Here is a 72,089-nt window from a genome sequence, read left to right as displayed (position 1 = left end):
AGCAATCCACTCCATTATTCTTGTCTGGAGAATCCCCATAGACAGAGGAGCCTGGTGGGCTACAGTCCATGGGGTCCCAAAGAGTAGGACACAACTGAACGACTAAGCACAGCACAGCAGAAGACAAAACAACATGTACTTACCGGGGCTTAAAGAAATAAAGACTTCTTTTACCCCAAAGTGTCTGGTGATTGGTGATTGGTTCCTTTTAGGTTTCTTTTTTACATCATGCTTTACCACGTTTAGCTTATTGACTTTATTTTTTCACACTTTTTGTCTCATGGTTGAAGTGACTGATCAGTTATGTCCGACTCTTTGCGACCCCATGGACTTATAGAGTCTGTGGAATTCTCTAGGCCAGAATACTGGAGTGGGTGGCCTTTCCCTTCTCCAGGGGATCTTCCCAACCCAAGGATTGAACCCAGGTCTCCTGAATTGTAGGAGGATTCTTTACCAGCTGAGCCACAAAGGAAGCCCCTCATGGTTGAAAGTGGTTATTATACCTTCAAACACTGTATTTAAGACAGAAAGGAAATAAATAAAGCTCTGGTGATGTAAGTGGAAAAAAAAAAAGTTCTCAACGTTCTTAGGGTCTTTGGGTGGATCTGAAAATCAAACTGACAAAGACAGATAATCAAGAGAAAAGCATACAAGTTTATTTAATATACATTTTATATGACACAGGAAGCTTTTTAAGGAAAGGAAGACTGGAGGAAACAACTAAACCTGAGTGTTTTTATTCAAGCTTTGGTGAAGATTGGACAGCCATATAGAAACATGGTTGAACAACACATAGGACGTAAATGTAATAAACAGGGGAGCTCAGCCACATCTATTTGTTTGGATTCTTTTGGCATAATTTTGTCTTCAGAGATAAAGATGTTGCTTTCCTGCAGGTATAGGGAGGGCATCTCTCTCCTGAGGATTTATGATCTGTTTCATGGGAGAGAGGTGGGGGGAAGGTCAGAGTGACCTTCTGTTATTTTCTTAAACTCCTTCAGCTTAAAATATTTAGTGTGTGAAGGTACCATATTTTGGGATATTGTGTTCTGACCATCATCATCAGTCATATCTCTACTCTTATATCAGAAATGCAAAAGTTTCAACCAGACTTTTCCAATAGATTTCACTCATATCATAGGCTAAAGCTTGGTCACACAGACTCCCCTGCTGTACAAAAATCTGGGAAATTAAGAGGACGAAATTTTTATATTTGGCTTGAAACAATGAATATTCCTCTCCTAAACTTGGCGAATGACTGTCCTTAACCATGACCAAAAAGATTCTGTTAGTGAAGAAGGGGAAGTAATATCTGTTGTATTATACCATAATATGCTTAGTTCTGACTCTGCCTATATTTATGTTATTTTTCTAGAATGCAATGCCTTTCCTTATCTTCATCACTCTATAAAGGCAGGCCAAAATACCAATTCCTTTGGGAGGCCTTCCTAGGTAGCCTGTTCCTGGTCCTCTTTCTGACCCATATCACATAACATTGCCATTAATTACATTCTATCTTCAATTGCTTGCTAATTATTGTATGTATAAATTTTCTCTCCTGGTGGCTCGGACAGCAAAGTGTCTGTCTACAAAGTAAGAGACTGGATTCGATCCCTGGGTTGGGACGTTTCCCTGGAGAAGGAAGTGTCAACCCACTCCAGTATTCTTGCCTTGAAAATCCCATGGACGGAGGACCTTGGTGCTGGCTACTATCCACAGGGTCACAAAGAGTCAGGCATGACTGAGTGACTTCACTTTCTTTCAATGAAAATGTAAATATTGTTAAGGAAGCTAAAGACTGTAAATTATACTTTTATATTATCTTTAGGAAGTCAAGAAACACCTGGAGTAACAGGCAAATTTGGCCTTGGAGTACGGAATGAAGCAGGGCAAAGGCTAATAGAGTTTTGCCAAGAGAACACACTGGTCATAGCAAACAGCCTCTTCCAACAACACAAGAGAAGACTCTACACATGGACATCACCAGATGGCTGACACCAAAATCAGATTGATTATATTCTTTACAGCCAAATATGGAGAAGCTCTACACAGTCAGCAAAAACAAGACCCGAAGCTGACTGTGGCTTAGATTATGAAGTCATTGCCAAATTCAGACTAAAATTGAAGAAAGTGGAGAAAACTACTAGACCATTCAGGTATGACCTAAATCAAATCCCTTATGACGATACAGTGGAAGTGAGAAATAGATTTAAGGGACTAGATTTGATAGACAGAGCGCCTGATGAACTATGGATGGAGATTTGTGACATTGTACAGGAGACAGGAATCAAGACAATCCCTAAGAAAAAGAAATGCAAAAAAGCAAAATGGCTGTCTGAGTGGGCCTTACAAATAGCTGTGCAAAGAAAGGAAGTGAAAAGCAAAGGAGAAAAGGAAAGATATTCCCATTTGAATGTAGAGTTCCAAAGAATAGCAAGGAGAGGTAAGAAAGCCTTCCTCAGTGATCAATGCAAAGAAATAGAAAACAATAGAATGGGAAAGACTAGGGATCTCTTCAAGAAAATTAGAGATACCAAGGGAACATTTCATGCAAAGATGGGCACAATAAAGGACAGAAATGGTAGGGACTTAACAGAAACAGAAGATATTAGGAAGAGGTGGCAAGAATATACAGAAGAACTATACAAAAGAGATTTTCACGACCCAGATAATCACAATGGTGTGATCACTCACCTAGAGCCAGACATCCTGTAATCTGAAGTCAAGTGGGCCTTAGGAAGCATCACTATGAACAAAGCTAGTGGAGGTGATGGAATACTAGTGGAGCTATTTCAAATCCTGAAAGATGATGCTGTGAAAGTGCTGCACTCAATATGCCAGCAAATTTGGAAAACTCAGCAGTGGCCACAGGACTGGAAAAGGTCAGTTTGCATTCCAATCCCAGAGAAAGGCATTGCCAAAGAATGCTCAAACTACTGCACAGTTGCACTCTTCTCACATGCTAGTAAAGTAATGCTCAAAATTCTCCAAGCCAGGCTTTAGCAATATGTGAACCGTGAACTTACAGATGTTCAGCTGGTATTGGAAAAGGCAGAGGAACCAGAGATCAAATTGTCAACATCCGCTGGATCACCAAATAAGCAAGAGAGTTCCAGAAAAACATCTATTTCTGCTTTATTGACTATGCTAAAGCCTTTGACTGTGTGGATCATAATAAACTGTGGAAAATTCTGAAAGAGATGGCAGACCACCTGACCTGCCTCTTGAGAAACCCGTATGTAGGTCAGGAAGCAACAGTTAGAACTGGACATGGAACAACAGACTGGTTCCAAATAGGAAAAGGAGTCCATCAAGGCTGTATATTGTCACCCTGCTTATTTAACTTATATGCAGAGTACATCATGAAAAATGCTGGGCTGGGTGAAGCTCAAGCTGGAATCAAGATTTCCAGGAGAAATACCAATAACCTCAGATATCAGGTGATACCACCCTTATGGCAGAAAGTGAAGAAGAACTAAAGAACCTCTTGATGAAAGTGAAAGAGGAGAGTGAAAAAGTTGGCTTAAAGCTCAACATTCAGAAAACGAAGATCATGGCATCTGGTCCCATCACTTCATGGGAACTAGATGGGGAAACAGTGGAAACAGTGGCAGACTTTATTTTGGGGGACTCCAAAATCACTGCAGATGGTGACTGCAGCCATGAAATTAAAAGACAGTTACTCCTTGGGAGGAAAGTTATGACCAACCTAGATAACATATTAAAAAGCAGAGACATTACTTTGCCAACAAAGGTCCATCTAGTCAAGGCTATGGTTTTTCCAGTAGTCATGTATGGATATGAGAGTTGGACTGTGAAGAAAGCTGAGCATTGAAGAACTGATGCTTGTGAACTGTGGTGTGGGAGAAGACTCTTTAGAATCTCTTGGACTGCAAGGAGATTCAACCAATCCATCCTATAAGGAGATCAGTCCTGGGTGTTCATTGGAAGGACTGATGTTGAAGCTGAAATGCCAATACTTTGTCCACCTGATGCAAAGAACTGACTCATTTGAAAAGACCCTGATCCTGGGAAAGACTGAGGGCAAGAGGAAAAGGGGACGACTGAGGATGAGATGGTTGGATGGTATCACTGACTCAATGGACATGGGTTTGGGTGAACTCTAGGAGTTGGTGATGGACAGGGAGGTCTGGTGTGCTGTGGTTCATGGGGTCACAAATAGTTGAACACAACTGAGCAACTGAGCTGAACTGAACTGAATGCCCAGAAAAGTATTAGGCACATATGTTAATCAAAAATTATTGATTATTATTCCATTGCAATTTTGGTTCACAATTGTTTAGACACTAGAGGTAATTAGCTCATGCCTCTTTCACTTCCTTTATGGAGTAACTAAGTGATTTGAAAAAAGGGTCTTTAATAAGCGTCAGTTCAGTTCAGTTCAGTCACTCAGTTGTGTCCGACTCTTTGTGACCCCATGAATCGCAGCACGCCAGGCCTCCCTGTCCATCATCATCTCCTGGAGTTCACTCAGACTCAGGTCCATTGAGTCTGTGATGTCATCCTGCCATCTCATCCTCTGTCGTCCCCTTCTCCTCCTGCCCCAATCCCTCCCAGCATCAGAGTCTTTTCCAGTGAGTCAACTCTTCACATGAGGTGGCCAAAGTACTGGAGTTTCAGCTTTAGCATCATTCCTTCCAAAGAAATCCCAGGGCTGATCTCCTTCGGAATGGATTGATTGGATCTCCTTGCAGTCCAAGGGACTCTCAAGAGTCTTCTCCAACACCACAGTTCAAACGCATCAATTCTTCGGCGCTCAGCCTTCTTCACAGTCCAACTGTCACATCCATACATGACCACTGGAAAAACCATAGCCTTGACTAGGCAGACCTTAGTCGGCAAAGTAATGTCTCTGCTTTTGAATATGCTATCTAAGTTGGTCATAACTTTTCTTCCAAGGAGTAAGCGTCTTTTAATTTCATGGCTGCAGTCACCATCTGCAGTGATTTGATTTTGAGCCCAAAAAAGTAAAGTCTGACACTGTTTCCACTGTTTCCCCATCTATTTCCCATGAAGTGATGGGACCGGATGCCATGATCTTTGTTTTCTGAATGTTGAGCTTTAAGCCAACTTTTTCACTCTCCTCTTTCACTTTCATCAAGAGGCTTTTTAGTTCCTTTTCACTTTCTGCCATAAGGGTGGTGTCATTGCATATCTGAGGTTATTGATATTTCTCCCAGCAATCTTGATTCCAGCTTGTGTTTCTTCCAGCCCAGCGTTTCTCATGATGTACTCTGCATAGAAGTTAAATAAGCAGGATGACAATATACAGCCTTGACGTACTCCTTTTCCTTTTTGGAGCCAGTCTGTTGTTCCATGTCCAGTTCTAACTGTTGCTTCCTGACCTGCATACAGATTTCTCAAGAGGCAGGTCAGATGGTCTGGTATTCCCATCTCTTTTAGAATTTTCCACAGTTTCTTGTGATCCACACAGTCAAAGGTTTGGCATAGTCAATAAAGCAGAAATAGATGTTTTTCTGGAACTCTCTTGCTTTTTCCATGATCCAGAGGATGGTGGCAATTTGATCTCTGGTTCCTCTGCCTTTTCTAAAACCAGATTGAACATTAGGGAGTTCACGGTTCACGTATTGTTGAAGCCTGGCTTGGAGAATTTTGACCATTACTTTACTAGCATGTGAGATGAGTGCAATTGTGCGGTAGTTTGAGGATTCTTTAGCATTGCCTTTCTTTGGAATTGGAATGTAAAGTGACCTTTTTCCAGTCCTATGGCCACTGCTGAGTTTTCCAAATTTGCTGGCATATTGAAGCGTGGTAAATATTTATTGTCCATCTTTGTTCTTAAGCACAGGAAATCCATCTTTCTTCCAATCAGGTTTGGATGGTACTCGCTCTCCCTAGCTGATTTCTAGAAGGGATTCAAATTCAAGGCACAGACAATTATCCCTTGGCCTCGATTATTAATACAAAATTAACAGCTGACCCAAGCCAAGCCAACAAGGTTCGATTAGAATATTTATGATCAAAGTATTAGGACAGAGAAGCATTTTCTTCCTTTGGAGTCATGGAATTCCATGAATTAGGCATAAATCTTTTTTCCATGGAAGAATTTTATGCCATTAGGACCTAATACTTTTTTTCCCAGTCTTCATCATTCTTAGTAGATAAGAATAATGCTAATCCAGAGGAGTGCAGAGCCAAGGGAGGGAAAGGAAAAAATGATTCTCAATAATACCATCTGAATTCCAGGATCAAGTCATCCCTGAAATCTGAATATTTCAGTTGAGTAATACATTTGCTTTTGACAACTAATTCCCATTTGACAGTAAATCCCTTTTGTCTTAGACAACTTTCAGTTGTATTTCTGTCACTTGCAACTGATCATGACATTTAGATTGATGTCCTTCCCTCTTTGCTTTAGCCTCTTATTTGTACAGGCTGCTCAACATAGCCTGACAGGATGGAAGCAGCCTTGTCCTCATAGTCAAAAACTTATCCTAATTCAGTCTCTGCCACTTTCTAGCTTTGGGGTCTTATACCAATGTGTTGGATTGTGGTTGCCAACTTGGCACTACCATACATTTTCCAAAAACCCTATCCCCACATGATTTTGAGTTAGAGTTGACCAATAAACGAATTTGCATGAGATTTGGAAGCAAAAAGTGAAAAAAGAGCATATTACTCTTGGAAAGCCATGATGGTCAGATATATCAGCCATGGGACAGGTGCAAAGGTCCCCACTGGGCCCCGGCTGGTCGATGCTCTCCTCCTGCTTCATGTGTAACCTGTCTTTGTGACTGCTGGCTCTACCAGCCCACCATGGCCCCAAACCCACCATTACATGCTTGACAATGAGATTAAAGATGAGCCCAACTTCTCAACTGTTTCTGCAAGCTTTCACTTATTTTCCTAAGCCAGTGTTTCATTTGGATCTTGTTATTAACTGTATCTCTGACCTCTATTTCCCTCTTCCAGACCTGCACTTAAATACCTCTCCCCACATTCCTGTAATTTCGATAGTAATTCCCTATTCACAAAGTCCTTGTAGTGATTCTGTTTTCTTTGCAAACCCAGTATAATAAGGCCAGTTATTTACTCTCTCAAGCCTTAGATGCTTTGCTGATAAAAAGTGGGTTGTCCTGTCTAACTCTTGCTTCTATAGTGATACTCTGGTAATAATGGGCCTAGGGTGGAAACTGTATATGTATAGCATTATTGTAGCCTGACTGTTGATCCTTGGAAGCAAGGGCCTTGGCTCCAACATATAGGACTTTGCTACCTTTCTTTCTTGTAGAGACAAACCCTGAAAAGACAAAAGAGTATTTTCTAATCTCAAAAACAAGTGTATACCTTAGAAATTTGGGGGAAAAAAAAAAAGGCAATTGCAATGGAAATTTCTACTTAAAAACATGCTTATTTCTTGATCCTCTAATTTTTTTCTCCCTTCCATTCTAGAAAGAATATTGAAGGTTCCTGATTAATTGTTAACATTAAAATATTAAATGTAACATTAAAATATTTCCCTCATTGTTCTCATACAGATCCCGCAACTCCACCTCTTTGCACTGAGAACCTGTATGATTCCATACCTATTCTTTGAGTGGAAAATATGAAAAGAATGAATTGTCAAATACTTCAGCCAGATAACTACTTTAAATGTTTTCAGAGATTTAGCTAGAGATTCAATCTTGTCCTTTTTATACATACAAAATCCTCCTGTATAGTTGATTGAAGATGACCCACTTTATATATATATATATACATATATATGTATATTTTTAAATTTAAAATTTCATATACATCCTTAAAAATATATGCAAGCTACTATGCATTTTTGTTTCTTAAACAGAACTCTTGCGTTGGTTGAAAACTCAAACTGAACAGAGGGGTGATGGAGAAGGTGTATTTTCACTTGAGAACTGATGTTCTGAGGCAAGCCCCTCTTTTGGCTTGTAATAAAGTAAAAAGTGGGCGTTCTCCAGTGAATGCTCCCTTCCTACAAAGTGATTTCCATCAATGTATAATTAAAAGTGGATTTCCTTTTCCTTTTTGGTTGGAGGGAGGGGCTGGTAAACCTGGTTAAAGAAGGGAGAACAAAGAGAACTTTCATGAATTCCCCGGCAAACAGTCTATCAGTTACAATTCCTAGAGTTCGAATAGCTGCACCATTCTAAAGAAGTTCAGGAATAAAAAACGTCAAGCAGGGGGTCCAAGCAAAATTCAACCCGCATGCCAACTAAGGGAAAGAAAGAAAAAGGCAGGGGGAAAAACCTATCTTTTGTTGTAAAAAGAACTAATGAAGCTGCTGTTAGAACGGTCCACTGTGACCCAACAAGGCTGTACACCCACACACATTGTTCAAGCGCCAGTCATCCCCTCTAATAGGAAAAGGAAGTGCTGTGGTTTCAAGGAGGTGGTGGCACATACTGCCTTTGGAGTTTAACTTGGGAAATCTCAGTGAGGGCACACTTTGGCTTGCATTAGCTCCCAGAAGTTAGTGCAAAAATGCCTAAGGTTGTCAACTCCAGTCTTAAAGAAGAGATGGACTGGTGGGGGGTAAAATCCCATTGTCATTATAAATTGCTAATTAAATAATTATCAATTAGTTGGCAGACAGAACTCATTCCAATGTATTCCTTAGAGAGTTGTTAATAAAGAAAAACAGTCATTTTGGCTTTTTTCCCTATACAATATTCTTGCCTAAAGGTGCTAAATAGAGATAACATGATATATTCTATGTTGGCTGTTTCACATAGACCATTATATATTATTGATCAAAGATAAACATCAATTATGGCAAGCAAACATGAATTTCCATTATTCTAGTTACGTGGCATTAATTTTACTATATTAACTCATCGACTGGGTCATTTTTCAATGAACAGACAATAGACTATTTATTTGCCAGCAAAGAAAAAAAAACCAACACTGAATTTTCCAAGCTATTTTATAGAAACTATTTGGGAAAACAAAATGTTAACTGATATTAATTTTAAAATAAAGATTATCTCTGCATTTTTAATTGCAAAAGTGTTTTATTTAAAACTCTAGGAATAGTCATTCACTAATTATAAACATAATTAAAAAATAATCATTTTAAAATGTAATTAAGAGAAAAAAGAAACATTCAGAAGTAAACAAAATATATTACATATATAATATATACACATACATGTATAATACAAAAAGTAAATATATATTTACATGTTAAAATATTATATATATTTATATGTAAATACTGATCTATTCATATATCTATCTGTATTTTTGTGAATTTAGGACTTTGAGGTTGGTCCTGTAAGATTCCTCAGAGTTTACAAGTGAAAAATCTCACTGGTGGTTTTTCGGAAGAGAAGATTTTTTTTTTGATGCTTAGATTCAGGGTACTGGGCAGAAACAAAACCCAAAGAAAGGATATAATATCTGGAAAGATGGGAATCAAATTCTGAAGAAATTCAATTACATTTAAATATAAATAAACTTGTAGTTTAGTCCATTAAAATCATTGGCATAAACATAGAGCCATTCTCTCTTTGTAGAGAGATGCGAAGTTCTGAACCTCTCCATCTATCTTCTCTATTAATTATGAATGAGAAAGGTGGCAAATTTCCCAAAAACTTTAGAGAATTCAGTAGCCTGTTAAAAACAACTAATAAGTAAATTTATTTTAGTAGCTATGGCGGAAAAAGTTTTTCTTTGTACTGTGATATTTTCCACTGCAAATCTGCATAAAGTTCCATTTTGTTATGAACATAACAATATTTTAAGCTACTTATTTACAGGTGATAGCCGTCTTGATTACACAAACTCAGCCCTTCTTATTATTTCAATTAATTAGGTCACAACAGAGGAAAATAAGGTATCTCTTGTCACAGCCTGATGCCCCTTCTAGACTTTTGGGGACTTGGAATCAATTGACGTCTCAAAATCTTAAAAGATCTTCATTATGGCAAGGTCCGTAATTTGATTTACTTTAAGGAATACTTAATTGTTAAACGTCGTACTGTGTTATATTATTGAATTCTTGTTCATGGTTCAGGATTGATCCACTCCAGCTTTCAGCAGGGAGCAGTTTTCTGGTGAGGCTCAGCAGGACTCCCAATCAATAGGGTTAATAGATGTGGGACCAGGCAGTCAGAGGTGACAGGGCTGGCAGATCCAATGCCAATGAAAACAGGTTCTGATGTCACTTTTATGCTGGCAACAATGTCATTCTAATTACCTGGAGCATACAGTTGTTATGTGCTAACAGGACTGTGAATGACCCATCAGTCTGAATTATTTTAAGGAAAGTAGTTCAGTTTTTTTTAGCCCTTCTTTATATTACTGGTCTCCATGATTTCTGAGATATCACTTGCTACCATAATGTAGAAAATAGTACTGTTCAGCTCTTCCTTGGTATTTCAGTACTCCCAACAACAGATTAAAGCTACATAAAATGTTAGCCCCCCGCCCCAAATTAGAGGGTATTTTGTGTAAAAAGTGTTCATTTTCTAAAAGATACCTTACAAAAGAGGGGGTTTCTAAATAGCAAAATCTGAAAGAGGCAACTCAAGCCAGAGAAAAATGTATTTTTATCTAGTAGTCTATATGAAGCAACATGAAGTATAAACTAGTTAAGCAAGGAGTGGCTAGTCATTTTATTCTACTGTACTCTTAGGTCTTCTCTTTAGGAAGCCACTAGAAAGGCAGCTGCTGCTGCTGCTGTTGCTAAGTTGCTTCAGTCGTGTCTGACTCTGTGCGACCCCATAGACGGCAGCCCACCAGGCTCCCAAGTCCCTGGGATTCTCCAGGCAAGAACACTGGAGTGGGTTGCCATTTCCTTCTCCAAGAAAGGCAGCAGTCCCTCCCAAAGTCTATCAAATGTTCCTTTTATAGACATCACACTGGGACTCAAGCAACTGAGTCCAGAGCAATAGATTCATCTCTTACAAATGCTTCAAATAAATATATTGCATGCATGCTCTGTTGTTAAGTCATGTCCAGCTCTTTTGTGATCCTACTGACTGTAGTCCGCCAGGCTCCTCTGTCCATGGGATTTTTCAGGCAAGAATACCTGGGAATGGGTTACCATTTCTTTCTCCAAGGGATCTTACTGACCCAGGAATCAAACCCACATCTTCTGCTTGGCAGGTAGGTTCTTTATCACTGAGTTACCAGGGAAGCCCACTTACTAAGCAGTAATTTGGAAAATTTGCCCGTCCTTGGGGAAAAAGCTTGATGGTGCACATTATTTCAAATGTCAATGCCGATTTTACTGTACAGAATGATCATCTTTGCCATCATATCCTTCACAGAAGGATCTATTTGACTATTTTCTCTTTTATAAATTTTATTTACTTATTTTTTAAGAAAAGAAACCGAATCTAACAAACAATCTAGTCTTTAATACCCTAAGAATTTCCTTGATGAACTCTGTGAGGTTCATATATCCATTTTGGATGTATGAAAATTTACATTTCATCTTTGACTGATTTGCTATATTCTTAAAGGAAAGATTTATGACAGCTAAACCTAGAAACAAGCAGACAATAATTGTTTATAATAATTCTGTCCAGACCAATTGTGCTGGTGGAGACAGAATGGCCATCGGCATAATGAAGCCACGGACTGAATTACAGTATTCTTCTTATTGTCTTCCATACTCATTAAACCTACTACATAGTAAACCATATTAGGTTAACTTGAAGAAGTCTCAAATCTGAAAGAAATTAGTTATTTTTTAACTGCACTGGGAAATTCTCTGTTAATTGGTTGTAATCAAGTAGTGTTGATCATTAGCTCTTTATTTTATGATGAGATTGTTAATGATGATAATGGTGATGATGATAATGTAACATGCACACAGAACGATGGAAATGTGTCTTATTCATTTGAAGAGGATTTGTCTTTATGCCAAATGTATATTGCTTTACATGGTAGTCTTGCAGCAGTCAAGAAAAAGACAGGAACAAACATTTTAGGCATACATGTAGACTCAAAGGAGGATTAATCTTAGATTAACTTTTCCATTGTCATGTTTGAAATGTTGGCCAAGCTTGTACTGAAATTAAAATTGTTTGTTGAGGATAAATACCGTTATTTTAATTTTTCCAATAGGTATTATACTTCTCTTTTAGGAGTATGGCAGGTCTTTTGACAGTTTTACGTTAAAAAAAAATCATGTCTAATTTGAATACATTAACATATTTTGTCATCAAAAATTAATTCTAGAAAAGGAACCATAACCAGGAAAGCAATTTAACTGTATATTTTATGAGAAAAGAGAGAGAAGAAAAACTTTGTCATTCTCTGGGCAGCTCAGTTAATTTGATGTGCTTTAATGTAAATTTGGGGGTTGCTTTAATTTCAATACATATTTTTTCACTTAATAAGGGAAACAAAAGAAACTTTCAACCAGTAACTCCAGTTTGTTATCTCAGAATGTTTTGGCTTCTCAAATGTGAGAACATGATTGTTTTTATTTCCAGGAGGAGATAATAACACTGAAGCAATAAAAAAGAGTCAAGGCAGCTTGCACAGCACAGGAAGTTCACAGCCAGAGACTTAATTTCTCACACAATGTGCTGTGCAATGGGCCCATTAACATAGATGAATAGGCTCTTTAAAGGTTTTTTTTCCTTCTTCTTCTTCTTCCAGATATGCAGCTGCCGCTGAATGGTGATATGTTAATAAGGTACTCACTTGCCTATTCTTCAGGTACTCTGGCATTCTCTACCTAGGTAATCTCCATATAGGAAAAGCTATTAGGGGGTTGTATCTGCTACCACACCTTCAATTATATTAACACCTGCACTGATAATCCAGTAAGGTAAGCTAGTAGGGGGCCTATGGCCTTAGTCCACCCCTTTTCTCCCTACAAAGTTACATCTGAAGGGTGGAAAAAAAGGAAGGAGTAGAAGGGAAAAAAAAAGGAAAGTCACTTTTATTACACATCAGTGGGAACCTTCTGAAAAAGCTTTCATTCCTAGGAAATTGTTATTTCTTCAAACAGCTGACAGCCTGCAGAGGAAACTCTTAATGGAAACCCAGCTCCTGCATTGTTATGCAGGGCCCTCATGTAGATTAAGGGGGGTGGATTAAGTTAGCTTCCAAAGGGTCTATTGTGTGTAGCATTAATTTGCAGGGCTCTTGATATTTGAGTTTGAAGGTTTATAACCTCAGTGTTTACTTAGATGAACTACATCCTAGGTTTGTTTATTTCCGTCTGCAGTCTCTTATTTCCTAGTAAATGTTACATTTATATTTGTTAACAGCAAGAATGTTGTTATAAATCCCAAAGAAATAATTACACATGCTTATTCATTCATTTTAAAGCCTCAATCCTGGTCCTCCCAGGTCACTTTTCACAGTTATGTTATAGAAGATTATACAGATAGATTCATTTCTCAAGAACGTTTATGCCATCCAGTTAAATAGCAAAGTAAAGACTATATAGTTAGGAATGAAAGCTTAATTATTCACTTTCTGTGAAATTAACATAACTGCCCCTTGTTTCTTTTATATAGCAATATTATAAATACATAGCACCCCCAAAGCTGTGCCATTTTCTTCCAAATGAACAAATTTACTATAGAACTGATCACAACTTTTTTTGTTACTGTTTGGATGATTACTTTGTAAAGAGTAGTTTCCAAGTTTGAATATTTCTTAATGTTTTCAGATCACTATTTGCAGGCAAATTTGTGTGATGTTTTAGACATAGGAACCCTGCAAAAGTCTCATCTTCCAAGATTAAATTGCAAATGTCTATTCACAAACTTGTTCAACACCACCCCTAATCTTACTCCCTCCTTCTCCCCACCCCACCCAAATTGTATAGGCAGTTGCTAATGTGAATTTAAAATTCAATATGAATGGCTAGGGGGAAAAAAGGCATGCCCATTGGAACTTACTCTGCTCTTAATCTGGATTTAGGGACTCAATTGAATAGAAGTACATTATGCTTGAACAACTGAAGTTTCTATTATTTTTAAACCTTTTTTACAGAAAACAACACCAACAGCATATTGAATATTTTATTGCACATTTTCTGCTTATGGTTAGTATTTTCAAGGTCTAACAGGTAATTTAAAGTGTCACTATTCATGGAACTATCCATGTTAGCATTTATAACTGTTAATAGGTCTTGTGATATAGTGGTAAGATCATTTATTTTCTTAAATATCAGAGATCAGGACCTTTGTTCTGGCTCCAAGTACCTTGGGTGGTTCTCTGAACTTCTTTGGAGTCTTACTTTTTCGTCTGTAAAAACCAGAGTGAGAGTCTGATATCTAAGCTAATGAAGTTCTATGATTCTCACCAAAATATACTACTTCTTAGGGGCTTCCAATAAATTTGATATACCTGGACCTTTCCTACTAGCAATAATTAGATTTGCTAATCTATCCTTATTTCCTAGTAATGTATATTTAATATTGCTGTTTATAGCTCTAACTATATTTTTTTTTACATTTTTTTTAAATTTCAAGGGAAAACTATTGATTAGGAAACTGTTGTGAGGAAAACTCTGACAGACGCCATTGAAAACATACTGGCTTATAGTAGTGAAACTTTGAAGCAAACTTTTAAGCTCTGATTACTCTTAGCCTGGTAAGTAATCATGAAAGATGTATCTTATTACTATCGGCTTGTTGTTTTTGTTTTCATCATGCAGTTCTTCAGGCTGTTCCTATGTGCCTTGAAAGACAATCTGTCCAAAAATAGAATTTGTTGATTCAGCAAATGTTTCTTGAACACCTCTCATATGCCACACATTGTGCTACGTATAAAGGATAGTTATGTAAAGAAAGAAATGGCCTGTGCCCTTGGCAGGATTATTTTGGGAGCAGTGCCTGTTATGTTGTAGACCCATAACAACTGCTTTATTGAATGAATGAAGGTATCTATGTTTGTACAAATGAATGAATAAAGCTTACCTTTAATGAATTTAGGTTTTTCCTAAGGCTGTTAAGATGTATAGGTTCAGTTCAGCTCATTTTACCAGTAATTTATTGAGTATTTTCTATCTGCCAGACATTAGGTTTAGTCTTGGGAATTTTTATTCAGGAAATTAAATACCAATAAAAGTTGACATAGCAACATGAGAGCCTTATATGGACTATACTCAAATACTTACCAATAGATATGAACTCCACACACTATGATGTATGCTGAAGTGCTGGCTTATGAATGTTTCATTTAGTTCATGTTTTATCTTGATCTTATATACAAAGTTATTATTAGTGTGGGAGAAAAAGTAACAAGAAAATATTCAGACCTCAAAGACTACTCATAAGCTGGATCAATGACTGATTGGTTCAGTACATGGTGCTGAGAGAAAAAGTGGAAGTCAGTTTTCAGTTACTGTGTAGTGATGATAACACTATCAGCTATCTTTTATGCTGGACTTACTAAACACCAAACTTTGTCATGAATGCTCTATGTGCATTACCTGATTAAATTTTTCTGATAGCCCTTGGAGGTTTGGGCATTATTATCCCCATTTGACAGATAAAGAAACTGAGGTTGAGAAAAATGAGGTAACCTCCCTAAGCCATAATGGTGCAAATGGTAGAGCTAAAGTTCAGGGTCAAGTTTCTCTTACTTCCCAGTCTCTTCTCTTAATTACTGCATTACTGTTATCCTATCTTTGTGGTCAAAACACTCTGTAGCTATTTCAGGTCTGCTAGTTGCTAACTTTGTTATTTCTGCTATTCCTCAGGAGACTGCTAGGTACCAATATTAATTGCAGCTTAGTAAAAGAACAGCTTTCAGGACTGTAATTCATCAAAGAGAATTTTATTAAGCTCTTGTCCAAAGTCTAGAAATATAACTTTCTTCATGGCAATAGCTGCAGCAAATTAGAGACTTCGAATGGAATATCAAATATAAGTGCTTCTTAAAAGTATATATATATATATATATATACGTGTGTGTGTGTGTGTGTGTATACATATTTATAATATCTTTGCAAGAATAAGATGAAGGAGGTGGCAATGATTAAATGGTAGCTTTATGGAACTTGCAAACTGACCTGCTTTGAGAATAATACCTACATCCCTTAGCAAGAAGTATGAGAGTTTCTAAATCTGAATGAAGAACATAAAGGAATACATAATTCTCTCAAAAGGCAAATATAATACAGGGAGGGGAGGATGGGAAAAAGCAGCTGCAAGCAAGCTGCAATTAAATGTCTGATCCACTATTTGACAACTGTAAAAACATATTTGATCACTGATGTCATTACTGGAAAGGCTGATATGATAAAGCAATGGATTTGCAGACAACACAGTCACTTCATGCTTCTAGAGCTGCCATTTCTTATTTATTTTACTAATAAGAACTTGCTTTTACTGTTTACAATTACAACTGTGTGTTAATAAATTGGGATATGTACAAAGAAGACTTGGACCTAGTTTTAGTTAAAAATTTTGTTGAAGATAGTAATTTGGGTTTAGAGCTTCTTTTTCTGAAATCACAAAGAAAACTACATAGTGTTATCAAAAGGAAGATATAAGGAGTAAATTTCTACTTAATAATTTCAGATATAAGTACATACAAATAATGAAGTAAGCACGTATATATTTTCCCCTTGTACATAGCAGAATTTCAAAACATGATCCTTTTGATTTTTTTGTCTCAATAGGATTTAGTTGAAAGAGAAGGTGATTTGGTGCCTGATGGTTCTAGGAACAAATACTTGCTATCACAGTTATTGTGTGGCCCTAAAGCAGTACTTTAATCCTTAGGCCTCTGTCTTTCCTTGTATCAGATGGAGATAAAAACCTACCTCACAGTGTTGTAGTAAGAGTTGCAAGGAAGGCAGTACTTATATTAAGGGTTGAATAAATGGTTATTACATTTAAGTGAGACCAGAAGCCTGGGAAATTAAGGCATCAAGGGAAAAATGAAACAGAAGGATAAGCTATAAAGATTAAAAATGGTCAATAAAAGTGATTGAGGGAATAAAGATGGTATTGAACCAAGATAGGAAAATGTAAGACCACTCAATAGCAAAGTTTATCTATATTCTGACTCTTCTGAGTTTTGGAATGGTGTTTTCAGGGAAAAAAAAAAAAGCACAATGAGAAGAGGAAAAAAAAAGAAAAAAAAAGCAACAATATAAAACTATAGGGAAATTAAAACCAAGAAAATTAGATCAAATATGGAACTTTTATCAAAAAGCAGTTGAGCAATGTGAAGAGAACAATATGATAAAACAAAAACTCTGGGAAGACTAGAATAGAAAAGAATAGAGAAACAAAGAAACATGGGAAAGACAGGAAAAAAGCAAACAGAGAAAATGTTGAAGTGTGAGCATGTTCAAGCTAGTGGAACACACACAACTGTGCATTTAATTTTGACAGGAAAAGATACCTGAATTGAGCCTGATTTACTAAAAGAAAAAGGCATACTAGTATGAGAAAGCAATGATTTTTTTTTTTAATTCTCAAGTTAAAACAGAATGTATTTAAGCATAATATATGTCTGTGTGTTAAAATGCATATGGAATTCTGGGTTTGGGGCAGGGAGACATCACTTGATTTCACTATAAATTTACCCATCTGGATACTAGAAGTGAGACATTTATTGTTTACTCATTCATCCAATCAGAGAAGATAAATTTTTCAAATTGCAGTTATATCAACAGATACAGCAGAGATCTTAATTAGTTAAAAATCTTCATAAGCGTCATTTGGCTGAACGGATCAAATAAGAGCAACAAAAATATCTCCAGCCACACAACAAGCCATCTAAAAATTCTCTGGGGATCTATTCCTCACTTCTATAGCCAAGTAACACATGTAACTCTACCACAAATCTAAAGGCAAATAGATGTTCCTGTTCACTTTTTCTTACAGGAAAGCATCTGCTTACAACGTTTTTTTTTTTTTTTTTTTCTGTTATTTTTCTCTTGAATGTTCCAATTCAAAAACATCACCCTACCACCTTTTTTGCTTGTTAAATCTCTCTGTCCTTAGGGCTATATCTGTATGCACCAGAGAAACGATCTCATTAACAAAGTAGTTCTGTGTGTCCTTAATACTGAGGCCCTAGACTGCAGCTGGAGGCAGTTCTCTACTCAGCCCGCAGTGCCGAGTGACACAGACAGGCGACATCATCTGAGTACCAACTTCTACTACATCCAGACAGACTGCGAGAACCATTTCCAAATCGTGGGAAGACGTTAGAGAACCAAAGGTAATCCTTCTGTTTCTATGTACAATTTTTGCAGCTATCAAAGATTTCCACCTGGAAGGAAACATTGGGGATGGGAGCAGGCTCTGTGTCAAAACTGGTAAGTCAGGAAATGAATGTATCCATCAGGTAGGAAATAAAGGGCAAACACAGAGAGAGAAGAGCTTCTGATATTTTTGAAAAATGAAAATCTGATGCAAAATGAATGAAGTGGCTTTAGGATCGATAGAAAAAGGAAGGCTTTGTTACATGGGAATTAAACTGCAGGCTAGTATCTGTAAATAGGAGGAGGGGTTTTTGTCTTATGGGAATCTCCAAGTTGGAAAGGACTTCAGAGATCATCCAGGCTATTATGAATGATCATATCTCATACTTTTCTTTTTTTTAAAGGGGTGGCTGCAAAGTTTTGGACAAGACCTCTACAGGCAACTGGAAGCACAGTGTACCCAGGTGGTGGGGCTCGTCTGTGGCAATATATTTTCCAGTCTGTCCAATTGAATATGGCTGTAAGGGGAATAAAACCCCATGTAATCTCCAGCAGTGACAATTTAATCAGTTGTGTAAGGGGAAGAAGCAGAGTCCCCTCATTTTCATATTTGCATATTTGATTTTTGCATTGGGGAATAGAGGTTATGTGTTTCTATTACTTTCCATTTGATTTTAATATTTAACCCTTTTAGGAGCAAATTTCTTCCAATGAAAGAAACATTGAGTCAAGCTGGTCAAAAAATAAGATTTCTGTTTTCAAATAAAGCTCTGGATGCAGCATGTCCTGTGTAACATTTTTTCCTACAAAGAATCTATGTGCCGAACATGGCTTGTGTGTTCCCAGCTTCTGCACATTATGCATCCCCTCTTAACATTCAGAGATCCACCCTGAAAAAGAAGGCAACTATTTGGAGAACAATACAAAATGATGAGGTAGTCTATACCTATACCATAATATGTCCCCTTTTTTGCATTTGCATTTTTTAAAATGGTAAGTCTTAATAACTGCTGCTATTCCTGAGAAAGTAGGGTTTCTAAAATACCTTATATATACAGGAATCCCTTCTTATGAGGTTATAGAAAGGCAATAGATACAGTTAAATTAGTAAAATTCCATTGTTTTAAAACTCTGTTCTACAACTGACAGAATGATGTTATTATCCATAATATGGTAACAGATTAGGGAATAGATTTTAAAATAAATAAGACGCAGGTAATTCAAAGTCATCATCAATTACCCTTGTGTGACTCCCTTGAGTATATTAAAAATCCACTCAAAATGGCTTTGGATTTGAATTGCTGGAACATAGATAGCTGTTTTTTCTTTTTTCTTTTTTAATGCATCAATTCATGTAAACCTCCGATTGTGAAAGCTCCAGAAGTATGTTGGGTAATTAAAAAAAAAAGAAAAAGAAAAAGCTCGTATTCTACTTGCTTAATACTTTACAGTTTCTCTATAAAAGTGAACTCTGAAGCCAGGCTTTCACTGCAGAGGAAAAAATATTGATTTGATTCTATGTAATTTTGCAAAAAGAGAAAAAAAATTTTTTTAAGTTTGAAAATGTTCTGTGCATTAAATTTAATCTATGTATGTATTCACACATGTGTGTATGTTAGGCCATATTAACATATGGCCTAAATATTGTTAGTTAAATTCTATAAGAAATTACTAAAATTGGTATTTGGAAAAGATAATCCATAGTATTTTATTAAAAAGCAGAGCAGATAGTCTTTTTGTGTTCATGAAAAGTGCACCAGTAGTAGTATACAGGTATATATAATCATTAGATGGCAGGTATAAGATGCTTTGGGGATGAGCAGAATTCACATTAAATTCCAGCACATAATACGTTAAGTTTTGAATGTAGTCTTATTTATTTAAATCTGCATTCTGATGGTCACACTTTCAAAGAGGTAACAAATATCTGTGATCCAGTGATTACCTATTCAAATTAACCCAGCTTCTTTGAATATGATCTAATGATTGAATGATCCCCCAAACACTGTAAGTCCTTGGGGAAATATACTGATGTCCCAGCACATTTTCTCAAGGCTTGGAGAGGACTAGATCTGCCAAGGAGTTGCCTTGAAGCATGGACACTCTGCTCTACCTAAACACAAGTCCTAGGCTTTAATCACAATGGCTAGGTTCACACTAAATCAATTAACCATATGATTGCTTTCACAGGAGCCCAACCTCATCAGCATCTTTCCTTCAGGCTAACTGACAAGACTGGGTATAGTCAATGTAGCCAAGTGAATCTGATTACCTAAGAGGTATAAACCTCTCAATATACAAATACGGGTAGGACTATTCACCCTGAATCTAGTTTTTTAGAGGTTGCCCTTTTATAATCAACCCTATAAATTTAAATGATCAAGGTAAAATATTTATGAAGCAAGAGTTGGCAAGTTTTACAAGGAAGATTGCGACCAAATAATAATAGTCTGCTGCCTAGATTGTGGGGTTTTTGTTTCAGTTTGTTTGTTTTGATCTTTTTAGCAAGAAGTGAGTGAGCTCTCAAAATCTAAAATAATAAGATTTACTTTGAGAATTTGAAAGAAGTAAAAATACCCAAGAAATGTAATTTGTAATTTAATAGCAACTTTAGACAAGGATTGAGATGTGTGTGTGTGTGTACACACACATCTATATGTATATGCCTGTGTCCTTTTTTAGGCTTGTTAAATCTTGTTACTTCACTAATCATTGCTGGATTTGGTGGTATATCAAGTGTGAACTTGAAACTTTCTAGCATCCTTTTCTTGGTATCCTATTGGGAAGTTCTTGCCAGCATGATAACAGGATTTTTGGTTACTACCCACTAGAATTATTTCTTCAAAAGTGTTTTCCTAGCTTAAAAGCTGAATATAAGATCTGAGCAATGTAACTTTTCCAATGGGCTTGTCATTTCTGAGCAATTTTGAGATTATCATAAATATTCCTTAAATGCAATTAAAATGCACTAGACAGCAAGTGACCCACCTCCCATACTAAGGAATTCATGCTTCTGGTAGGTAGTTGCCAGAAATCTGGGAGGTTATGTGGTCTGATGGGCCTCACTGGGATCATATCCCATTCTAGAATGCCAATGTACATGTTGCTATGAAAAACTTGTTGGAATCATGAAACTGACTTCCCAAAAGGTTTCCGAAATTGGGAATTCAACAGTTTTGTCACTTCATGTGAAGAGTTGACTCATTGGAAAAGACTCTGATGCTGGGAAGGATTAGGGGCGGGAGGAGAAGGGGATGACAGAGGATGAGATGGCTGGATGGCATCACTGACTTGATGGACGTGAGTCTGAGTGAACTCCTGGAGTTGGTGATGGACAGGGAGGCCTGGCGTGCTGTGATTCATGGAGTCGCAAAGAGTCGGACACGACTGAGCGACTGAACTGAACTGAATTGAATAAAAAAAAGGTAATCCACAGAATTCTAGTCTTGATGTTGGGACCCTCTTAAATAAAAACACTTACACCAATAATATGGAGATTTTTTTCTTTAGGGTGTTTAGGTAGTTTGTCTTGAATCAAAGATGACTTTTTCAAAATTAGCAATTTTTTTTCTCTGATTTTAAACACCAAACCCACTGCTTCTTATGTTCAGATATTTAGATAAATGATAAAACAGTTCATTCAGTAACTTGGCAAATTGTCCCAGCAAACGTCCCCGGTCATCCTGGCTTCTTGTACTCAAAGCCGAATGTTCGGAGAGTCTAGATGATTTGCTGAGTGTCTGGGGTCCCAGAGGCAAAGTATCTAGAAATCTAAAGGAGAAAAATAATGCTGAGAGAACCAAATTTTCTCACTATCACTGAGAGAACAAACCTGTTGGAGATCAAAACACACTTGCCTTGTATTCTGGAGTCCATACATCTATCTCTTGTTGCCTTTTTTTTCTATTCCTAAAGAAAAATAGACATACATAAGTAAATCTAAAGAAAGTAGTTATGGAAAAAACTCTGGGCAAGATGGAGTATAATTACAGCCTGTTTGAGGGTTGATGAAAAGATGAATGTGCCTGTACCCTCCTCACACTGGCTGCTGCTTCCAGTAGAAGAGGCTGTGTCTCCCCACAGCCCAGTGCTTGCAAGCTCCTGCTCCTCCTTCAGCCTATTCTTGGCTATGGATTCCCTTGTGCTCTTTGTGCATTTTAAGTTTAATTTTGCATTTAAAAACTCAATTGGCTCATCTGTTAAGCATTAAGCAGCTCCCTTTTGAGCCACAGGGGGAGCCCTGGGAAAACCCACAGCTGCTGGAACATGGAAAATGGGTTTAAAAAAACAAAACCATTTTGAAACTTTAAAGCATTTTAGCAGCCATGGATTTCCCAATCCTTACCCCCCAAATGGTTCATCTGTTTAACTTTTATCTGGTATTGGAACACACAAACCAGAGCATTAAATAGCCCTCAGATGACTTTTTGTTTAATACAAAATGAAAGTAAGAGCTAAGCAAGCCATGTGGGAGGAACTTTCAGAGAGCTATGGCCTGGAATACCTGCAAGCAAATTCTCCCTCCAGTTATAGAAACAATTCTGAAATTCAGTCATGCCTGCTGGAACCACAGCCTTTCCTACACTCACTTAGGAGTTTAAGACATACTCCCCACCTCCCGAAAAGGAGGCAAGAAAACAAGTCCCAAACAACTCCAAATCCCAGCTTGTAAAATGACAATAAAATTGATGGAAAAGTTAATAGGCTTGGGATATTAATGAAATGCTCCATCAAGATTTTAACTTTCAAAATGATTTGTCATTGACTAAAACTTCATGTTAAATACAGTTGTGTAGGCTGTAGATAAACACAAATTATCATTTCTTTTCCAGGTTCCTAAATATTCCCCTAACTAACCTTGGACCCCTGTGGTAGGCTCCCAAGTTCTAAGTCCTAAGTCCTATGATTAGTTACCAATTCCTATGAATGGACTTATACTTTCACAATGTTATGTGAAATAATAAATCCCTGTTTGGTCACTTTGGTTAGATATCCCTTTACTTGTAGATATACACCTTCTAACTGGCACCAGACTATAAATTGTGTTATTTTTTCTTTTAATGGTTCATCTTGGATGAGACCAAGGATTGCAGAGCATATCAATAGATTGAGACAGCATTCAGAATGATGATAACCCTTAAGAATAAGGAAGAGAATGTATTTGGAGGGAGGAGAGAGGATATGCAGCAGAGACCATGAGTTCTATTTTGAATTTAGTGAAGCTGTTCATACATCTTGGGGGAAATATAAAATAGAAGTGAATATCTGAGTGTACCATTCAGAGATTGTATCTGTGCTGACAACATGTGTTAGGAAATATTTTGCATAGAGCCAATCCTTGTTGATGAAGGAATTAAGTCTATCTGAAGAAAACATCAAGCCATTAAGAATTCAAAATATCATTATTTCAAAATATGTCTATCCCTCCTTTGGTATATCTACAATAACTTTGAAGATACCCAAAAATCCAGTTAATTATTTTGTATATTTATTTTTTAATCGAGGTATAGTTCACATACAATATTATGTTAGTTTCAGGTATACAATTAGTGATGGCAATGGCAACCCACTCCAGTACTCTGGCCTGGAAAATCCCATGGAGGGAGGAGCCTGGTGGGCTGTAGTCCATGGGGTCGCTAAGAGTCAGACACAACTGAGTGACTTCACTTTCATTTCTCCTTTCATGTATTGGAGAAGGAAATGGCAACCCACTCCAGTGTTCTTGCCTGGAGAATCCCAGGGATAGGGGGCCTGATGCGCTGCCGTCTATGGGATCACACAGAGTTGGACACGACGGAAGCGACTTAGCAGCAGCAGCAGCAGGTGTACAATGTAGTGATCACATTGTGAAATGGTCATCACGGTAAGTCTAGTAACCTCTAGTCACTATACAAATTGTTATAGTATTATTGACTGTACTTCTTATGCTATACATTATATCCCCATGACTTATTTTATAACTGGAAATTCCTATTTCCTAATCACCTTCACCTATTTCACTCAATCTCTCATCACTCTCCCTTCTGGCAACCACCAATTTATTCTGTGATTTTATTCGTTTTTTATTGCTGAATAATATTTCATTGTACATATATACCCCTTCTTCTTTATCCATTTATCTGTTGATGGATGCTTAGTTTGCTTCCATATCTTGGCAATTGTTAATAATGCTACTGGGAACATTGGGGTACATGTATCTTTTTGAATTGTTGTTTTTGGATTTTTCAGAGGTATCAGTTCAGTTCAGTTGCTCAGTCATGTCCAACTCTTCGCGACTCCATGAATTGCAGAACGCCAGGCCTCCCTGTCCATCACCATCTCCTGGAGTTCACTCAGACTCACGTCCATTGAGTCCGTGATGCCATCCAGCCGTCTCATCCTGGGTTGTCCCCTTCTCCTCCTGCCCCCAATCTCTCCCAGCATCACAGTCTTTTCCAGTGAGTCAACTCTTCGTATGAGGCGGCCAAAGTACTGGAGCTTCAGCTTTAGCATCATTCCTTCCAAAGAAATCCCAGGGCTGATCTCCTTCAGAATGGACTGGTTGGATCTCCTTGCAGTCCAAGGGACTCTCAAGAGTCTTCTCCGACACCACAGTTCAAACGCATCAGTTCTTTGGCGCTCAGCCTTCTTCACAGTCCAACTCTCACATCCATACATGACCACAGGAAAAACCATAGCCTTGACTAGGCGGACCTTAGTTGGCAAAGTAATGTCTCTGCTTTTGAATATACTGTCTAAGTTGGTCATAACTTTTCTTCCAAGCAGTAAGCGTCTTTTAATTTCATGGCTGCAGTCACCATCTGCAGTGATTTTGGAACCCCCAAAATAAAGTCTGCCACTGTTTCCACTGTTTCCCCATCTATTTCCCATGAAGTGATGGAACGAGATGCCATGATCTTCGTTTTCTGAATGTTGAGCTTTAAGCCAACTCTTTCACTCTCCTCTTTCACTTTCATCAAGAGGCTTTTTAGTTCCTCTTCACTTTCTGCCATAAGGGTGGTGTCATCTGCATATCTGAGGTTATTGATATTTCTCCCAGCAGTCTTGATTCCAGCTTGTGTTTCTTCCAGTCCAGCGTTTCTCCTGATGTACTCTGCATATAAGTTAAATAAGCAGGGTGACGATATACAGCCTTGACGTACTCCTTGTCCTATTTGGAACCAGTCTGTTGTTCCATGTCCAGTTCTAACTGGTGCTTCCTGACTTGCATGCAGATTTCTCAAGAGGCAGGTTAGGTGGTCTGGTATTCCCATCTCTTTCAGAATTTTCCACAGTTTATTGTGATCCACATAGTCAAAGGCTTTGGCATAGTCAATAAAGCAGAAATAGATGTTTTTCTGGAACTCTCTTGCTTTTTCCATGATCCTGAGGATGTTGCCAATTTGATCTCTGGTTCCTCTGCCTTTTCTAAAACCAGCTTGAACATCAGGGGGTTCATGGTTCACATATTGCTGAAGCCTGGCTTGGAGAATTTTGAGCATTACTTTTCTAGCATGTGAGATGAGTGCAATTGTGTGGTAGTTTGAGCATTCTTTGGCATTGCCTTTCTTTGGAACTGGAATGAAAACTGACCTTTTCCAGTCCTGTGGCCACTGCTGAGTTTTCCAAACTTGCTGGCATATTGAGTGCAGCACTTTCACAGCATCATCTTTCAGGATTTGAAACAGCTCAACTGGAATTCCATCACCTCCACTAGCTTTGTTCGTAGTGATGCTTTCTAAGGCCCACTTGACTTCACATTCCAAGACGTCTGGCTCTAGATTAGTGATCACATCATCATGATTATCTGGGTCGTGAAGATCTTTGGAGTAAAATTGCTGGATCATATGGTAGTTCTAATTTTAGTATTCTAAGAAACATCCATCCTGTTTTCTATACTGGCTGCACCAATTTACATTCTCACTAGCTGTGTACCAGGGTGTTCTTTTCTCCACATCCTCACCAACACTTGATATTTGTGCTCTTTTTCATGGTAGCCATTCTGACCAGTGTTAAGATCAGTGTGGTTTTGATTTGCTTTTCCTTGATAATTAGTGACATTGAGCATTTTTTCGTATGTTTGTTGAGTATTTCTATGTCTTCTTTGTAGAGATGTCTGCTGAGGTCCTCTGTCCATTTTTCAGTCAGTTTGCTTGTTTTTTGGCATTATTTAAAATAGTCTGGAAGTGTTCCTTCCTAATGAATTTTTTGTGACTATTTTGAGAAGGATAGGTAAAACTATGTAAGGGATTTTTTTGGTTCATTTTTTGCTTTTTACGCATTCAACCACCTCACATCTTTTGATTGGAACACTTAATCATTTATGTTTAAAGTTATTATTGACAAGTATGTACTTATTGCCATTTCATTAATTATATTCTGGTTATTTCTGTTCTTTTTGTTTCTCTCTTACTCTCTTGCTCTCTTGACTGTTGTTTTGATAACTTCTTTAGTGTTATGCTTGTATTTTTTTCTCTTCATTGTGTATTTGTTATCAGGTTTTGGTTAGTGGTTACCATGAAGCTCTTATAAGTAAGCTATATATGTAGCAATCTATTTTAAGATAATGATTTCTTAAGTTTGAACACATCCTAAAAGCACTACATTTGTACTCCCTCACCCCCTGCTGTGTTTTATGTTTTTGACATCATATTTTACATCTTATTTTGTGTATCCCTTGACTAATTTTAGATATCTATGATTTTACTAGGTTTGTTTTTAATTTTCATACAGCTACACAAACGGTTGGCTTCCCTCATAGTTCAGTTGGTAAAGAATCTGCCCGTAATGCAGGAGACCCGAGTTCGATTCCTGGGTCGGGAAAATCCCCTGGAGAAAAAAATGGCAACCCACTCCAGTAATCTTACCTGGAGAATTGCATGGACAGAGGAGCCTGGCGGGTTACAGTCCATGGGGTTGCAAGAGTCAGACACAACTTAGTGACTAACACACACAAGTGGTTGATCCACTAACTTTACCATATGTTTGCCTTTATTAGTGAGATTTTTTCTTTCATAATTTTCATATTTCTAGTTGTCTTCTTTTTTCTTTTTTGTTTAAAGAAATCCCTTTTACATCTCTCATAAGGTTGGTTTAGTGGTGATGAATTCCTTTAGTTTTTGCTTGTCTAGGAAACTCTTTAGTTTTCTTCCAGTTCTGAGTAATAAACTTGCTAAATAGAGTATTCTTGGTTATAAGTTTTTTTTTTTTTTCCTTTTACTATTTTGAATATGTCATGCCACTCCCTTTTGCATTACAAAATTTCTGCTCAGAAGTCAGCTGATAATCTTATCTGTATGTATGCATGCTCAGTCACTTTAGTCATGTCTGACTCTTTGTGACCCCATGGTCTGTAGCCTGCCAGATTTTTTGATCCATGGGATTCTCTAGGCAAGAATATTGGAGTGAACTGCCATGCCCTCTCTGGGGATAATCTTATGTGGGCTCCCCTGTTTGTAACTATGGCTTTTCTCTTGCTGACTTTAAAATTCTCTCTTTATATTTAACTTTTGACATTGTAATTATAATGTGTCTTGGTGTGGGTCTCTTTGTGTTTATCTTATTTGGGACTCAATGTGCTTCCTGGGCTTGAATGTCTGTCTATTGCTTTCATCAGGTTGGGGAAGTACTCAGCCATCATCTCTTTGAATAGGTTTTCTGTCTCTCTCTCTTTTCTTTCTGGGACCTCTATAATATGAGTGTTATGACTGATATTGTCCCAGAGATCCCTTAAATCCTGACTTTTTTTCTTTTTGCTTCTAGCCTGTCTTCCACACTACTGGTCTACTCTTCCGTATCATTGAATCTGCTGATGGTTCTCTCTGGTGTTCTTTTCATTTCCGTTGTTTTATTTCTCAGCTCTGATTGGTTCCTGTTTATATTCTCTATCTCTTTGTTGAACTTCCCATTGTGTTCCTCCTTTCCTCTCCTGAGTTAAGGGAGTTTTTAAATGACTAATAACTTGAACTATTTATCTGGAAATTTGCTTTTCTCCATTTCATTTAGTTATTTTTCTGAGGTTATGTCTTACTCTTTCACTTGGAATATATTTCTTTGTCTCTTCACTTGGGCTAACTGAAGACTGAACACTGAAGAATTGATGCTTTTGAACTGTGGTGCTGGAGAAGACTCTTTCTTGAGAGTCCCTTGGACAGCAAGAAGATTAAGCCAATCAGTCCTAAAAGAAATCAACTCTGAATATTCATTGGAAGGACTGATGGTAAAGCTGAAGCTCCGATACTTTGGCCACCTGATGTGAAGAGCTGACTCATTTGAAAAGACTCTGATGCTGGGAAAGATTGAAGGCAGAAGGAGAAGGGGATGACAGAGCATGAGATGGTTGGAGGGTATCACTTACTCAGTAGACAAGAGTTTGAGCAAATTCAGGGAGATAATGAAGGACAAGGAAGGCTGATGTGCTGCAGTCCATGGGGTCGCAAAGAGTCAGAGACAATTTAGTGTCTGAACAACTGGGTTTCTTTCAGGAATTAAGCATATCAGCTACATTTCCTGGATTTGAAAGTGTGGCTTTCTGTAGAAGGTGTCTTTTGGGGTCCTAGCAGTGCCACTCCTTAAGTTTCTAGAGTCACTCCAGGAGTGTCCTTCATGAGAACTCTGTGACTGGGCTGCAGATGCTATGCACAGACTAATGTGTGAAGTTGGCCAAATGGCCCAGTCATAGCTATTTGCATGTATTCTGATATTAGAGGTCAGACCCTGGAAAGGAGTCACTTAGGGGGATTGCCAGTGCCAGACAAGTGCCTCACCAGGACTGGTGGGATGGGAGCAGTTTTAGAGGGGCTATGATGTTGGATGAGAGCATCTGTTGGAACTGGAAGGATGGGAGCTACTTTGGAGAGACTCCAGTTCCAGCTGATGGTACCCACCAGGTCTGACTGGGAGCAGGGTAGTTTTGTAGAACCTCCAGTGCTGGCCAAGGGCACGCACCAAGACTAGTGAGGAACGGGGGCACTTGAAGAAGTGCCACAGCTGACCCCGGGGAGACCAAACAGTGCTAGTTAGTTAGACGGAGAAAATCAGAAATGGTACCTATTAGCACCAGGTTAGCCAAGTATAAGTTCAGTCCTCCCCACCAAAAATTGTGCCCACTAGTTCCTTTGTAGCCAGAGAACGTTCCAACAGATTTTTTCCCCTTAGCATCTGCCATAAAATTAGTCAGTGAATCTCCTTCAGGTGCTTTTCAGACTGCTGCCTCTGCACTGGCAGAGGATAAGAGATCTTTTGCATGAGTCTTTCGAAAGCAGAGTCTTGGTTTCCTATAGCTTTCTGGCTCTCCTAGATGTAAATCTTCTTAGTTTTCAACATTAAATGTCACTGGGGTTCATATTCCCAGTGCAAGCTCCCCAGGCTAGGGAGCCTGATGTGGAGTTCAGAGACCTTGCTCCTCAGAGGGGACCTTGGAGGCTGTCGTACCCCCCCACCCCCAGCCCATGGGTGTGAGTCCTAGCCAGCTGGAAACTCTGCTCTTCCTACCTATCTCAGTATGGCTTTTTATTTTTATCTTTGATTGTGGAAAATCTTTTCTGCTAGTTTTCGGGTTGTCCTCAGAGAGAGTGTCTCTATATGTAGTTGTACTTTCGGAGTGTTCATGGGAGGCGGCGAGCCCAAGGTTTCTCTGCTCTACCATCTTTTCCTGCCCCTCTAGTTAATTATTAAATATTCAGTAAAATTCCTTTCTAATCTTGCTCCACTTCAATCAGATTACGCTTGTTCTAATGTCTCTTTCTGAAAACATGTCAGTAGTATTCCATCTCACTCAGGGTAAAATAGCTTGATATAAAATATAGTACTATTTTGCTCACAAAGAATATATTTGACTTTTTCTTTCTCATTCTTATCAGTCCACCCTATTATATAAACACCTGCCTTTCCCTCTATAATATTACATATATTTTAATGACTCTGCCTATTGCCTTTCTCCTGTTTTACAGATGAGACATCTCAAAATTCCAGAGCAAAGTAGAAGAATCTAGTATTTCTCAAACTGGAGAGAGGGCAATAAGAAAGGAGAGGTAGGGCATGAAAAGGGAAAAATGCATGGAGTGTATGAAATTAATAATTTTTTGTCCCTTCATATAGGATGTTGGGGCTTCCCAGGTGGTGCTAGTGGGAAAGAACTTGCCTGCCAATGCAAGAGACTTAAGAGGTGAAGGTTCAATCCCAGGGTTGGAAAGGTCCCATGGAGGAGGGCACAGCAACCCACCCCAGTATTCTTGCCTGGAGAATCCCATGAACAGAGGAGCCTGGAAGGCTATACTCCATAGGATGGTACACAGTCAGACAGAACTGAAGTGACTTAGCATGCATGCATGCACTTAGGATGTTGATGCAAAAGGTGAGAGTATTTCAAGAAGGAAGGTGGGTCCTTCTCAGTTGACTGCTGCTGGGAGAAGCATTGAAAAATGACTTTTCGATTTGGTGACTTTAGTGAGAGTTACTTGGGTCAGTTCAGTTCAGTTCAGTCACTCAGTCATGTCTGACTCTCTGTGACCCCATGAACCGCACCATGCCAGGCTGTCCATCACCAACTCCCGGAGTCCACCCAAACCCATGTCCATTGAGTCGGTGATGCCATCCAACCATCTCATCCTCTGTTGTCCCCTTCTCCTCCTGCCCTCAATCTTCCCCAGCATCAGGGTCTTTCCAAATGAGTCAGCTCTTCACGTCAAGTGGCCAAACTATTGGAGTTTCAGCTTCAACATCAGTCCTTCCAATGAACACCCAGGAACGATCTCCTTTAGGATGACCTGGTTGGATCTCCTTGCAGTCCAAGGGACTCTCAAGAGTCTTCTCCAGCACCACAGTTCAAAAGCATAAATTCTTCAGTGCTCAGCTTTCTTTACAGTCCAACTCTCACATCCATACATGACTACTGAAAAACTAGATGGACCTTTGTTGGCAAAGTAATGTCTCTGCTTTTTAATATACTGTCTAGGTTGGTCATAACTTTCCTTCCAAGGAGTAAGTGTCTTTTAATTTCATGGCTGCAATCACCATCTGCAGTGATTTTGGAGCCCCAAAAAATAGTCAGCCACTGTCTCCACTGTTTCCCTATCTATTTGCCATGAAGTGATGGGACCAGATGCCATGATCTTAGTTTTCTGAATGTTGAGCTTTAAGCCAACTTTTTCACTGTCCTCTTTCACTTTCATCATCAAGAGGCTCTTTAGTTCCTCTTCACTTTCTGCCATAAGGGTGGTGTCATCTGCATATCTGAGGTTATTGATATTTCTCCCAGCAATCTTGATTCCAGCTTGTGCTTCCTCCAGCCGAGCGTTTCTCATGATGTACTCTGCATAGAAGTTAAATAAGCAGGGTGACTATATACAGCCTTGACGTACTCCTTGTCCTATTTGGAACCAGTCTGTTGTTTCATGTCCTGTTCTAACTGTTGCTTCCTGACCTGCATATAGGTTTCTCAAGAGTCAGGTCAGGTAGTCTGGTATGCCCATCTCTTTTAGAATTTTCCACAGTTTCTCGTGATCAGAGTGCTGCTGATAGAAAGACTGGAGTGGGTTAAGAAAAAAAAATTATAAAAAAAGGAGAGAGAGGAAGATGAGAATGGAGTGCAGAGAATGGCCACCTGGTACAGAACTGTGGCTGTTCAGAAAAGAGAGTCATGCAGAAGCTGTGGGTACTGTGGAGATGGGACAAGGCTGGTTGTTGTTTTGAAAGGGAGAAAAGAAAAAGAGAAAATGTTCAGTGTATGTTCCCAGATGAAGCAGCAGGAAGTAAAATCTAAAGCACAGGCAGAGGCATTGGCCTGAGACTGTTTGAAGACACATTCTGGATAAAAACAGGAGAGAAGGAGGAAAGCTTAGACTTTGATGGTATGCTTGCTGTTTATTTAGAAACTTAAGAATGTTCCAGTTCCTTTTTATCTTGTGATACTGTTATAATTTTTTCTCTTATATCTGTTCTTATGTATTTGAAAATCTTGATCTATGATTAAAAAGAGAGGGCTGTCATTCTAATATTTTTTCATGACATGGAAAATAATAGTTCAACTAACTATTTGTTATAATAATAAAGACCAGAAGCAAAAACCAAAGGCCAGGATCCTAGAGTCTTTCATGTTGACCTCTGTTCTATCATGAACTTTAAAATCTGTTTTACATCAGACGCTGCAGGAAATAGAATAGGAGAACATGGGAAAGGAATATATCCTGCTAAGACTGCCTAGATTCAGTGGAGTTGCTGATGTTACCAAAGAGAAACAAACAGCAGTTGATGAGGGTTTTCAATATAAGTAAAAATGCTTTGATGTTAGATGATTTTTTTTTAAAACAGAAAGAAAGATAAAGACTTTAGCAAGAAAATATTGTAATGAAACTTAGATTGACTAAAGTTTGGTCCAAGAAGTAAAGATGCAAGGAAATGAATAGGAGTGAGGCCATGGAGCATAAAAAAGTACTCGTAAGTCATTTGTTAGAATTCATAGTGATAATTTCAATTTATGGTAAAATTTCTTTGGTCACATGAAATTTTAATTAAGCATTCTTTTCAAAAAAGAAACTGGACTAAATTTTTAGGAATGTGCTCAAAATATGATAAATTGTCCAGAGCCACTTTTGGGTGGATATTCTGTATTTCATTACACTTTCAAATAAACATTACTCTTTAGCTTTGTGAAACATCTTTGTATATTATTATAGCTTTTCTATTTTATATCTTCCCTTCCTCTCCTGTCATTGCCTTTAAAACTGTTATTAGGCTGATGTTATTTACCCTTTCCTTACAAGGTTAAAAGCACTAAGTTAACTGCCCACTGCCTTCAGTGGAGGTGGTATGGTAATAATGATTAGAATGAGTAAACAATTGTACAACTACAGATACAGTGGGAGCAGGATCTATTTGCATGAACCAACATTTAACACACTGTAGTGAAAATGATTCCCTCCTGTTAGGGAGGCATTGTATCTCCCTCAACATAAGGGTTATATCTGGGAGGTTGAAACACATACCCAAAGTAATTTATTCCACATAATAAATAAATAATTGTTGTTTCCATAACCCTAATCTTCCTTTTTTAACTGGAAAGGATGGAGCCAGTGAGAAGGGGCACACTTACTCTGGTTGCCTATCTGGCAAACACCAACATGCCATTCAAGATTTATTTCCAGTCTTACACATGTCATGAGGTCTTTCTGAACCTCCCTCCCCTTGGTAGAATTTATTTCTCCCTTCCTTGCACTTCCAATCTGAAGAAGGAAAAAGAGAATAAATTCAAACTGCCCCATTCATTATCAATTAATTAGATTATTTATTACTTGTATCTATAATTCTTAAATAGATTTATATCTTGATTCTTTGGCAAGATAAGTCTCATTTTTCTGCTTAGTATTGTCATAACAATCAGTGTTGTATTTGGAGGGAATTCATAGCAGCAGTCATCAAAGACTGAATAGGGTATGACTAAATATTTAACCTTATGAATAAAACAGAACAAATCAACATAAAATAGACCTAACCCTACAATTTAAAAATCAGCTTTAACTTAACCTCAATAGGGTATACATTGGGTTTGTTTTCTTGAAATCACTCAAAATGTTTTTTTTTTTTAATTTTTACTAAAAGGAAAGTTAAAAAGGAGAAGAAAAGCAAAACTGTCTTGAGAAATTATTAAATTAATTAATTTATTGAGTGGATTCAAATCTTGAAAAAATTCTGATGCTGAGCTGATTTTGAAAAATGATCATCTTCCATGTTAGGAAAGTGTAAATTACCAGTTTAAGCCTGTTCAAACTATTTTTATCACATTCTTAGTAATTTTCCATGGAAGCATTTCTAAAGGCTCAGCAAAACATTTATAATTTTATAAAACCTTTTAAATTAATTTATAACTTAGCTATGAGCTTCTTTTTGGGAGACTCAAAACAGTAGGTGACCTTATATCCATAATGTGTATACTTAAATGTTTTATTACAGCAGAGTGAATTAGGATGGAATTACGTAACTTTCCATACCGTTTCATTTAACTATAGTCAGCTTGGTGCTTTACATAAACCAATTTAATTCTGTTTTATGCAACTGCAAGGTCACTTTTGTATATTCTAACTGTTTTGCTTTATTTTCAACTGTAGAATGGCTTTTGGTAGGGAGTATAAGAAAATACTGACCAAACTGAATAATTCTCTTGGCATTGTATCCCATTAGACGTTTAAGAAGATCAATGTTTTCTCCTAATCTTGATTAGTGAGACATAACATATACCTGATTTCTCCTCCTCTTAGTCCACCCTTTTTTATCTCAGCTGTTACCATGACAACCAATTGTGTGCTGGTATAACCTGGAGCACATCGCTCCAGCCCAGTCATACCTCTTTTACTTTCTGTTCCAGAGCTTCTTTACCTACACTTACTTTCAGTTCTATTTGTCTTCTAATAAATGTTTACAGGGCTGTATATTTTCCTCTGTGTAGCATTTCAATCACATTCACATGATAAACTGGGTAGATTTCTAACTAGAATTCATTATTTTCATTAGAATAAATTTTAGCTTTGATCTCCCAAGTTAACCCAAGGGTTATGTAGAGAAGTCTTCTTAATATCTAAATAAATATTTGCCTTTATTTGTGCAGTCCACTGGAGAAGGAAATGGCAACCCACTCCAGTATTCTTGCCTAGAGAATTCTGTGGACAGGGGAGCCTGGTGGGCTGCTGTCCATGAGGTCGCACAGAGTCAGACATGACTGAAGCGATTTAGCATGCATGCATGCATTGGAGAAGGAAAAGGCAACCCACTCCAGTATTCTTGCCTGGAGGATCCCAGGGACAGAGGAGCCTGGTGGGCTGCTGTCTATGGGATTGTGCAGAGTCAGACACCACTGAAGCGATTTAGCAACAGCAGTAGCAGCAGTGCAGTCCACTCCCTGAAATGTAGCCTGAATGATTTCTGATTTGGGATCCTCATCAGATGCTCTTTATATAAAATATTACATGCTTTTTAAAAAAGAAATTTCCATAGATACAAGTAATTTTTATGTAACAAAATGTTATATTGGAACTCTTCCTACCTCAAGTTTGGCTGAGGTCATGAAAAGAAAAATCTGGCAAATACTCTCACACCTCACTGTGAGGAGCTGTGCAAAGTTATGAGAGTCCTACAAAAGAGGACCTGAAAATCCACTTTGCAATTCTTGCACATCAACCACTTTCAGCCCATGTAAACTGCAGAAGTTAGTAGAGAGAGGGGGGCTTTTTCTGGAGAGAATCTTTGTTGGGTGCTGAGGACCACCCACCCCTTCACTTTAAGTTTCATGTGAAAGAAACTTTACAGAGACCACTCAGACAAGTTGTTGTGTGTCAATGAGAATATCAGACACTTCTGAAAAATCTAACAGATACAAATTCTGTGAAGCTCCTTGTGTCTTCAGAGTAGAGAGCTCTGGTGAGTGGTAAGAACCTGTCCACTGACAAAGGGCCAAAGCTATGCACATTTCATTAATGTGCTGGTAGGGGTGCTGGTAGGAGCTCCTCTAACCTCTGGGGCAGTGTCCTCTCTCCTCTATGGCAGTCCAGGCCATCTGTGGTTGGATCCAGCATGATGACTCTTGTTAGAATGAAATTCAAGAATCTGACCAGAGCCTTCAAGGGTAGGTAGCACAGAGGACATTGCACAATTAGGACATTGCAGTAGAAGAAAATGTCTTTGCACTAGGAAGTCTCAGGGTTTTTCCTCAAACCATGACTGAAGGGAGTTATTCCCTTCTCCATGGCATTTTCCAGACCCAGGAATTAAACCAGCGTCTCCTGAATTGCAGGCAGATTCTTTACCATCTGAGCCACCAAGGATGAGGGTTTGCAACCCCAGAATATGCTACTTTCATATATTGGTTATTTTGAGCAAAAGGCACTTGCAAAACAGCATGCAAAAGGAAACTTTCTCCAAACTCCTTCTGTTTGCTTAAAGAAAGATCACCCAAAAGGAACTCAGTTTTCATAAATCCCCTCTCAGGGGGATTTATCTCATCATCAATTTATCATTATCAGTTTATTTATCTCATCAACCAGGTGAGATTGACTATTATCACAGAAGAGGAGCATTTTTTGCTCATTTCCCCCTGGTTATCTCCTGTGATCTCCTGTGTATATGTGAAGTAGGCATGGTAAAGAACTCCTGTCTATTTTATCTCTTGGTTATCTGTTTTTCATTACAGAAAGTCTCAACTGAGAACTCAAGGTAAAGGAAACATTATTTTTCTTCCTCTACTGTTGTAAATAAAGTTTTATTGAGACACAGATACTCCCATTCATTTTTGTATTATTTTTTGGCTGTTTTCATATTACAATAGCAGAGTTGTGACATGGACCACATGTTCTTCAAGTCTAAAATGTTTCCTGTCTAGACCTCTGCAGAGAATGTTTGTTACCCTTTATTTTTATCTCTTTCAACTTTTAGTCGCCAAATCAACTTTTAGTTGGACAAATCATTTGGTTTCTCCCACTACTACTGTGAAACTGTTGATTTCCCCTGATGTTTGAATCCACTTTTACTTTGAAGATTTCTGAAACTGTTTAGCAAAATTTCACGACTTTTATAACTGATATTGACTCATAACTTCATCAGTACCCAATATACCTCTTTTTCCCTTTTAATGAACCTCCCCTTCAATTCTCTTTGGTTCAATCTCAGTATAATATAACTGCTTTCTTTGAGTTAGCATTTGCATTGGCCTAGTACTTAACTACCATCAATTAATTTTCAGTCTTTCTACAATGTTACTTTGAAGGTACTTATCTTTCTAAAAATCTTATAACTATATTTTTTGAACTTTTATGTAAAGAACTTAATCTATTTTTTGAGATTTGTAATGCTAAATGTTTCCTTGCCATATCATCTTGTTTTATATCACTTACTACACTTATTCTGCTCTGTTCTGTTGCTGGGTGTTCCTCAGCTTCTTTTAGTTTGATCTGTAAAGATCACTTGTTTTTTTTCCCCTCATCTGTAGGTTGAAATCATAAATCCTCTCTCTGCCTAGTATATATCTTTAAAATCTTAATATACATCTTTCAACTCACTTTTCTACTATTCTTTAGATATAGCTCTATCAATTTCTTCCTTACGTAAGATAAGAACCTTGTCTACTTCTCTTTATCCTGCAGACCTGTCACCATTGAAATGTAATAATTTGGACTATTATGAGTAATATTATGAGAACATTACTTTGAAAGGGTATCATAGATTATTTTTATTGAATTATTTACTTTATGAAATTATTTTTCTCTACTCATTTTCCAACATTTTCTTTTTTCAAGGTTATTACTTAACTTGCAAATGTACATTCTTAATTTTTGTCAGTTTTCATGGTGATAAATTTTATGTTTTTGCATCTATGAAAAATATTTATTTGATGTTTCACTGAATCCCTCCCCATCTCAAACATGTTCCTTTAAATATGTTAACTCTTCTAAAAATCGCCTATTAAACTTTCATCAGTGAAAAATTTAGAGTGTGCTGACTGTCTCCTTCCAGAATCCTGAATGTGACAAATTTTATATCTTGAAAACCAGAGTGATTACAATGCAAATCATTTTTCATTATCATTTTATTTAATTGTCTGAACATTAATAAATGTCCTAAAACTATAGACATATAATACACACACATGCACATGTACACACACATGTTTTACACAGAGACAAGAAAAATAAATGCTTATAGTATTTATGCTAGTTGGCAAAACCTCTAACAAACCTAAGGAATAAATTAACCCTAAAAGAAAAGGACATAAATGAAGATAAGTATGAAAAAAGTGAAAGTGTTAGTTGCTCAGTCATGTCCAACTCTTTGCAACCCCATGAACAGTAGCTCACCAAACCCCACTGTCCATGGGATTTCCCAGGCAAGAATACTGGAATGGGTTACTATTCCCTTCTCCAGGGGATCTTCCTGACCCAGGGATCGAAGCTAGGTCTCCTGCATTAATAGCAGATTCTTTACTGCCTGAACTACCAGAATAAAAGTATAAAATTAAGTAAATAAATATGCAAACACATTTTAGTGATGGATGAGGAACATGAGTGAAAAAAAAAAACAACCCAGGATGGTGTATCAGTTATGATGCATTTGGCTGAATATAAAAGAAGATGAGTCTCAAAGTGGCTGCAACAGTGCAGGACTCTGTTTCTCAGAGTGTGGTCAGTGTACATGCTGCATTAGTGTCACCTGGGATCTTGTTAGAAATGCAAATTCTCAGGACTTATCCTAAAACTACTGAATCAAAATCTTGGGAGGTGGGGCCAAGCACCCATGTGTTAATGAGCTTTTCATGTCACTTTTATTCATGCTGCAGTTCAAGAACCATAAGTGAAGGAGATTTATTAGCTTATCAACTGGAAGTTTAGAGTTGGATTCTATAGCTCAATTGCTTCTCCATTCTGCCTTCAACTTGGCAGTTTCATCTTCCTTCTGCTTCCTCTGGGGATCTCTAGACACTGCCAACAATGTCAGTGCTGCAGACTTCCTAACTGACTTGAGGAAGAAAGAAGGAATTGGTTACATATGAAAGCTCCATGACGGAAATAAGGAACGTTCTTTATAGCAGTCACTTTCTTCTTGTGCCTCGTGAGCCAGTTTGGGTCACAGGACGGTCCATAAACATGGACCATTTTGTTATACCATTTACAAACATAAATTCTAGGTAGATTAAAAATTTAAATGTAAAAGACTAACAATATTTTCAAGACAACTGGGAGAATATCTGTACAAACACGTTTTGGGGAGGAGGGAGAAACCTTAAAAGCAACAAAGGAAACATCACTGGAAAAGATTAAGAGATTTGTTACAAAGAAATTTAAAGTTACTATGTGGAAAAATATACCACAAACAAAGTATAAAAACAAATTAGACTGAGAGAAAATTTGCATAATAGGTACAGCAATAACAGGTTGATAAAAAGGACACAAAAAATAAAGTTTGGCAGTGATGTAAACAAGCAAGTCACACGGGAGATGCCAGTGGAAATGGTTATTAATAAAGATATATAACTTCACCAGTGATTAGGAAAATGAAAATGGAAATACAGGTAACATATTAGTTTTCTTAACCCATGAGGCTGGGAAAAATGTGTACATGTATATGTGTTTAATATGTAATGCTCAGTGCTAATGAGAATGTGGGGAAATGGGAATTCTTATATATGTTGGCAGAGGTATCACATACTATTACTCCTTTGGAACAGATTTGGTAGTATCTATTAAAATTGAAAAATATATATACAAATAAATACATATACACATATCCTTTAGCTAAATAATCTCAGTTTGCAGAATCTATCAAACAGAACTGAAAACACAGATACATAAAAAAATGTTTATTGTAGCATTATTTGAGTAGGAAAAATAAATCAGCAAACTACATTGTCAATTAAGGAGAGAAAGGTTGAATCAGTTAAGATACTCTCATGCTGTGAAATGTTATGCAACCATAAAAAAGGAATGAGCTTATTCATTATTCATTCAACAAATATTTAACTTATATGTACAGTGTTCATGTCCTATTTTAAATGTTGGTATTAAAGCAAGTTCTAAAGGAAAGTGTGTCTTTGGTTAATCATAGACTAGTGAGGATGAAAAATAAATTAGTTAAAAAATAAGGTAATTTCAGAGAGCAATTATATGCTAAGAGTAAAGTAAAATAAGGTGATATAGAAAATGATAGATAAGGAGCTAAATTAAGAGGTGAAGAAACAGAAAGACAGACATGAAAATCATGTTAAAAATTTTTTAAAATTAAGCAAATGAGCATCTTCTTTATGACCTTACCAATGGATCCAGAGGAACATTTATATTATACCAAAAAAAGAAAAAAAAAAAAACAGAAAAATATGGTAAAGTGTGATTCCATTTTTGTTTTAAAAATTTGGAAAATCACTCTTTTCGTGGGTACACATTTGTTTTTTTAAAGTGAACATAAAGGAAACAGAACAAAAGATATCATGCTGACACTAGCTGGCATAGGTGATAGTATTCAGGTGGTGAGTACAAAAACAGTTGATGTTTTTATTTTCGCTTTCCATCATTCAGAATTTTTCCTCAAAATTTCTTCTAATCACTTTTCCCTGCCAAGTATCTTGCTGTTGTCATTGAGTCACTAATTCATGTCCGATTCTTTTGTGACCTCCATGGACTGTAGCCAGCCAGGCACCTCTGTCTATGGGATTTTCCAGGCAAGAATACTGGAGTGGGTTGCCATATCCTTCTCCAAGAGATTGTCCCCAACTAAGGCTCGAATCTGCATCTCCTACTTGACAGGCAGATTCTTTACCTCTGAGCCACCCAGGAAGCCCAAGTGTCTTGCATCTACTTTTAAAGAACCTAAACATCTTGGTCCTTTCAGGCTGTTTTGACAGAATACCATAGACTGGTGGCTTATAACCAACAAACATTTATTTCTCATAGTTCTTGAGGATGGGAAGACCAAGATCAGAGTGCCAGCAGATTTGGTGTCTAGTGAGAGCCCACTTTCTGACTCATAGATGGCTGCCTTCTTGATTCATCCTCACATAACAGAAGACACAAGGGAGACCTCTGGGATCTATTTTACCAGAGCACAAATCCCTTTCATGAGCGTTCTATCCTCATGACCTAATTACATCCCAAAGGCCCTATCTCTACTACCAACATATGGGACATTATGATTTCAACATATGGACTTTGCAGAAACAAAATAGTTTAATCCATTACACTAAATAAACTTTGTTCAGGAGCAAGGTGTATGTTCAATTTATCATCTTATTCAACCTCCTTTGCTATTCTTTTTGTCAGATTGCAGGATAATTTAGGTTAAATGTAAGGACTTGCAAAACTAAAGCATATTTTAGGACACAAAAGCTCCTTACATTTTATGAATTCAGAATACTTATATCAGTTCTCTGAGTTTCAGCCTGTAACAGCCTTTATTTTAAAATCTTTATCTTTTTCTCAAAACCATTGGTGTTGAATGGTAGCTCAGATGGTAAAATTATCTGTTTGCAATGCAGGAGACGTGAGTTCCATCCTTGGCTGTGAAGATCCCCTGGAGAAGGAAATGGAAACCCACTCCAGTATTTTTGCCTGGAGAATTCCATAGACAGAAGAGCCTGGCAATCTACAGTCCATGGGGTCGCAGAGTTGGACACTACTAAGCAACTAAGATCATAGCATCCAGTACCATCACTTCGTGGCAAATAGAAGGGGAAACAATGGAAAGAGTGACAGACTTTGTTTTCCTGGGTTCCAAAATCTTTGCAGAGGGTGACTGCAGCCATGAAATTAAAAGACACTTGCTCCTCAAAAAAGGGATGACATACCTAGACAGTATATTAAAGAGCAGAGACATTACTTTGTCAACAAAGGTCTGTCTAGTCAAGGCTATGGTTTTTCCTGTGGTCATGTATGGATGTGAGAGTTGGACTGTGAAGAAGGCTGAGCACTGAAGAACTGATGCTTTTGAACTGTGGTGTTGGAGAAGACTGTTGAGAGTCCCTTGGACTGCAAGGAGATCCAACCAGTCCATTCTGAAGGAGATCAGCCTTGGGATTTCTTTGGAAGGAATGATGCTAAAGCTGAAACTCCAGTACTTTGGCCACCTCATGCAAAGAGTTGACTCACTGGAAAAGACTGTGATGCTGGGAGGGATTGGGGGCAGGAGGAGAAGGGGATGACAGAGGATGAGATGGTCGAATGGCATCACTGATTCAACGGACATGAGTTTGAGCAAGCTCTGGGAGCTGATGATGGACAGGGAAGACTGGCATGCTGCAGTTCACGTGCTTACAAATAGTTGGATACGACTGAGTGAACCGAACTGAAGGAACTAACACTCAAATCCTTTTCTCAAAACCGTTGGTGTTGAATATAGGCAGCTATGATTGCTGAGGGCCCAGCTCCTACAGCTAGAATGTTGGATTTCTCCCTCCTCCCCTTTTTAACTAGAACCAAAGTTTTTTCCATCTTAAATTATCTGCATCTGTTTAGGTTTCTGTCCCCAAAAGGGGGAGGGTTGATTGTTTTTAGAAGAACTGGAGTGGTATCTTAATAAGAAAACCAAAAGAAGTTGGAATTCACAAGTTTATCTTTGGTTCTCTCCCAGTATTTTTCTTAATCTTTTCTCATTTCCAATTATACTTATTACCTGCCTTCCAGATGCCTAAACCACATGCAATCCTCAGATTCTCAAACCCTTTCAGACTCAATCTTCCAATAGTTACATCCCTAGTAATTCAAAATTGCCTTTCCCTGTTTCCCCTAGTAAAAATGAAAATTCTAATGGAGAAGGCAATGGCACCCCACTCTAGTACTGTTGCCTGGAAAATCCCATGGATGGAGGAGCCTGGTAGGCTGCAGTCCATGGGGTCACTAAGTCAGACATGACTGAGTGACTTCACTTTCACCTTTTGCTTTCACGCATTGGAGAAGGAAATGGCAACCCACTCCAGTGTTCTTGCCTGGAGAATCCCAGGGACGGGGGAGCCTGGTAGGCTGCCGTCTGTAGTGTCGCACAGAGTCGGACACGACTGAAGGGACTTAGCAATTAGCAATAGCAATGGTGCACTAGATCTTATCAAGATGTTATCAAATGATCTGATTAAAAATTCACATGAAAGTATCAAAAATGGATAGGAAGCCCTCAGAAAACATGTTACATTTCAAAATTGAATATTATCCTAACTTATCTCTTGTTGGTGGATGATATGCAGGCACATGTTTGACTATATAATCCCTTCTCTCTTACTTTTTGTCTGCTCAGTGCTGTGACATATCCTTCCAATTGAAAGAATAAGACACATGACACTGCAAACCCTTTTTATGTGTCAAACTTAGTGATTCTCAAATGGCTGAAGTCAGTGATGAATTTTCCCCTGGCTTGTGACAAAATAAGGAAAATAAGGCCACTATAGGTGCATTTTCATAAAACCAAATTGATTCAGTATGTAAAACAAAAATTTATCCTGTGAGGTTTTTCTTGTTTTCATGAAATAATTATTGAAGCAAAAAGTAGTCTTATTTTAAATGTAAGATTGCCGGGAGATATATCAATAACCTCAGATATGCAGATGACACCACCCTTATGGCAGAAAGTGAAGAGGAACTAAAAAGCCTCTTGATGAAGGTGAAAGTGCAGAGTGAAAAAGTTGGCTTAAAGCTCAACATTCAGAAAACGAAGATCATGGCATCTGGTCCCATCACTTCTTGGGAAATAGATGGGGAAACAGTGGAAACAGTGTCAGACTTTACTTTTTGGGGCTCCAAAATCACTGCAGATGGTGATTGCAGCCATGAAATTAAAAGATGCTTACTCCTTGGAAGAAAAGTTATGACCAACCTAGATAGCATATTCAAAAGCAGAGACATTACTTTGCCAACTAAGGTCCATCTAGTCAAGGCTATGGTTTTTCCTGTGGTCATGTATGGATGTGAGAGTTGGACTGTGAAGGCTGAGCGCCAAAGAATTGATGCTATTGAACTGTGGTGTTGGAGAAGACTGTTGAGAGTCCCTTGGACTGCAAGGAGATCCAACCAGTCCATTCTGAAGGAGATCAACCCTGGGATTTCTTTGGAAGGAATGATGCTAAAGCTGAAACTCCAGTACTTTGGCCACCTCATGGAAGAGTTGACTCATTGGAAAAGACTCTGATGCTGGGAGGGATTAGGGGCAGAAGGAGAAGGGGACGACCGAGGATGAGATGGCTGGATGGCATCATGGACTCAATGGATGTGAGTCTGAGTGAACTCCGGGAGTTGGTGATGGACAGGGAGGCCTGGCGTGCTGCGATTTATGGGGTCGCAAAGAGTCAGACACGACTGAGCCGCTGAACTGAGCTGAACTGATCTTGACAAAGCAGGACTTCCTATGTAAAACTCCAAATTTAAAAAATCCATAAGATGCCAAAGCCTTGGAACACAATATACTCTGAGATCTTTGTGGGTAAAGGACTGCCTTATTCTGCACTCTATCCCCTTCACAGCAAATTGTCTATCATTTTATAGTGCCTAGTTTATAGAGAATTGAGTTATCAGGTATATGCTGCTGCTGCTAGTTGCTTCAGTTGTGTCCACCTCTTTGCGATCCTATGGACCATAGCCCGCCAGGCTCCGATGTCCATGGGATTCTTCAGGCAAGAATACTGGAGTGGGTTGCTATGCCCTCCTCATGAGGTATATAAAATACATCAAACCTTTTAATGCTATCTTTAGATTTTATGCTATAATTGACACATATTAGTGGAAATCCTACAAAAATTCTACTATAAAGTAAATACTACTTCATAGAACTCCCACACACTGGGGTGTAGGTCTGTCAATACTCTTTTTTTTTTTCAGTTGGAATTTCAAAGAGAATTTATTCACTCAATCTCTGAGAATTGGCAAGATAGTCAAAGATTTCTGACTTCCCACTTCTCCATGGCTTCATTTCTAGAAAACAATTCCTTCTACTATTTTTCTTTGGTTTCCCTCATAGTTCAGTTGGTAAAGAATCTGCCTGTGATGCAGGACACCCAGTTTTGATTCCTGGGCCGGGAAGATCCCTGGCGAAGGGATAGGCTACCCACTACAGTATTCTTGGGCTTCCCTTTTGGCTCAGCTGGTAAAGAATCTGCTGCAATGCAGGAGACCTGGGTTCAATCCCTGGGTTGGGAAGATACCCCTGGAGAAGAGAAAGGCTACCCACTCTAATATTCTGGCCTAGAGACTACACAGTCCATGGAGTCTCAAAAGTCCGACACGACTGAGTGACTTTCACTTCACCAATTTTCTAAAACGGGTTCCCAGGCATCAAAATCATGTGTCCTCTTACTCTAGCTGCAGAGAAGGCAATGGTACCTCACTCCAGTACTCTTGCCTGGAAAATCCCATGGACGGAAGAGCCTGGTGGGCTACGGTCCATGGGGTCGCTAAGAGTCGGACACGACTGAGCGACTTCACTTTCACTTTTCACTTTCATGCATTGGAGAAGGAAATGGCAACCCACTCCAGGGTTCTTGCCTGGAAAACCCCAGGGACGGGGAAGCCTGGTGGGCTGCCGTATGGGGGCACATTGAGTCGGTCACGACTGAAGCAACTTAGCAGCAGCAGCAGCTTACTCTAGCTGACATGTTTCTCATCTAGTTTTAAATGTTGCTTTTGTTATTTAGTCGCTTAGTCTTGTCTGACACTTTTGTGACCCCATGGACTGTAGCCCACCAGGCTCCTCTGTCCATGCAATTCTCCAGACAAGAATACTGGAGTGGGTTGCCATTTCATACTCCAGGTGATTTACTCAACCCAGGGATCAAACCTGCTTCCTCTGCATGGCAGGCAGATTCTTTTGAGCCACCAGGGAAGCCCCATCTTTAAATGCAAATTGTGCTCAATTTAACTAAGAAGAAAAAGAGGTCTAATTTAAAATTCCTTTGGCTCATTATTCACATGCCCTCGTGTTGGGAATACAGACAATGTTTTCCAGTCCAGAAAAAGTTAAAGTCATTCAACATATTTTGTTAGTGATGATCCTTTTCCTCCTGAGAAACTTAGCAAGAGACCTGAATAAATATCTGTAATACATGTCTTACTCTGTACTTTCTCAGACGTTTGTTTTCTTAAATTTAATAATTACATGCATGTAATTTAATTTTGCCAATTGAAGCTTATTGACCATCCCCTCTAAAAGAAACCTTTATTCTTTCAAAGAGAACCCTGGAACCATAATCTACACACTTCCCATTGCAATCACTTAAGTACTCGATTTTACTCCATTTCAGTTAATTTTATCCTATAACAGTAAAAAAAAAGTTCTCACTTACAGATCTCCTTTAATCTTGTTATCTCTCCTTCACTCTCTGCTCAGTCTGTCATCTCCTCTTGACAGAAACAAGACTTTCTTCCTTGTAGGTTCCTAAATTACACTGTATGGAAGTATAGATAGTGATTATGTTTAGTGTAGATTGTCATTTTCAAAGAAGTGGACAGAAAAGGCTATGAATATTGAAATAGTGGCCCAAGTCTCATTTCTTTATCAGGCAGTACAGTCACTCAGTCATGTACGACTCTTTGTGACCCAGTGAGCTGCAGCATACCAGGCATCCCTCAGTTCAGTCAGTTCAGTCGCTCAGTCATGTCCGACTCTTTGCGACCCCATGAATCGCAGCGCGCCAGGCCTCCCTGTCCAGCAACAACTCCCAGAGTTCACTCAGATTCATGTCCATCGAGTCAGTGATGCCATCCAGCCATCTCATCCTCTGTCATCCCTTTCTCCTCCTGACCTCAATCCTTCCCAGCATCCGAGTCTTTTCCAATGAGTCAATTCTTCCATGAGGTGGCCAAAGTACTGGAGTTTCAGCTTTAGCATCATTCCTTCCAAAGAAATCCCAGGGTTGATCTCCTTCAGAATGGACTGTTTGGATCTCCTTGCAGTCCAAGGGACTCTCAACAGTCTTCTCCAACACCACAGTTCAATAGCATCAGTTCTTCGGCGCTCGGCCTTCTTCACAGTCCAACTCTCACATCCATACATGACTACTGGAAAAACCAGCCTTGACTAGATGGACCTTAGTTGGCAAAGTAACGTATCTGCTTTTGAATATGCTATCTAGGTTGGTCATAACTTTCCTTCCAAGGAGTAAGCGTCTTTTAATTTCATGGCTGCAATCACTGTCTGCAGTGATTTTGGAGCCCAAAAAAATACAGTCTGACACTGTTTCCACTGTTTCCCCATCTATTTCCCATGAAGTAATGGGACCGGATGCCATGATCTTCGTTTTCTGAGTGTTGAGCTTTAAGCCAACTTTTTCACTCTCCTCTTTCACTTTCATTAAGAGGTTCTTTAGTTCCTCTTCACTTTCTGCCATAAGGGTGGTGTTATTTGCATATCTGAGGTTATTGATATTTCTCCCAGCAATCTTGATTCCAGCTTGTGCTTCTTCCAGCCCAGTATTTCTCATGATGTACTCTGCATATAAGTTAAATAAGCAGGGTGACAATATACAGCCTCGACGTACTCCTTTTCCTATTTGGAACCAGTCTGTTGTTCCATGTCCAGTTCTAACTGGTGCTTCCTGACCTGCATACAGATTTCTCAAGAGGCAGGTCAGCTGGTCTGGTATTCCCATCTCTTTCAGAATTTTCCACAGTTTCTTGGGATCCACACAGTCAAAGGCTTTGGCATAGTCAATAAAGCAGAAAGAGATGTTTTTCTGGAACTCTCTTGCTTCTTCCATGATCCTTCAGATGTTGCAAATTTGATCTCTGGTTCCTCTGCCTTTTCTAAAACCAGCTTGAACATCTGGAAGTTCACGGTTCATGTATTGCTGAAGCCTGGCTTGGAGAATTTTGAGCATTACTTTACTAGCATGTGAGATGAGTGCAATTATGTGGTAGTTTGAGCATTCTTTGGCATTGCCTTTCTTTGGGATTGGAATGAAAACTGACCTTTTCCAGTCCTGTGGCCACTGCTGAGTTTTCCAAACTTGCTGGCATATTGAGTGCAGCACTTTCACAGCATCATCTTTCAGGATTTGAAATAGCTCAACTGGAATTCCATCACCTCCACTAGCTTTGTTCATACTGAAGCTTTCTAAGGCCCAATTGACTTCACATTCCAGGATGTCTGGCTCTAAATGAGTGATCACACCATTGTGATTATCTGGGTCATGAAGATCTTTTTTGTACAGTTCTTCTGTGTGTTCTTGCCACCTCTCCTTAACATCTTCTGCTTCTGTTAGGTCCAGACCATTTCTGTCCTTTATAGAGCCCATCTTTGCATGAAATGTTCCCTTGGTATCTCTAATTTTCTTGAAGAGATCTATAGTTTTCCCATTCTGTTCTTGTCCCCTATTTCTTTGCGTTGATCGCTGAAGAAGTCTTTCTTATTTCTTCTTGCTATTCTTTGGAACTCTGCATTCAGATGCTTATATCTTTCCTTTTCTCCTTGGCTTTTTGCTTCTCTTCTTTTCACAACTGTTTGTAAGGATTCCCCAGACAGCCATTTTGCTTTCTTGCATTTCTTTTCCATGGGGATGGTCTTGATCCCTGTCTCCTGTACAATGTCACAAACCTCATTCCATAGTTCATCAGGCACTCTATCTATCAGATCTAGGCCCTTAAATCTATTTCTCACTTCCACTGTATAATCATAAGGGATTTGATTTAGGTCATACCTGAATGATCTAGTGGTTTTCCCTACTTTCTTCAATTTCAGTCTGAATTTGGTAATAAGGAGTTCATGATCTGAGCCACAGTCAGCTCCTGGTCTTGTTTTTGTTGACTGTATAGAGCTTTTCCATCTTTGGCTGCAAAGAATATAATCAGTCTGATTTTGGTGTTGACCATCTGGTGATGTCCATATGTAGATTCTTCTCTTGTGTTGTTGGAAGAGCATTTTTGCTATGACAAGTGCATTATTTTGGCAAAACTCTATTAGTTTTTGCCCTGCTTCATTCCATATTCCAAGGCCAAATTTGCCTGTTACTCCAGGTGTTTCTTTACTTCCTACTTTTGCATTCCATCCCCTATAATGAAAAGGACATCTTTTTGGGTGTTAGTTCTAAAAGGTCTTGTAGGTCTTCATAAAACCATTCAACTGCAGCTTCTTCAGCGTTACTGGTTGGGGCATAGACTTGGATTACCGTGATATTGGATGGTTTGCCTTGGAGACGAACAGAGATCATTCTGTCGTTTTTGAGATTGCATCCAAGTACTGCATTTCAGACTCTTTTGTTGACCATGATGGCTACTCCATTTCTTCTGAGGGATTCCTGCCCGCAGTAGTAGATATAATGGTCATCTGAGTTAATTTCACCCATTTCAGTCCATTTTAGTTCGCTGATTTCCTAGAATGTCAACGTTCACTCTTGCCATCTCTTGTTTGACCACTTCCAATTTGCCTTGATTCATGGACCTGACATTCCAGGTTCCTATGCAGTATTGCTCTTTACAGCATCGGATCTTGCTCCTATCACCAGTCACATCCACAGCTGGGTACTGTCTTTGCTTTGGCTCCATCCCTTCATTCTTTCTGGAGTTCTTTCTCCACTGATCTCCAGTAGCATACTAGGCACCTACTAACCTGGGGAGTTCCTCTTTCAGTATCCTATCATTTTGACTTTTCCTACTATTCATGGGGTTCTCAAGGCAAGAATACTGAAGTGGTTTGCCATTCACCTCTCCAGTGGACCACATTCTGTCAGACCTCTCCACCATGACCCGCTCATCTTCGGTTTCCCTGCAGGCATGGCTTAGTTTCATTGAGTTAGACAAGGCTGTGGTCCTAGTGTGATTAGATTGACTAGTTTTCTGTGAGTATGGTTTCAGTGTGTCTGCTCTCTAGTGCCCTCTTGCAACACCTACCATCTTACTTGGGTTTCTCTTACCTTGGGTGTGGGGTATCTGTTCACGGCTGCTCCAGCAAAGCGCAGCCGCTGGTTCTTACCTTGGATAAGGGGTATCTTCTCACCGCAGCCCTTCCCTACCTTCAACGTGGGATGGCTCCTCTAGGCCCTCCTGCACCGCTGCAGCCACTGCTCCTTGGATGTGGGGTTGCTCCTCCTGGCCATTGCCCCTGACCGCAGACACAGTTTGGCTCCTCCCGGCTGCCACCCCTGACCTTGGACGCGTAATAGCTCCTCTCAGCCGTTCCTTTGCCATCGCAGCCTGGCACTCCTGGCTGCTGCCTCTGACCTCGGACAGGGGGTAACTCCTCTTGGCCGCTGCCCTTTGAGCATGGGGTCCTCCCGGCTTCTGCCCCTGACCTCGTACGTGGGGTAGCTCCTCTCGGCCATGCTTAGTGCACCAGTCACAACCGCCTGGGCGGTCCATCACCAACTCCTGGAGCTTACTCAAACTCATGTCCATTGAGTCGGTGATGCCATCCAACCATTTCATCCTCTGTTGTCCCCTTCTCCTCCAGCCTTCAATCTTTCTCAGCATCAGGGTCTTGGCAAATGAGTCAGTTCTTCACATCAGGTGGCCAAAATATTGGAGTTTCAGCTTTAGCATCAGTCCTTCCAATAAATGTTCAGGACTGATTTCCTTTAGGATTGACTGGTCTAATATCCTTGCTGTCCAAGGGACTCTCAAGAGTCTTCCTCAATACCACAGTTCAAAAGCATCAATTCTTCAGTGCTCAGCTTTCTTTATAGTCCAAATCTTACATCCATACATAACTACTGGAAAAATCATAGCTTTGACTAGATGAGCCTTTCTTATCAAAGTAATGTCTCTGCTTTTTAATACGCTGTCTAGTTTTGTCATAGCTTTTCTTCCAAGGAGCTAGTGTCTTTCAATTTCATGGCTGCAGTCACTGTTGGCAGTGATTTTGGAGTTTAAGAAAATAATATCTGTCACTATTTCCATTGTTTCCCCATATATTTGCCATGAAGTGATGGGACCCAATGCCATGATCTTAATTTTCTGAATGTTGAGTTTTAAGCCAACTTTTTCACTCTTCTCTTTCACTTTCATCATCAAGAGGCTCTTTAGTTCTTCTTCACTTTCTGCCATAAGGGTGATGTCATCTGCATATCTGAGGTTATTGATATTTCCCCCAGCAATCTTGATTCCAGCTTGTGCTTCATTCAGCCTGGCATTTTGCATGATGTACTTTGCATATAAGTTGAATAAGCAGGGTGGCAATATACAGCCTTGACATACTCCTTTCCCTATTTGGAACCAGTCTGTTGTTCCATTTCCAGTTCTCACTGTTGCCTCTTGACCTGCATACACAGATTTCTCAAGACGTGGTCTGGTATTCCCATCTCTTGAAGAATTTTCCACAGTTGTGATCCACATAGTCAAAGGCTTTGGCATAGTCAATAAAGCAAAAGTAGATATTTTTTTCTGGAATATTTTTGCGTTTTTGATAATCCAAGGGATGTTGGCAATCTGATTTCTGGTTCCTCTGCCTTTTCTAAATCCAGCTTGAACATCTGAAAGTCCACAGTTCACATACTGTTGAAGTCTGGCTTGGAGAATTTTGAACATCACTTTGCTAGCATATGCTGCTGCTGCTGCTAAGTCGCTTCAATTGTGTCCAACTCTGTGTGACCCCATAGATGGCAGCCCACTAGGCTCCCCCGTCCCTTGGATTCTCCAGGCAAGAATACTGGAGTGGGTTGCCATTTCCTTCTCCAATGCATGAAAGTGAAAAGTGAAAGTGAAGTTTCTCAGTAGTGCCAAACTCTTAGTGACCCCATGGACTGCAGCCTACCAGGCTCCTCCACTAGCATGTGAGATGAGTGCAATTTTGCGGTAGTTTGAACATTCCTTGGCATTGCCTTTCTTTGGGATTGGAAAGAAAACTGACCTTTTCCAGTCCTGTGGCCAGTGCTGAGTTTTCTAGATTTGCTGGCATATTGAGTGCAGCACTTTCACAGCATCATCTTTTAGGATTTAAAATAACTCAACTGGAATTCCATCACCTCCACTAGTTTCGTTCATAGTGATGCTTCCTCAGACCCATTTGACTTTGCATTCCAGGATGTCTGGCTCTAGGTGAGTGATCACACCATTGTGATTATCTGGGTTATGAAGATCTTTTTTGTATAGCTCTTCTGTGTATTTTTGCCACCTCTTCATAGTATCTTCTATCTTCTGATTCTGTTAGGTCCATACTATTTCTGTCCTTTATTGTGCCCATCTTTGCATGAAATATTCCTTGGTATCTCTAATTTTCTTGAAGATATCTAGTCTTTTGCATTCAATTATTTTCTTCTATTTCTTTGCATTGATCACTCAAGAAGGCTTTCTTGCTACTCTTTGGAACTCTGCATTCAAATGAGTATATCTTTCCTTTTCTCCTTTGCCTTTAGTTTCTCTTCTTTTCTCTGTTATTTGTAAGGCCTCCTCAGACAACCATTTTGCCTTTTTGAATTTCTTTTTCTTGGGAAGGGTCTTGATCACTGCCTCTTTTACAATGTCATGAACCTCCATCCATAGTTCTTCAGGCACTGTGTCTAATCCCTTGAATCTATTTCTCACTTCCACTGTATAATCATAAGGGATTTGATTTAGGTCATACCTTAATGGTCTATTGGTTTTCCCTACTTTCTTCAGTCTGAATTTGTCAATAAGGAGTTCATAATCTGAGCCACAGTCAGTTCCCATTCTTGGTATTTCTTTATACCAGTGCATTCATAAATGGCAGATACTTAGCAAAAGTCAATATCAGTGAGGAAAATGTTGGAGGTTCAAACATGTCTTTTTTGTCAGTTGCAGTAAAATGTGTGATGTGCTGTGCTTAGTTGCTCAATTGTGTCCAATTCTTTGTAACCCTCATGGACTTTAGCTTGCCAGGCTCCTCTGTCCATGGGGATTCTCCAGGCAAGAATACTGGAGTGGAGTTGCCATGCTCTCCTCCAGGGAATCTTGCCAACCCAGGGATTGAACCCAAGTCTCTCGCATTACAGGCAGATTCTTTACCATCTGAGCCACCAGGGAAAAATGCATACATGCAAATTTCTATTAGTATAGCTGGTCTTTGATCCTTAATACAAAAAGGACAAGACTAGAGCATGGAAGGTCGTGGGAGAGCACGGTGCATTGGTGCCCTTAAAATATAGGTAAAAGATCTTGAGATTTGAGTTCATTTGTCCTTCCTTCTCAAGGCATCTCCCACTGCATGGACACAAACTCCAGAGCAGGCTCTTCATTGCTCATGCCATTGTACATGTTCACCTTAAGTTTATTGACGACTTCTTGGACCCTGTTATACTTTTGTTCTTCTAAATCAGAAGGACATAGTTTAGATTTATTCCCAAATAAAAGTATCTGTGCTATATTAAGCATTTGTAGCTGGCAGTGTGCCTTCCTGGCCTCATTTTAAAGATGTCTTTCATTCTGTCCCATATACATTCTTTGTCCACTAAACACATTTACCGTTACTTTTTTTGGGTGAATCACTTGATAAATATTTCCTGTCTTCAACTTCTGAAGTCTTCCTGATGGTTTTTAAAGAATATTGGTACTCATACCATCAAAAAGATTTAATGTTTCTTCTGTACACATTGTACACCCAAAGTTATTAAAACCTGGCACGTTGATATAAAGAGTGAAGACAGTTAGTAATTTCACACCTGTGAGAATATCATGGTTTCTTTCCAGTTACATTGCTTTAGTAATAGATTGTTTGCTGTTTCCAGTGTTTCTCTGAGTATAAACATTTATCAGGAGCAGTAAGGGCACAGTTGATCCTTATTGTTCATGATTCTGTATTCATGGATTTGTCTACTTGATAAAACTTATTTGTAACCCCAACATCCACCTGAAGGGAATAGCTAACTCATTGAAAAAGACCCTGACGCTGGGAAAGATTGAAGGCAGAAAGAGACAAGGGCAACAGAGAATGAGATGGTTGAATAGCATCACCAATTCAATAGACATGAACCTGGGCAAACTCCAGGAGATGGTGAGGGATATGGAAGCCTGGCATGCAGCAGTCCATAGGGTTGCAAAGAGCTGGACATAACTTGGTGGCAACAACATGACTTGAACAACAACAGCAACATCCACCTACAAGGACACGAGTCCCAGTAGAGGAATCCTCCAGAGAAGGGTTTTCCTAGCGGTTTTATTTAATATACAATGACAATTCTGCAAGCTCAGGAAGAGCATTGAAAGGTAAAGAACCAGGACCCCAGTTCAGTAGTTTTGGAAGCAAAGCATCCGTGTAAATGTCATGATTCGCTGGTACCTAAGCAATAAGAGGGGTGGAAAGAGAAAGACGACTGGGTGGGTTCATCAAGCAGGGAGGAGAAAATTGATCCAAAATATTGGCTGAAGTTTTCAAAGTGAAAATGTGGGTTTTTTTTTTTTTTGTAAATCCAAATAGTCATGTTATATATCATCTCATATACTTCTCTGTGAGTGTGGTGAGAATATTCTCTTAGTAAATTTCAAGTATATAACACATATTATTAACTACCATTATTATGATGTACATTAGATCCCCAGAACTTATTCATAGTTTCATTAAAATCTTATACTTTTGAGTAACATCACCCCTAGCATTAAGTAACTGTCATTTTAGCCTCTGTTTCTGAGGTCATTCAACTTCTTTTTCTTCTTCTTCTTCTTTTTTTTTTTTTGATTTCATATATGAAATAATATAGAAATTTGGTGGTGGTATGCCACATTTTCTTTAAAAAAATGTTCTTAAGGTTCATCCATGTTTTTACAAAAGGCAAAAATTTTCTTATTTCTCATGGCTGATTAGTGTTCCTGTATATTTGTTTTCATGTCTTAGCTATTGTGAATAATGCTGCAAAGACCATGGGGGTACAGGTTATCTCTTTGAGATAGTAAATTCATTTCTTTGGGATACACACTCAGACATGGGATTGCTGGATCACATGCTCATTTTAATTTTTTGAGTACCCTCCATACTGTTTTCCATAGTGGCTGTATCAATTTACCTTACCACAGATAATGTATGAGGATTTCCTTGTCTCTGCATCCTCTCCAGCACTGGCTATCACTCACCTTTTGTTAAAAAAAAAATTATCAGATATGTTGTATCACTGTGGATTTGATTTGCATTTCACTGATGATTAGTGATATAGAGTATCTTTTCAGGTAATAATTGTCCATTTATATTTCTTCTTTAGAAAAAGTCTAATCAAGTCCTTTGCCCATTTCATGGGAAATAGATGGGGAAACAGTGGAAACAGTGTCAGACTTTCTTTTTTGGGGCTCCAAAATCACTGCAGATGGTGACTGCAGCCATGAAATTAAAAGACGCTTACTTCTTGGAAGAAAAGGTATGACCAACCTAGATAGCATATTCAAAAGCAGAGACATTACTTTGCTGACTAAGGTCCGTCTAGTCAAGGCTATGGTTTTTCCTGTGGTCATGTATGGATGTGAGAGTTGGACTGTGAAGAAGGCTGAGCACCGAAGAACTGATGCTTTTCAACTGTGGTGTTGGAGAAGACTCTTGAGAGTCCCTTGGACTGCAAGGAGATCCAACCAGTCCATTCTGAAGGAGATCAGCCCTGGGATTTCTTTGGAAGGAATGATGCTAAAGCTGAAACTCCAGTACTTTGGCCACCTCATGCGAAGAGTTGACTCATTGGAAAAGACTTTGATGCTGGGAGGGACTGGGGGCAGGAGAAGAAGGGGATGACCGAGGATGAGATGGCTGGATGGCATCACTGACTCGATGGACATGAATCTGAGTCAACTCTGGGAGTTGGTGATGGACAGGGAGGCCTGGCGTGCTGTGATTCATGGGGTCGCAAAGAGTCGGATACGACTGAGTGACTGAACTGAGCGGAACTAGAAATATTCTATTCTTTTTTGCTATTGATTTGTATGCATTCCTGTATATCTTGGATATTAAACCCTTATCAAATATACAAATATTTTTCCTATTGGTTGTAAATATTTTCTCCTATTCTGTAGGTTGCCTCTTTATTATATTTTATAACAATTATTAAAAACATTTTAAAATATTCTAATTCTAAATTTTTGGACTATATTCTCTTTTACTCTTTGTTAAATGAAATGAGGTCCTTTTTTCCTTTTTAAGATGTACATACACAGTGGAATCTTAAAACATTGTGCAAGCATGAACACACATGCTTTCAATTTTGAAGTATTGTACAGTTTATTTCTTTGATTGGCTAACTACCCATTAATTGAGCTAATAACATATGTATTATTAAGAATGTTTTGTGTCTTTAACTTAAATCAATTAAAAAAAAAACAAAGGGAGATTTATAACTTCATGTAATTAAAATTCTAGGGGTAAATAAGACCTGGTTCAGATACATTTGAATCCAATGTGTCAAATTATGTTATTTACATTCTCTCCTGATCTCCTCTATCATCTTATTTTCTCTTCTCATCCTTTCCCAAGGTTCCACTGCCTTTTGTATGTTGATCTTGCTCTTCATGAAGATCGTTTCCTTCAGGGATATAATAATGCGTAGCATTATTTGAGAATTATAGTATTACAATAATAAATTATAGTATGTTTAATATAATCATAATGAATATACAACATAATATACATTATCACATCATTAAGTAACATTACATATTATAATTAATATATGCTATATATTAATATATAGCTAACATATACTTATATGAAATTGTCTACCCAATTTAATATTGAGTTATATCCATCATTTAATTAAAATTATGGCTTGAGAATTTCTTCATGCAGCTAAGTTTTCTGTGAAAAAATTTTAATTAGACTCATTTAAAAAATTATTATCTTTTAAATGTAGTGCTTTAAAAAACCTTCCTTTATTATCAGAGGAACATTACTTTTTAAATGTAAATATGTTAACTCTTTTTTGGCTAATCCTTGACATAGGCATCTTTTCTTCTGATGAGTAAATTTAAGAAGAATGTAGAGGCTGAAGAGTAATAATATGCCACTCTTTGTTCATGAAAATGGCAGTCCTGACCTGACATTAGTCGGGGGTACTTATGGCTATGATAGATTTTTCTGGATCCATCTGCTTTTCCTTCAGGCACCCCAGGCTTCTCAGGACGAAAGGCATAATCGGTGGCCTCAGAAGAGGGCAACGCTAATGAGGATGACCCTGACCTCACGAGAATAGTGTTCTGACCCCCTGACCCAAACGGAAATAGAAAAGCTTGAGCAGTACATTTAAGAGTAACTTTGGGATTAGTTCTATGAGCATAAAGATAAATGAGAAAATAAATTCCACTCACAAGCAGAGGGACTTGGATAATTGTGTGGTATTTGAAACATAAAACTTAAACTGAAAATTACTACACTTGTAAATTGAATTACATTATCATTCCTTTTAACTAACATCAGGATTACCTTTCCTTTAATATTTTCTTAGTTAATAAGAACCCAATCTTATTATAATAATTAAGGCTGCTAAAAATGCTTTAAGCTTTTTTCTTTTAAAAATGCATTTATTATTTTTTATTAGGTATATTTGAAACATATGCAGAAATGGTACTATTTTCAGAAACTTTGATATATTATTTCCATCAATTGAAGTATATTTAGGTTAAAACCTAATATTGTCAAATAATTCTATTGCAGTAGATATCATGAAAGCCCTTTTCAGTGTATAATTAAACACTTACGATGCAGCTTCTCTCTATTAAAACTGATCACTTCTGAATTAACTTGAAGAATATGTTTTACTACAATCCTTGCATATAAATCATTAATAATATAATTATCTGATGGTGTATAGAAACTATGCTAATATTAGAACTTCAAAATGTATTAACTCTAGATACAAATTATGCAAAAATATAAAGAATGAAATTATTGTTTATCTTGTTTTACTTTGGTAACAGACAGGGTTAATTTTCATGATAAATCAAGGATTTAGATGCATTAGATTTGTTGGTCATGGAAATAACAAAGGGAACTGTGAATTGATCTGAGGCAAAAATAGAATCTTTATTTTTCTCTTTTAAAAAATAAAACAACTGCCCCAGTGAGAACTGGTTGCACCAATCCACTATTTGTCCAATTACACTTTTTTTTTTTTTCCAAAAAAGGCAACTTCAGCTCTGGATTGCCAAATGATCAAAAAGAAAGGCACTTTTTGACCATGGGCATCAACTTTTTGATAATGCATAAAACCAAAGTATTGGTATTTTCCGGAAGAATTCAGGCACTAGATCCGATGTCCTGGCCAAATTGCAATTCGGGTAATTGCATTCTGCTTTCTATAAAGGCCCCTGGTTAGTTCCATTTGATAAAAAACTCTTCACTTCCTACCTGAACAGTCACAGAATGTGGCAGTGCTGTGGGAAATTGTTTCTGGGTTTGTTCGTTAATGGGTGAATGTGAACACTGCAACACGCTCACTCACACACACGAATATATGATTGGTGAACTGAAATCCCCACAGGAAAAGTGTGCTTCTGCACAGATCTACGTTTTCATAAAGTTAGATACCATTTTAACACCAATGCCATGGAAATAGAGTCTCTATCAGTACACAAAAATGATTTTAGTCATTGAAGAAGACACTGATTACTTAATTTTAAAGATGAAATTATAACTAAAGCCATAATACACAAACTAAAAGAATAACTCATTAGAGGAGAAGAAATGATATGTTGGCTCCCATCTTGTGGCTCTAGGGACAGCCCAATTAATAAACACATTACTGAGACTTACAGTAAGAAAGCTTCAGCACATGTGCAGCAATTTTTCTAAAGAAGATTTCCAGTAACCTCTAACTATTTCAGGTTACTATTCACAATAAGAAGAGCAGAATTTGAGAAGTCTCCCTAAAGAGAGGAATGGCAGGATTTAGTTCCTACTGGATTACAGCTCACATTATGAAACTACTGCACATTTGGCACAATTATGCACCACTGGCAGCCTTTTCTCAAAGGAAGCCTCATGTTAAATGAACACTTAGAATCATTTTGGAACTCATGCATCTTGCAGCTAACACTGTGCTAAGTTAAGCATCTAACACTCTGCCCATCTGGTAGAGAGAGGATATCAAGGGCTGCAATATCATCAGTCCTTTCCCCTTAAAAGCTTTGATTTCATTAAAGGTGAACTGTCAAAGTGCTTTTGAAAATGAGATACTCTACAAAATGTGCTGAATAAGATAGAGGGGCATTCAATACCAAGAGTCTTGTTTTACCCATTGTTGCTTTTAAGGTTTTACAGCATCAAGCAGGTTGGCTATTTTTCTGCTTTGGTGTCTGTCCTGTGAAGTCAGTCTAGAGGATAATCTGTGGGCTCCAAATGGTTGAGTAATATACATTTGCACTGGCCATTAGTCTCCAGTGTGTGATTTTGATGGAAGATTTCCAGAAGAGAATTTGGAAACCTCAGAAACAAAATGCCGGCTGCAGTTCCCTTCCAGAACTAAATGTTCAGGGAACTGAATTTTAAAGGGTGAATATAAGTTTATTTTGTGCTGTCATGACTTTCACCATGAAAACGTGCTTTAAGAATTCTGCCACAAATATTTTACAAAACTATGTAATCACACTACTGTGTACCATGAGCTCTAATAATAACATGGTTGGAACATGGTTACAAAATGTGAGTCAAGCAAGTAAGATTCCTGATGAAGCAAAGTTCAAATTGACTTTTACTTATCAAAAACCTCTGGATCTACTTCTCCGAGATGATTTGTTTTATTTATTTTATTGAAATAATTTATCTTGTTTGATTCGTAATGCCCTGGATAACTTAGTTATCCAGCTTCAAAGTCAAAATTAGAAACAACAAATGACAACAGGTACATCTAGCGTACAGTCTCTGAGTATTACTGAAAAGTGGTACCATTCAAAATTTCAAAAATTATAGCAGCCAGTCATTCTCATGATTTCTTTTGTCTACTGTAGATTCTAGGAGCAGATACATAAAATAATCTTGGTCATCATACTTTGTTTTGTTTTGTTTTTTTTCTTTCATATGCTAATTTTCAAAATACAGAATTGGAATTGTCATATCAGTTTACATATGTTCTAATTTCAACTTTGACTTTCAAATCTCTGTTTGGGTTGTTATTCTATTTCTTTGTTTATTCAACCATTTAATAAAAATAGTAATTATTGTTTCATAGAAATAAAGAAAAATTTGGACTTCATATTTCAATAGATCCTGAGCTGATCACTATCTTATGTAGTAATATTTATATTTATGATGAGTAAGATAAAACTAATGATTCTAACTGAGCAAGCTGCATTTAAAAATTCAGGAGACTATTTTTATTTTAGATTTTCATCTGAATTAAAATAAATTTTTATGTTGATAAATTTATGGTGAATTTTCCATTATTCTGAGAGTGAATTTACCCAGAACTTCACAATCCTCAGTGGAACTAAATAGCTTTTTAATACTTAACAGGATATTTTGGTTTTCCTTGTTTTTTGTTCCTTTAGGATATCCCAGAAAAGTATAAGGTAAAATAAAACAAAATACGGTTACCATAGCTGTTTTTCTCTTACATTTGTATATTAATTATCAAATTACAGGCTTCAAATTATAAGCAGATTTTAATTTACATTGTATTCATAATTTATTTATGTTATAATTTGTCATATTCATGATTTTGACTTCAAATCTTTATTTGTGCTTAGATTATTAATCCTATGTTTTGCCTTATGAATTCCTCATTTGATTTCTTTTTCCAATGTAAAACATTTTTATTACCATAATTTAAAAAATTAATCCATATATTCCTGCTCCCTGTATACATTTTAAATATTAGGGAGTTAATAAAAGAATAAATAAAAGTCCTTTTTAAGCTCTTTAGCCTCATTAAGTAGTTACCAGTAAAGGGACTGCCAACATGAACCTTCCTGGATTTCAGAGTTCTGTAGCCCACTGATTAATCTGAACCTCTCCTTTTAGTCCATTTGAATGAGTATTTGCAGTGGTTATCTATCTGATGCATGTCCTGCCATCATAAATTGGTAGTCTTCAGAGCTGATAACTTGTCTATTTAATTTTTTTAACTATAAAAATTATTCTCAAGGAACTAATACTTGAGGAGCACACACTGAGAAGCCTGATAAGCAACTGAACATAATTTAGAGTTTGAACCTGAACCTGAAATTATAATGGAGTAAAACTTTGAGAGCCTTAGAAAAGAGATGGATTTTTTTTTTTTTAGATGTGAAATGAATGTGTGTTTTATAACCAGAAGGGAGACTGTGGTATGTTGTTTTATAAAATCAGCACAGCAATACTTCTGTACTCACAGAATTTTCCAGAACCTTGTCAACCCTCCTTGAAGAAGTACAGTCCATTTCCCATCTCTTTGAAACTGGATGGAGCTTTGTGGTTGCTTTGGTTTAATAGAATGTGGTGGAAGTGATGTTATGTGACTTTCAATGATAGGTTATAAAGTAATATAACTTCCATCTGGTTCTATGTCTTTTGGGATGCACACCCTTTGAACCCAAACATAATATTGTGAGGAATCCCAGGCCACATCAAAACATCCTGTATAGGTGCTCTGTTGGGTAACGTAGCCTTAGCTAAGGTCTCAACTGACAGACAGTTACAGCTCCCAAACATGTAAGTGAACAATTCTTCAGTTGACATTAATTCCCAGGAATTAAGCTATCTTTGGTGATGCCAAGTAAAAGAAAGACAAACTGGTTCTACCAAGTCTTAAATTACATACAAACATGAAAACGAAATATCTTTTTAAAGTCATTGGTTTTGAGGTTTTATTTTTCCCACACGTAGACAAGGATAGCCAGAGAGATCACCATCTGTTTTAGATGGCTGATTAGAGAAAGGAATGAAAAATAACCTGAGCAAACCTGACATAGTTCCTCTAGATGACTGATACTGCTCTGGACCACTATAGTTTGTCCTTTTATTGATGTCACAGAATCAGAATAGACCAGACCTGTGCATGTGAATGTGTGTGTGTGTGTTTAGGGGAGGAGTTTCCTCAGAAGGAAATATATCATTGTTGTTGTTCAATTGCTAAGTCGTGTCTGATTCTTTGGGACCACATGAACTGCAGCACACCAGGTTTTCCTGTCCTTCACTATCTCCTGAGTTTGCTCCAACTCATAACCATTGAGTCAGTGATGCTATCTAACCATCTCATCCTCTGTCACCCCCTTCTCTCCCTGCCCCTAATCTTTCCCAGCATCAGGGTCTTTTCCAGTTAGTTAGCTCTTCACCACAGGTGGCCAAAGTGTTGGAAATTCAGCTTCAGCCTCAGTCCTTCCAATGAATATTCAGGGTTGATCTCCTCTAGCATTAACTGGTTTGATCTCCTTGCAGTCCAAGGGACTCTCAAGAGTCTTCTCCAGCACCATAATTCGAAATGTATATTTACACTTTATAGTATGAAGAGATGCATGCTGTGGCAGAAAAATTAAGACTGAAGATGTGAATGAGTGAACAACCATTTGAGTGAGTGAGTAAAAGGGAAAATCTTTCTGCTCCTTCTATGGTCAAAAGTTACTTTGGCCCCAATTACACACAAAGATGTCAGAAGCCCTACTGGGTGAGGCTAGTCTTGGGGCACCTTGCCCCTTCTGGTGGTAAAGTTGAGCTTCCTTTTCAAGTAGTAGGGGTGAGATGTCTCTTGTTGAAATCAGGAGTCATTCCAGAGAGAGCCCCTGAACTTGTGCACTAATCTTCATTTTGAGCTTCTCTTTCATTATTTCTGAACCTTTAGCAAGGTTATCTCCGGATAAGTTATCTTGAGAAGTTATCTCCGGATCTTTGTATGACTAAGTGTTTATTAGGGCTACCCAGGTGGCTCAGAGGTAAAGAATCTGCCTGCCAGTGCAGGAGATAGGTGGTTACGACTTCCCTCTACCTCAAATGGTAAAGAATCTGCCTGTGAGGCAGAAGACCAGGGTTCAATCCCTGGGTTGGAAAGTTCCTCTGGAGAAGGGAATGGCAATCCACTTTCAGTATTCTTGCCTGGAGAATTCCACGGACAAAGAAGCCTGGCAAGCTACAGTCCATGGTGTCGCAAAGAGTTGGACATGACTGAGCAACTAACACAGTCCACAATCCAAGCCTATGTAAAATCAAGGAAAAGATTCTCCTCTATGCTTGAAAGAAGTAGATAAGAAGGTGACAGCATTTGATACCAAAAGAGAGAAGACGACACTAGTCTCTAGTGAAAAGCAGTATACAGTAATCAATCTTCTCATGAAGCTTATCATAGGCAAAGGAAGCACCTTGGTGGTATGGTGCAAAGACCAGGACTAAATAATGAGGACTTCCCATAATCAAGTCTGATTAGGCAGCACTCTGGAAGTTCTTGTGGAAAACTTATTTACATCTATAAAGTTGCAGAGAAAACTTTCCATGCTAAGGTGGATTATAACAGACACACCACTTACTAGATGTTTAACTTTTGGTAATAACATCTCTTTGTCTCTTGATTTTCTATTAAGATTTGTGATATATATCTTACAGAACTTTTATGGTAGTTAAATGAAGTAGTTACTATAAATACATTAGCCCAGTCATGACTTTCTTTGCTAACCAGGCATTAAATTCCTTAAATAATTAAATGTAACAAAATCATGAAACACTCAGAAGAAAATATAGAAAGCATTTTTTTCTAATCTTGGATTTGGGAAGAATTTTCTAAACACACATATACAAGGGAAGACACTAGCAAGAAGGAAGATTAGTTTAACTTCCATCAAATTAAAAATATTTTTATATTGAAGTTTTTAAAGGAAAATGAAAATAGAAAACATCAACAAATAAGTGGATAAGAGCTGAGTATATATAATTTACTTAAAAATAGTAATAAATATAAATTTTTAATAAAGTAAAAAGTATGTTCAACTTTGCTAATAAATAAATGAGATGCAAAATTCTCTTGTTGAGACTATTCTATCATCAAATCCCAAATTTAGACAGAGGATGATAATACTGAAGCTTCCTTACTTTGATGGAAGGCCTATAAATTGATGAAGACATTCCAGACTCTAGAACTATTCTAGAATCGAGAGAATAATTTGACAATATATAAGAAAAACTGCAAAATAGCACACAGTTTGAGTCAACATTGTACCTATAAGAAAATATTACAGATTAACCACAGTACAGTATTTCAAATACATTATCAGTGCAATAGTAATACTACCAATGTGGTATTATACTATCATTACAAACTATTATAGTAATTGGATAAATTATTTTAGGCAACAGATTCTTGAGAGTGTAAGTGGCAAAAGGAAGAAAAATATGGCATCATTCCAAAATATGTGATAAAAAGACTGGAACAAAATGTAACAAGATAAAAGTGATAGATTTATAGGTACTTTTGGATTTCTTATTTAATTTTTCTACATTTTACAATTTTTTACAAAAAAATATTACTTCTTCAAGTTGGTAAAAAGAATTACATATTAGGATTAGTAAACATCTTGGAATAAAACACAAAAAACTGAGAATTTAAAATTTTCTCCTGCTAACTGTTTGATTTATAGATCAAATTTCTATCTAAGTGTATTGAAATTTGTTCAGCTGGAATAACAACTGTAAGGTCTTGCAAGGTCCAACTACCCCAAGTAAAACTACAATTCAAGGAATATAACTCATGAAGAAGAAAAAAAGACAGTCAGCTAATACATTTCTACCAGTATTAAGAGATCTGATTTTTAATATCAACATGTACCTGAAAGCTGCTGAACTAAAAGGTTACCTGAGTAGAAGAGTCAGGGTTTGAAAGTATTAATTTTGACTAGGTTCCCAAGACAACCATTACCTTTCACTATATGCTCAGGTGGTGTCTCATTTGTAACTGGTCTTTTAGGATAATTGGTCTCCACCTCCACCCCCATAGCAGAAGAGTAGACAAAGTAAAAGCAACAAAAGTGGTGAATACTAATATATATGTTTAACTGTGACCCTAGCAAATGGGTTAGTTGGAAGACTATCAGTTTAATATTAAATAGCATAAATATTGTATACTGACACATATATATGGAATCTAAAAAGATAGCACTGATGAATTTATTTTCAGGGCAGCAGTGGAGAAACAGACGTAAAGAACAGATCTTTGGACGTGGTGGGGAGGGAAGGAGGGAGAAGGGGAGATGTACGGAGAGAGTAACATGGAAATTTACAATACCATATGTAAAATAGATAGCCAATGGGAATTTGCTGTATGACTCAGGGAACTCAAACACGGCTCTGTGACAGGCTGAAGGATGGAACTGGGAGGGAGGCTCAGGAGGGAGGGGACATGGATATACCTATGGCTGATTCTTGTTGTTGTATGACAAGAAATCACAACATTCTATAAAATGACTATCCTTCAATTAAAAAAATTTTTAAAAAGCAAAAAAAAAAAATATTTTAATAGCAGTATATGGGGGGTGGTTGATATCAGTAAGAGGGAAGACTAGGAGGTCCCAACAAAAACAATAAGAACAATGAATAAACAACTATATGCCAATGAAAATATCTTTCAGAGAGCTCCAGAATACAATGGCAGAGCTGCAGAAACACTGCGGGTCATGGAAACCCAGGATCACCTCTTATATAAGCACAGGAAGCATTTGCCTATGTCACCCCAGACCTCAGTCTGGCATAGCCCATCCCCAAGAGGGATCCCCTCCATGCAACCTTCTCCTATGCTGGAAAAGGAGAACAGGAGGATCCCAACAGCCCTCACCACCACCACAGAAACCTGCAACATTCACTACTTAAGATGCCTACAGTTTTCACAGGCCCTGAACCCAGGCCACTTTGCTTACCTCCCTTGGAAAAGAAGCAAGCACTGCTGTAAAACACTTTCTTCAAAGGAGCTGCTGCTGTGTGTGCCTCATTCCCAAACTCTTGGGCTAGAACCAACACTCCCCTCTCCTGCAGCCCAGACACCGATATCACTGCTGCTACAACCACACTTGGACCCCAAACCTGGTGCTACTGCCAGTGCATGTACACCTGCAGGCCAGACCCAAAGCCAGGAGAAAGTCCCTCAGCTAGGACTTCCTCCTACAGGGAAAAAGGAAAACTGAAGGACCTCAGAAGACTTCAGCATCACAAATACCCACAGCCTGGGCCACTGAAGATCTCACCAGTCTTCACTAGTGGTGTTATCTTCACTGACAGAACTCCACAGAGACTATAGAGACTATACCACTGCTGACCCCCCACAGAACCACCATACCCTACCCATGAATGCCCTCACATTCACCCATAAATGAAGGTCTTTCCCCACCAAACCATTCCATAAAGTCTGGAAGAGGTAACTGTTCCCTCAAACATATAGACAACTATGCAAGTCCACAATAAACATAAAAAATCAAGGAAATAGGATACCACCAAAGGAACCCAATAAATTTTCATGAACTAAATATAAAGAATAAAGAGCTACAAAAAAAATGCTTGTCAAAGAATTCAAAATAATTTTAAAGTAAGGTTGGTGAGCTAAAAGAGAACATAATCCAATGAAATCAGAAAAACAATTCATGAACTCAACAATAAGTTCAACAAAGAGATTGATCATAAAAAGGGACCAAACAGAAATTCTGCAGCTGAGAAATGCAATGAATGAAAGGAAAAATACAATACAAAACTTTAACAGCAGACTCAAGCAAAAAAAAAAAAAAAAAAAAGAAGAAGAATCTGTGAACTTGAAGACAAGTCACTTAGAAAGAAAAAAGAATGAAAAAGAGTACAGAAAGTCTTGTGGGAAATAACCAAAAGATTCAATATGAACATTATGGGGTTACCAGAAAGAGCAGAGAAAAAGAAAAGGGAAAAAAATGTATTTCAAGAAATAATAGCTGTAAATTTCCCAAATCTGAGGAGGAAAATGGACACCCAGATTCATAAATCCCAAAGCCCCTAAATTCCCAAGTAAATGAAATTAAAGAGATCTACACTGAGACACATTATAATTAAATTGCTAAAAGTCAAAGAGAATTTTGAAAAGTAATTCATAGCAAAAATGGAAATAACATAAGGCCATCCATGGATTACTCAGTAGAAAATTTGCATATGATAAGATTCAGATAAGATATTCAAAATACTTAAGGAAAATACTACCAATCAAGATTACTGTACCTGGCAAAATTATCCTTTAAAAAATGAAGCAGAGGATAGACATTGCCAAACATACAAAAACTGATAGAATTCGTCACCACTAGAAGTACCCTGTTAGAACTGAATGTGAAGGACACTATGCTAGGGAAATATGCAAGATGAATAAGTTTTGTAGATCTAATGTACAACAATATGAGTATAGTTAACAATATTTTGTACTTGACATTTGCTAAGAGAGTAGATTTTAAGTGGTCCTGGCACACAAGAAAATTGGTATCTAAGGGACAAATATGTTAATAAACTTGACTGCAATAATTAATTCAAGATACATATACACATCAAATAATCAAATTGTATACTTTAAATATGCATAGTTGTTAACTGTTAAAAAGAACAAAAAAAGGCAGTATATTGAATTATATATATATAAAAAAGAAAGTTTATTAACATGTATGTACATATTTATGTATATGGAAAGTAAGTTTTCAAGAATACATTTCAAATTGTTAAAGTACAAAATTTTAAATCTCCAAAATGTCTTTCAAGTGTATTTAGTTTAAAATGTTCCAAATATTTATACATCTTATGGTTGCCAAGTGAAAACTTGAATTGAAAATTTGGAAGGGAACCTGTTAAACTTACAGTGATGTCAGCTTACCCCAAATTGCATTTTCTAATTGCAAATATATTCTTGTCTGTTATACAAAATTTATATCTCTAGACACAAGGATATAATTTTAAATTTCCCACTTATGGGAACTTCTGTGAAGTATCCAAGATATTATAGAAGGGATACAAAATATATATTTGCAAATACATACTGCAACTTTGATATAATAGATGTAACAAAATCCTAATATTTTAGATTCCACTAATTGGAATTTTTAGTTATTCAGATAAAGCCTTAGCATTTTTGGTATCTTTAGAAGTCTGAAAGTCAATAACTTCTCCCCTACCCAAGTCTGTTAGAAAAAAAAAAGCAAAGCCAATTACAGACCATTATTATTTATATAGCTAATATTGGAGAATGTGCAGGTAAATGAAATATCTAATGTCATTCTCAGAATTAGACATATGCATCCATCTAAAGACAGGGTTAATCTAAGGATGACCTTGTTCTGTTAAAATGTATGGCTTGGAGGAGCAGAGCTAAATTTATGCTGTGAGCAACTTCTTTGACTTGCTCAACACTCCTACATTTTAAAGCTTTTATCTGTTTTATTGTAACTACCACTAGTAATGAGAAATCAAGAGTTTTAGACAGGCAAATATTAATATAGTTACAGATATTTTATTTACTTGTTCAAAATTTTTAATAGCATGTATTTAAAATAATTAATAGAATATCAATAAATAATTTATATCTACTTATCATAGCTTATCATAGCTAATGGGGAAGGAAATGGCAACCCACTCCAGTATTCTTGCCTGGAGAATCCTAGGGACAGAGGAGCCTGGTGGGCTGCTGTCCATGGGGTCGCACAGAGTCGGACACGACTAAAGTGACTTAACAGCAGCAGCATAACTAATCATGTGGTGCTAGTGGTAAAGAATCTGCCTGCCAAAGCAGAAGACACAGAGATGCAGGTTTGATCACTGGGTCGGGAAGATACCCTAAAGGAGGGCATGGCAACCCACAGCAGTGTTCTTGCCTGGAGAATCCCATAGGCATAAGGAGACTGGCAGGCTATACTCCATGGGGCCACAAAGAACTGGACATGACTGAGCTCACATGCACACATCATACCTAATCAAAAAGACAAATAATAATAACTGATTCTTAGGTACATTTATTAAAATTAGTTTGTGCATCTACAATAAAAGTATTTCAGCTGAGGTAAGGAAATACATGCTGAGTCTTTACAAAGGAGATTCCCATGATTGTGAGGTATCATGTTTCTGATACAAGTGGTCCACTTTTTCTGTGTTTTATTACCATAGTGATCTAAATAGCTAACACTGAAAGATGAGGGGAAAACTGAAATAAATATTTTAAAAAGCAATTTCTGTGATTAAAGAAAATAGTAGGTTAAAAACTGATCAAATGAAAGTATAATTGAAACAAGTGAAAATGATGAAACAGATTTAGGAGGCTTTAAATATGAGAATTCTGAAGGATTCTAGATTTCGTATCTATAGCATAGTGTATATTGACTTCCTAGATTCCATGACCTCTGCTTTCTAAGAGAATGTTTTCATCCTCCCCATTTACTGTCCCATGAGTTCATTCACATTGATTTAACACACCGTCATCTAAAGGATGTGATAAGTTGGTGTTTATATCTGTCAAGGGACCAAGGAGATGAAAGTAGGCATCACCAAAAGGTATAATTTTAGGTTGTTGGATACCCTTGCATTTTTCTTAATTATTTCTGACATTCTATCTATTTCACCATGAGCTTCCTTGGAGAATATAGATGAAAAAAAAATGTTCTTCATGACCCAACAGAAGAAATACATCTTCTCTTAATAAATCCCATGTGAAATCATATAGGGGAAGGAGAGAAGAAATAGTTAACATTTATCACTCATACTGTGTTTCATTTGCTAAACTCTTTTTGCAACCTGAAAGACAGCTTCTTTTCATCATGAAAGACATTTCAGATAAGGTGTGAGGGTCTGAGAAAAAGAATTTTGGATAAACTATATAAGGATCTGTCCAAGGGGAAATTGAAACATGGAAACAGCAAGCACTGCTTGTCCTAATTCTAAACTCTCTGAAGATAAGACAGACATTTGTTAATTGATATATCCCTGGCACCTAGCATATGGTAGGTATTCAGCAAGTATATCTTAAAATACTTTCATGTGGCATTTTCATTAAGAATTTGTGAATCCTTTTAGAAATGTGTGCTAAACCAGAAGAACATATACAAACTAAACCAAAGATACAAACTGGATCTCTATTGCATACCACATATATTGCCCAGGGCAAAAATTACTGTTTGTGTTATGTAACAGAGGTTATTATTGAATTCATAGTTTCAAAATTAAAGAGACAAAAAGCTATTGAGGCAAAAATACATTTCTTACAAATGGTCTCTGTTAGGGTTTTTTTTTTTCACTTAAGGGGTTATAAAAGATGGCAGGGCCTCTTCCAAGATGGCCCTAGCGAGCTATGCATCCTAGTATTAATCCTTTTGTGTGGTTTCCTCTTATGCTGATCTAGGTGGGCCCTGTATAATCAATAGAAGACAGTAGAAGTAACTCTGTGATTTTTAAGGTCAAATTTGTTGTATCTAGTAGCTTCTTCCCTGCTCTTAGAAGGAGCACTTTGGGGGAAGCCAACCACAATGCAAAAAAGACTATCCTGAGATTGCCATGCCCTGAGTAAGTCCAAGTCAGCCACATGAGGAAGGCCTGCAGAGAGACAGGGATGCCAGCCTGCTTCACAGCATTCTAGCCTTCTCAGCTAAGACACCAGAATTGTGAGAGAAGTCATCTTAATGAATTAAGCCAAATGTGTGGAAAGTCATGCTTAATCTTGGAATCTGTTATTAAACCTTCTGCTGGGACTTGGAATGGGGAGGGTGAGTATAAAAGGAATAGCTTAGAGGAGGTTCAGTTATTAAGGATAAGAACAGGTTCATATCAAGCTCTTCAGGCTCAGCAATGCAAGGAGGTGCAATAACTCAGGAGGCTTCCACAGGCACAGGTATTGGTAAGTTTTGGTATAATTAAGGAAGTTCCTATAATTTCATTAATATGTTAAACTGGTGTTGATATAAGTAATATCTTGATTTTAATTATTTCCTATTTCTATTTGGCATCTTCAGATTTTAATTTAATCTGCTATTTTCAACTGATAAGATCTCCATATAGAGGTTTATGTTAAGGGTAAGTGTTTGCTATCAAACATGGCTTTATTTTTTTCTGGTATGTGTTTGGAAATACAAATAAATTGAAGCATAAAATTCTCTCTCTGACAAATTGCAAGAGCCAAAGAAACCAAAAAATCTCTTACGTGAAAAATATTTTACTAATTGTAAAGTAAAATAAAAATAAATAAATAATTATGTCTTTATTTACAGATCAAGACTAAACATGAGGGTAAGTAATCTCAATAACAGATTTGGTATTAGACAAGAATCAAAAGGAAAAGAACAACTATTGGAGAATATGTTTTTCAGATCAATTCACTTTAACTTGATTTATGTAAACTATTTTATTCAAATTTAATTGGGTAGATAATTCCTGTCATCTGTTAGAGATGGTGTAAAATGTACAAGAAATAATTAAAAAGAAGATAAAGAAAGACTTTGTCCCCAAGGAGATTGTAGTGATGAAACTGGAGAGGAGGGGCAAGTAAGTAGAAAGTCAACATGAATCTCCTTCAAGAAGTCAAATATCAAAAGATGTTAGAAAATATAGGTAATCCTGACATACCTGTTGATAATATAATCCTGGAGACAATATTCCATTTCAGTTGAGTAATGAAGGCAATTTATTATTAACATTAGACACTGTGGCCGGTCAGTTCAGTCACTCAGTTGTGTTTGACTCTTTGAGACCCCATGGACTGCAGCACACCAACTGCATCCACCTGTCCATCACCAACTCCTGGAGCTTACTCAAACTCATGTCCATTGAGTTGGTGTTGCCATCCAACCATCTCATCCTCTGCCGTCCCCATCTCCTCTCACCGTCAATCTTTCCCAGCATCAGGGTCTTTTCAGATAAGTCAGTTCTTTGCATCAGGTGGCCAAAGTATTGGAGTTTCAGCTTCAGCATCAGTCATTTCAATGAATATTCTGGGCTGATTTCCTTTAGGATTGACTGGTTGGATCTCCTTGTAGTCCAAGGGGCTCTCAAGAGTTACTTTCCCAAGTTTTGAAGTAGTCTGTTGTTCCATGTCTGGTTCTAACTGTTGCTTCTTGACCTGCTTACAGGTTTCTCAGGAGGCAGGTGAGGTGGTCTAGTATTCCCATCTCTTTAAGAATTTTCCACAGAGTATCCACATTTTGTGTGATGATACAGAGTACATCATGCAAAATCCTGCAGTGGATGAATCATAAGCTGGAATTGTAATTGCCAGAGGAGATATCAACAACCTCAGATACATGGATAATACCATCCTGAGGGCATAAAGTGAAGAGGAACTAAAGAGCCTCTTGATGAAAGTAAAGGAGGAGAGTGAAAAAGTTGGCTTAAAGCTCAACATTCAGAAAACAAAGATCATGGCATCCAGTCCCATCACTTCATGGGAAGTAGATGGGGAAACAGTGGAAACAGTGTCAGACTTTATTTTTCTGGGCTCCAAAATCACTGCAGATAGTGATTGCAGCCATGAAATTATAAGATGCTTACTCCTTGGAAGGAAAGTTATGACCAACCTAGATAGCATATTGAAAAGTAGAGACATTACTTTGCCAACAAAGGTCCATCTACCTAAGGCTATGGTTTTTCCTGTGGTCATGTATTGATGTGAGACTTGGACTGTGAAGAAAGCTGAGCGCTGAAGAATTTATGCTTTTGAACTGTGATGTTGGAGAAGATTCTTGAGAGTCCC

This window comes from Budorcas taxicolor, chromosome 1, assembly GCF_023091745.1.
Source record: "Budorcas taxicolor isolate Tak-1 chromosome 1, Takin1.1, whole genome shotgun sequence".
Classification (NCBI taxonomy): Eukaryota; Metazoa; Chordata; class Mammalia; order Artiodactyla; family Bovidae; genus Budorcas; species Budorcas taxicolor.
The sequence above is the reverse complement of the archived record's forward strand: the minus strand, read 5'-3'. Positions refer to the sequence as shown.